Source organism: Cervus canadensis, chromosome 11, assembly GCF_019320065.1.
Source record: "Cervus canadensis isolate Bull #8, Minnesota chromosome 11, ASM1932006v1, whole genome shotgun sequence".
Lineage (NCBI taxonomy): Eukaryota > Metazoa > Chordata > Mammalia > Artiodactyla > Cervidae > Cervus > Cervus canadensis.
The window spans coordinates 43992092-44055135 of record NC_057396.1 but is presented as its reverse complement, the minus strand read 5'-3'; the positions used below and the strand labels follow the sequence as shown (position 1 = coordinate 44055135).

The window sequence follows — 63044 nt, the reverse complement described above, 5'->3', positions numbered from 1 at the left end:
AGACATCAAGAACACAGTGAAAAGGGAAACAGACTCAATGCCTCTCCTCACGAACTGTTCACTCTAGTGAAGAAGGCATACATTATTCAAATCACCAACAAATTATATGTGTAAAAATAATCACTACCTTTGATAATTGTTATGAATATAGAGTATAATGAAGATATCTGATCAGGCCTGGGAAAGATAGAAAAAGATTTTCTGAGGAAGATATTTGAAAGAATTCTAACTAAAAGCTAATAAAATAGTGTTTATTGGGGTCTCACATGTGTCACAGAGTCAAACACTTAAGAAACATTATCAAATTTAGTTCTTACTCTCTTCCAATGAGGTAGGTATCCTTGTTGTTTCCACATTACAGATGAGACAAATGATACGTAGAAAGTTGATCCAGATTGTTCAGCTGTTTAGTGGAGAATTTACTAACTTAGGTAGTCTGACTCCTGAACCATGCTTCTACTTCACATTATACTGTGTTCTCTCCAGCAAGCTAAAGAAAAGTTGGAGAATATTCTAGATACAAAGAAAAGTATGTGCAAAGTCCTTTAGGCAAGAAGGAGGAAGATGTTGATATAAACTCTTTATATACTTAAAAAATTAAGAGCCTCAGAAGACTTTTTTGGTAAGGAACTGACTTTCCCAAGAAACTATCTTGAAAGACAACATTCAACTTAATAGCATATTCCCTGCCCCAGTTTATGGTTCACTTACTCATACATTCATCCAATCACGATTTATTGAGGCATCTACAAGATGAATAGAACAGGACTAAGGTGAAAAGATGTATGGGTGAACACTGACTGCTGACTGCAATTTATCAATTCCACCAGTTCCCTTTGGATGAAACTGTAAAGTTCTTTTAATTATCCAAGCTTCAGTTTCCTTGTGAGTACATGGAGCTCTTACCTATCTCACAAGTTTTGAGAATTGATGGTGATATTTATCTGAAAGGCACTTTTCATATTGTTTGATAATCATTTTTAAACTTGATTTTACTTTACTATGTAACAGGTGCTATGGATGCAGATATGACTAAGACATGTTTTACTATCCTCAAGGATGTCGTAGATTAGTGGGGAAAACACACATGGAAGCAGGCAATTCCAACACAAAGTGACAAGAGATATGACCTTAAAAAACACAGGGAGCTGTGAGAACACAGAGGAGGGTGCTGATACAATTTGGGGAGAGGGCAGGATAGTCAAGAATTTTTTTTTATCACAGCTGTGATTTAAAGGAAAAATAAGAGTTTTCAAGGGAAATCATGGGAATAGAAACATGGTAGGCAGAGAAAACATTATTTCAAATGCAAATAAGCAAATGAGAACATGATGTGATCTGGGGAACTGTCTGAACCTTGCTTGATATGGGCACATCCTGAATGTGGCTAAGGCTGAGAAGCAGGAAGGAGGAGGTCAGAGTGAGAGTTTAGGGAGGTGAGCAAAAACCTATTCCTTGTGCTTTGGAACTTAGATCTTATTATAAAGGCTAAGGGATAAAGGAGCTGATGGGAGGTTTAACTTGGGAGTATGACAAAATGAAACTAACAAATTAGAAAGTTCATTATTGCTGTTGTGTGGACTTGCTACTAGAATCAAGTAAGATGCACTTAGATTGAAGCTATAAAGGCAGCAAAATTAGTTTGAGAACTTTCAGTGCAGTCTAGGCAGAGATGATGAGGAGTTATATTTGCTGAAAGGATGCAGAAATGAATTAAGTAATGCTCCTTCTGGGGCTAGGAGGTCTCTAGAATGCAAAATTTAAGGAGCCACTCATTCTCAAGGTCTTAAGTGTTGGTTTGAGTTTTTTGGCCAAGTGCACCTCTCCAGGGCTTGCCTGCTCAGTACAAGGACAATCAAAGCATTATTGCCAGTTCAGCAGAAAAGAGTTAAGTGTTTTCTTTATTCACTTATCTGTCTGCTGTTTAGCTGAAGGCCAGAGCAGACACCACAGCCCAGAGGTCATTCCCTTGGGACTTCCCAGGAGCAATAAATAATTCCAGTCTCACTCAGCCTTCTGTGGAGTGGGAGTCTCCCTTCTGAGGCCAAGGGAATGGATGGGGTTGAGTGAGCTAGGTGGGACATTTCCACAAGACACAGAGCAGTGATTGTAACCCCCTAGACTGCAAGAAGTCATTTCTGTGTCTGGACTGCCCACATGGGCAGCAGGTAAAGTAAATTTTTAGAGTGAATTTTTTTGACAGCTTTTCCCTATATTTTCATTGTCTGACTCTGCATTCCCCGCCCCGCCCCCTCCCGTTCTCCCTACAGAAATCTCTCCCTGTCTCTAGGGAGGAATTTGTGCCCTTTCCCTAAAACAGTGACCAACACAGTGCCTTGTTCTCTGAGCTTCCCCCAGTGATATTTTATAGTTGTGATGATCACATTCCAATTTTCTACGCAGAGGAGAATGCAAGATGAGAATGCCAGAAACCAGGGCCCCTGAATGAAATAAGCTCTTAACAGGGTCTATTTCAAGAGAATGCTCTAATCTTTCAACCCAAGGTAGAACTCCAGATCTGAAATGTGCCCGAGTATGTAGCTGGGGAAAGGGGACTCTTGCTAGGTAGGAAAGTTGGGATTCTATGAGTGCTTCTCAAATGTTCTCCTCGGTGGATGGCTGGATACTGATTTTGGCTTCCTGGTTGCTTTTCTATGAAAGCTGGGCTCACACACACACAGCTTCTCCACTTTAGAAGTTTGAGACATCATGTCAAAGATGTCATTTTGCCCAACAAGTTGATCTTTGTAAATAAGGAAAATGCCTTGACTTTTCATTTTAAGCAATATTATGTAGATATTTAATATGAAGTAAAGAATAATAATATGTTGTTCCATACACTCTTCCTATTTTTGGTAAATGTAACTCTTGTTTGGTAAATCCCATGTCAACTTATGGCACCAATGAATATCTCAAGTGATAGTAATCAATACTAGGCTCCCCAGTTTATTTTAAAAAGGCAAAAAACAACTCTAGACTCTTAAAGAGCCTGGAACTAGTCTAAGTAAAGTTGGATTACTCTGGATTAGAGGAAATATTGGGTAAACTTTTCTAAGACCTCATTATATGAATTAAATAACTTCTATTATAACCCCAAATCAGCTTCCACAAATTGTAGTCATATACTTAACAGCAGTAAATAATATCATAATAGAAACATAGAAGCTATCAGATAAAAACAGATAAAACCAAAAATAAAATAAAATCATTTATTAGTTCACTACCTAGATATGATAGTATTTCCATGTTTTATCTATCAAATATCCTAAATATATGTTTATGTAGTATGCTACTTTTCAACAATGATACCATAAGCATTTTTATAACCTCTTTTTTTTTAAATTTAACAGGTGGTAAACATTAAATGAAATTTTTAAGATAAAAATAATTAAACTACCTTTGTGTATAAGTCAATTTTTCTTGATACAGAATAACAAGGATTCTCCGTGTTAAGAAAATTAATGTCATTTTTAATAAAGATTATTAATTAAGTTTTAGCATATTTAGAATGATTGCAGAGTTGGAATTTCTATTTTGATCTTTAAAGAGTATAGTATATTTCATTATATATTCCCTTTTCATTGTTGAAACTCATTAAGCATGTTGAGGGGTTCACAAAAATCCCTGAGAGGGGAGATTTGAGGAATGTGCCTAAAGTTTTATTCAAATTCAGTCCTTGTAAACAAAGAATCACATGGATTATAACCCGATGTACAGAATTTCATTTTATAGATTTTGTACTCCTTTTTCCATTTGATATGTCTATATACACTGGGGGTGATGGTTGTGGTGGTGGTTTAGTCACTAAGTCCTGTTTGACTCTTGGGACACCATGGACTGTAGCCTGCCAGGCTCCTCTGTCTGTAAGATTTCCCAGGCAACAATACTGGAATCTGTTGCTGTTTCCATCTCCACATTGATGGTGATCAATAGATGCTTATGTATTCTATAGAGCAAAGTTTACTAGGTAAATATGTGTGCTGGAAAACAGAATTTAATTTAGTTCAATTAAAAAAATTGTTTCTAATCATTTATTATAGTCTTTTTTATTTTAAACTTTTTATTTTGTGTTGGGGCATAAGGGCTCCCCTGGTGACTCAGCTGTAAAGAATTCTCCTGCAATGCAGGAGTCACAGGAGACACAGGTTCAATCCCTGAGTCAGGAAGATCCCTTGGAGGAGGGCATGGCAACCCCCTCCAGTATTCTTGCCTGGAGAATTCCATGGACAGAGGAGCCTGGTGAGCTACAGTCCATAGGGTCCCAGTTGGGATTAACTAGGTCTATTTATTTATTTTACAATTGATTATTATTTAGACATTTTGTATGACCATTATTTTAAATTTATGTCAATTACATAAGAAAATGGGGCTTCCCAGGTGGAAATAATGATAAAAAAAAATAAAACCCACCTGCCAATGCAAGAGATATCAGAAACCTGGGTTTGATTCCTGGGTCAGGAAGATCCCCTGGAGGAGGGTATGACAACTCACTCCAGTATTCTTGCCTGGAGAATACCATCGACAGAGGAGCCTGGTGGAGCCTGGCTCCAGTCCATGGGGTTGCAAAGAGTCAGACAGGAATGAAGCGATTTAGCATGCACAAGCATACACGTATATAAGAAAATAGCATGAGCCTCAGTATTTCCTTTGAAAGCATCTTTTGAAAATTATGTGATCCTACTTTGAATCTTCAGCATCTTTCTCTTCAAAGCAGAATACTGCATGCTTGTAAATCCATAATTAATACTCTGAGTATGTAGGAACTCATTAACTGACATTTTACACAGCAGATGTTTAAGCCTGTTGAGGGTTACTAAATATATTTTAGTTGGTTGTGACAAGTTAACTCTTTTTCTCCTTCTAGATAAGTGATGAAAGTCCCATACCATAATTCAGGCATGGCAGCTCCCAACTATTCCACTGTCAATTATGATATGTTTATCCTCACTGGTGTCCCTGGCCTGAAGGAGCTCTACACGTGGATCTCCATTCCCTTCTGCATGATGTACCTGGTAGCTGTGTCAGGAAATGGCATCCTGATCTGTGTGGTGGCACTGGCGTCAAGTGCGGGGTACTCTCTAGTTGTGGTGCATGGGCTTCTCACTGTGGAGCGTGGGCTCCAGGTGCATGGGCTCTAGGGCTTCAGCAGTTGCATGTAGCACACAGACTCAGCAGTTGTGACTCACAGGCTCTAGAGAGCTGGCCCAGTAGTTGTGTTGCAAGGGCTTGGTTGCCCTGTGGCATGTGGAATCTTCCCAGACCAGGAATTGAACCCACGTCCCCTGCATTGGCAGGTAGATTCTTAACCTCTGGACCACCAGGGAAGTCTTCCTTCATCTACTTTCTTTTTTTTTAATTTTAAATTTATTTTTTAATTGAAGGACAATAGCTTTACAGAACTGTGTTAGTTTCTGCCAAATATCAACATGAATCAGCCACAGGTATGATTTAGGGCTCTACATGTCTTCCCCAAGAGCTACACCACTACCACCACTATTGTGTGTGTTCAGTCGTGTTCAACTCTGTGGGATCCCAAGGACTGTAGCCTGCCAGGATCCTCTGTCCATGGAATTTTTATAGGCAAGGATACTGGAGTGGGTTGCCATTTCCTCCTCCAGGGGATTTTCCTGACCCAGGAAAACCCTTTCTCTTGCATCTCCTACATTAGCAGGTGGATTCTTTACCACAAGTGCCATCTGGGACACCCCCAAGAGCTATGATGAATAAAAATTAGAAAGAGTGAACACCAAAATTATACACAAAGAGGGGAAAGGTGGAGACTCACTCTTCTACCTCACTTTATTCACACACACACACATACACACACAAATCTTAACTCTTTTTTTAAAAAATTTAATTCTCTATTTTTGGCTATGCTGGGTCTTCATTGCTTCATGGGCTTTTCTGTAGTTGCAGCGAGTGGGGGCTACTCTCCAACTGGGGTGGGCAGGCTTCTCATTGTGGTGGCTTCTCTTGCGGAGCACGGGATCTACAGCCAGCGGGCTTCAATAGTTGCAGCACGTGGGCTCAGTAGTTGAGACTCTGGAGCTCTAGAGCACAGGCTCAGCAGTTGTGGGACGTGGGCTTAGTTGTTCCGCAGCATACGGGATCTTCCCAGATCAGGGATTGAACCCACATCTCCAGGATTGCAAGGCAGATTTTTTTTACCACTGAGCCACCAGGGAAGCCCCAAGATCTTAACAATCTTGTAGTACAAATGAAAATAGCTGCTGACACTAAATACTAGTAGTATGATCCACACAAATGAAATGACCTTTATGTACATGATTTTGGAGAGAAAAGAAAAAGGACAAGATTATTAAGTAAAATGTTTGGCAGTATAAATTGACTTGGATGCTAGATGTCCCCCCAATTTGCAGTCAAGCAACCCTCTTTTCAGGCTTCTTACCATCTATCTTACAGCATTGTTGTATGAGGATGCAATGAGAAAGCAGATAATAAAGCACTTTAGAAATGGTAATGTGAAAGTGAAGTCGTTCAGTCGTGTCCCACTCTTTGTGACCCCATGGACTATAGCCACCAGGCTCCTCCATCCATGGGATTTTCCGGGCAGGAATACTGGAGTGGGTTGCCATTTCCTTCTCTAGGAGATCTTCCCGCCCCAGGGATTGAACCCAGGTCTACCACATTGTAGGCAGATGCTTTACCATCTGAGCCATTTGTATGCAAATATGTTACATCACTGTCATTAATGTCATTATGTTCCCTGGTATAAGGTTTCTCCTTCCTTGGTCAAAGGTTAAAAACAAAACAGAGCAAAAACCCAGTACTTTGTCTATAGCTAAATCTTCTCTTCCTCCTCCTTTCTTTTCCCATATGGGTTCATCTAGCTGCAGTGAAGTAACCTCCCTATAGCTTTTCCCCAAGAGACGCACATGTACCATCCACTTTGGATGGAAGACGTGACTACAGACATTATTCCAGTGATCTATCCTCACTGCCCGTATTCTAGGCAGTGTGGGCCAGTTTTGTGCAGCCCATCCTTCAGAAACCCTTATGGAAATTTCAAGGAAATTATTCCTTCCTTCTTTTCAGCTGTCTGCTCAGATCCCTGGCATATTGTGAGGTATAGAGAAAACATTTTTGTATTTTTCCTAAGTTGGGCTTTCTGAATAAATTTTGCCAAAGTCTTGAAATACTAGGCTAAGAGGAATTCTTGAGAAATGAATGTACAATTAAAGTTAGTGAAGTAACTACAGATAGTGAGAGAACCCCAGAGAGATTTACTTAAAATTTAGAGATTTACCTAACTCCAGAAGTATGAAGACAGGGCTGGGTTTTAGAGCTGAAGTCAATGGTCTTATTTTCCCCCTGGAGAAATTTATATTTCACACCCATCTCTAAGGTAACGTTCTCAGATGGAGGAGATATAAGGGGAAGAGGAATAGTCTCTTTGGCTTTTATAACCAGAGAAAATATATATTTCTTCATTCCTTGACTTCATATGCATAGGTCACTTGGCCTGACCTTCACTGTATAGCCCTAGGGGTAAGAATAAAGTGTGGGGAAACACTGAGTTATAATTTGTATTTTAAGTGAATAATGATAATCTGTTTCTGATCCAAAAAACTTTGTGTGTGCATTAATAACATAAATATGTAAAACCCAACACATGCTGGTTACAAACTTCCAGTGCAAATGGGCTTCTACTTCCGTGATACTCACATGTAAGTCTTCAGGAGCTGCTGTCCCTGAGTCTCCTTCCCCCTCTAGTCCCTGTAGCTACACAAGTCCATGTACCTAAAAGAGCCCAGTAGAGAGGATGAAAGGCAAGTGCAGCCATGGAAGGTCTGAAGTCATGGCCTGAGCCACACTCAGGAGGACGGTAGCCACTGGTGTGCTGGTGAATATGCAACACCTGATTTTTGGGATTTTGATCTGTAGATTTGATGATTCAGGAGTTACAGATACTTCTACTAGGACTGATTTCAAGCTGCCAATATGATATTGACCTGCTGGCAGAATTCCTGAAAAAGTAAAAATTGACTACCATAAGCCAGTATAAACAGTATCTAGCACACAACTAATTGTAGTTCTTATTAGGTCTGACACACTAGGATTAGAATGACACATGTAGTTTTGGTTTAATTCAGAAAAGATGTGAGGATTTCTTTGTGCTAGAGAAATCCTGCCTCACTGAGAAGTAGGATAGTGAATGAGTAAGAACAAACACTGGGAATCAGATAGACGTATCAGGCTATGTGTGTGTGTGTGCCTGCATGCTAAGCTGCTTCAGTTATGTCCAACTCTTTGCGACCCTACGGACCATAGCCCGCCAGGTTCCCCTGTCCATGGGATTCTCCAAGCAGGAATACTGCAGTGGGTTTCCATGCCCTTCTCCAGGGGATCTTTCCTACCCAGGGGTCAAACTCACGTCTCTTGCATTGGCAATCAGGTTTACCGCTAGCACCACCTAGGAAGCCCCATTAAGCTATACACTCATCATGTATTAGTTATATGATATTGAGCACGTTATTTAATTTTTTTATGAAGTTGAGATTCACAAAACATAAGATTCACTACTTTACAGTGTACAACTTAGTGGTTTTTAGTACATTTACAGTGCTGGGCAGCATCACCACTATCTAATTCGAGGACATATTCATCCCCTCAAAAGATCCCCCTATGCACTAAACAGTCACTCTCTATTTCACCTTCCCACAATCACCTGGCACCTACTAATTGACTCTCTGTCTGTTTTGACTTGCCTATTCTGGACTTTTGACATAAATGAACTTATATAATTTGTCAGTCTTTGTATCTGACTTCTTTCACTTAGTAGAGTGTTTTCAAAGTTCATCCATGTTGCATTACATGCCAGGACTTAACACATTTTTATGGCGGAAAAGTATTTCATTGTTTAGATTTAACACATTTGCTTTGTCCATTTACCAGTTGATACACGTTTGAGTAACCTGATACACATTTCACTTTTTCAGCTGTTATAAATAATGCTATGATAAATATTCATTTACCAGTTTTGGTTTGAGTGCCTGTTTTCAATTCTTTTTCATATATACCTAGGAGTAAGATTTCTGGGTCATTTGATAATTCTATATTTAACTCTTTGAGGAACCACCAAAGTTTTTGTCATAGAGGCTGCATCATTTTATATTTCAGCTAGTAATATATGAAGGTTCCAGTTTCTTCACATCCTCACCAACACTTGTTACCTCCCAATTAAAAAAAATATGTATACTGTGTGTTATATTTTATATATATATATACACACACACACACACACACACACACACACACACACACATAGCTATCCTAGTAAGCATGAGATAGAACAACAAAAAGGAATTGAAAAATCATTTCCCTTCATTCTCATTCCCAAGTTCAAGCTAAGATTTGGATTCCAGAGGAAATAGCATGTGTGAAGTTCCAGAAGGACAAGAGAACATAGTCTGAAAAACCAAAAGAAGTACAGGGTGGTTGTAGCAAAAAGGGCATGTGAGAGAAGGAGTGAAAAGAAAGGGGAGAACTGGACACCCAGCAATAACTGGTTAGTACCAATGATGTCATCAAATGCTTTGAAGTTATGTTAGGGTATTGGGTTTTCTTCCAATCAAAATGAGTAACTGTTAAATGATTATTAACTACAGGGTTGACATGATCTAGTTGAAGTTTAGTAAGACCAATATTGTTTCTGAATAAAATATAAATGGGAGAGAAAAATAAATAAATAAAGGTAGCAAATTTCTAAAAGAGGCTGCTGAAAAATCCAGGGCAAAGAGAAGGTTATGATTATTTTTAATGTGAAACATGAATAAATTTAGGATACCCAGAAGACATAATACATAGTAAATATTTTTAAAATAATTTTTTCCCTGGTAGCTCAGCTGGTAAAGAATCCTCCTGTAGTGTAGGAGACTCTGGTTTGATTACTGGGTCAGGAAGATCTGCTGGAAAAGGGATAGGCTACCCCTATCCAGTATTCTTGGACTTCCAAGAATTCCCCTACCCCACTCCAGTATTCTTGGACTTCCCTGGTGGCTCAGCTGGTAAAGAATCCACCTGCAATTCAGGAGACCTGGGTTCAATATCTCGGTTGGGAAAATCCCCTGAATAAGGGGACAGTTACCCACTCCAGTATTCTGGCCTAGAGAATTCCATGGACTGTATAGTCCATGGGGTTACAAAGAGCTGGACACGACTGAGCAACTTTCACTTCACTTCAAACAATTTTTTAAGTGAATGATGAAAAGAGAAAAGACTGACATGGGAAACTGGTTGAATTCTATACCACTTAATAAGACAGAGAATTCAGGAGATTGTGTTGATCATAAGGAAAGAAAGAGAAGATGGAAATTATTCTGGTTCATTTTGATTTTGAAGGTTCAGTGGAATAGCCAAGAGGAGTTATCAGAGAGTTGGCTACATGGGACAGAAAGAATTTGAAGTAGAGTTTTGAACTCGAGAATTATCAGCATATAGATGGTTATTGAATTCATAAGCTTATTTCATGCTAAACAAATTTAACCTTACAAAAAGCCTATAACTTAAGTACTATTTTTCTGTTATTTTAGAAAGAAGAAATTGAAACAGGATCAAAGGACATAAACAAAGCAAAATTTTGTGTTTTGATGTTTTTCATTGTAAAAAATTAGGATAGTTTCTTCTGATGCCTCTCATTTTCTTGGAGTTTGAAAAATCCCCTCTCCCCCTCTAATTCTACCAATAATTTTTTCCAGCAGAATTGAGGCCCTGAAATTCATAGGAATTGGATCCATTATTGAAGGCTTCCAGTTATTTATTTACAAAAGAAAGTTCTCTTAAATCAGTATGATTACTTGATTTCTCACAATTTTTCTCTCCATGTTCTTATCCCCAGGTCACTGCATCCCTTTAGGGTAAAATAGAAGGATGACCTTGTCCCTGATCTGCTTTGTTTAGAATACGGGTTTGAGTGCATGTAGAATTGCTACATAGAGACTGGCAAACATGATGTGAAATGTGTGAGAGATGCTGTGGCCAAAGCAATGAGTGAGGCCAGAGAACATGGCTGGTGTGTAGAACATGAGGATGATGCCAACATGAGAACCACAAGTACAGAGGGCTTTCTGGAGGGCATCTCTGGATGGAAGGTGGAAAACAGCACGAAGAATGAGAGTGTAGGAGATGCCAATGAGGATCATGTCTGAGATAATAGTCATCACAGGCACAGCAAAGCCATAGCAGATATTGATGGAGATGTCAGCACAGGCAAGTCAGGCCACCCCTATATGCTCACAGTATGTGTGAGGGTTGATACGTGTCCTGCGGAATGGCAAATGCATCACCAGAAAAACAACAGGCAAAATAACAGTAAAGCTTCAACTCACAATTCCCACCATGATCTTAACAATCATCTTGGGTGTCAAGACACTGCTGCTGCTACTGCTAAGTCGCTTCAGTCGTGTCTGACTCTGTGTGACCCCATAGTCGGCAGCCCACCAGGCTCCGCCGTTAAGACACTAGCATATCTCAAAGGGTATCAAATGGCCATGTAACAATCAAAAGCCATGCCCAACAAGATGGCTGAGTTCAGAAAAAAGCTAAAGTGAAGAAAGGATAACTGAGTGAGGAAGCCAGAAAATGTGATTTCCTGAGCTTTTAACCAGAATATGCCAAGTGTTGTGGGGACACTTATAGTAAATAATATGAGGTCTCCAGAGGCCAGCATTGAGAGAAAGAAGAACATGGGTTCATGGAGACTCTGGTCCATAGTGATGAGGTAAAGAAGAATGCCATTGCCTACCAGGGCCATGAGGTAGATGGAGAAGAAAGGAATTCCAATCAAGACGTGGAACTGCTCCAGTCCGGGATCCCTACCAAAATGAAGGAGTCTGGATTAAAATTGGTCAAATTCAAAGTGGCCATCATGTGGATTGTCATTCCCTGAGAACAAAATATCACATTTGATCCCTGGGACCAACCGTCAATGAAACAAATTCCTTTCAAGTCTTTTCTACAACTAGGATCCCTACTTTCCTATTATCTAACAAGCACTAGGGAAAATGTAACCTACTTCTTGTCACAACCACTACATCATTTACCAAAATGCCATGAGATCCCAATTAAACCAATGATCCCCCATCTATGGACATTACCAATTGCGTTGTTGCATAGTGGAACAATGCTCCAATAGACCTATGACTTTGGCCCTTGGATGTTAACTAAAATTTCAAGATTAGCTTGCTCTTACAAAGTAAACCAGTCTGAGATATCTCAAGGATGTAAATATCAAATGTCTTACCTCCATGAGTCTAAGTAATATCTTCTCTGAAGTTTGTAGCCAAAGAAATAATAGGAACTAGGTGTGAATTAGCAAATCTACATTTGTAGTGCCAATGTATCATTAGGTTTTTGATGAGCCAATCTTTTACTTTCTAGTTACTCCAACCACTTCAATAGCTAGAAGAAAATATTCATCTAAATATCCTGTCAACTCATCAGTTCTCCAAGACTCATTATTTTCTGCCAATTCCTGACCAGCTACTGCACTTTAAAATTATATCATTCCCCAACTGCTGGAACACAGTAATCTGAGGATTGGCTCTAACTCTTCATTCTCCTTCAGTCTCTATATCTCATTTGCTGGCTCACATGATCCTTTTTTGAAATTCCTGTTTGGTCTGACTATTCCATTTCTTTTCCTCCTTCTCAAGTCATCTTCATCACTAATTAGAACCACAGAATAAGAATTCCAATTCTTCCAATGTTTTACAAGTCCCTTCATCCCCTTATGCTGTCAGATTTCTCTTTTGAAAATATGAAATTTTCAAGACACTATTCCTTAAAAGGTATTCATATAGGCCCTCTCATATTTTTCCTACATTTAATCACATATATTTCTATGTTTTCCAGAAATGCAATCTTGTCTGCTTATTGCTCCTGATCCTTATAAGTGCCAATGATTCCAAGAAACCTTCTCTAGTATAGTGGAACCATACAATCTACTTCCCTGCTTATATAATCACAGCTATTGATTATTTTACCAAACAATCAAGTAGTTAAATCTATGTATTATTTTCTTATTTATTTTCCTAGATCATCTTTCCTAGACATGTAGTCACCCCTCATTAATGATTGAAACCTTTTCTTAAGGACACATTTTCTGTCTGCATGTGTCTATTCAGACGGGAAGGAGGTAAGGTTTCACATAGAATAACCATTCATACAGTCTCAGTATTAAAATTGATATTTTAAGTCTGCCATTGTTTACTTATTTTTTTCTGACTTTTTTACGTGAAACCTTTCATTTGGACCGAAAGGGGTGTGTGTGTATGCACACAGAGAGGATTTAGTCTTTTACACAGAAGTCACTATTCTGACTTCTGACCTTTGTAGTCACATATTTCTCTCTGATTACAAACTTTTCTATCTTCTTCTCCATTTATAAAAACCATTGCAATTGCATTGCATTAGATAATCCAGTATAATCCCCCCATTTTTAAGTCTACTGATCATCAAGCATAAATCTTTGACTTGTAAATAATACATGCACAGTTTCCAGAGCTAGAGTGTGCATATCTTTGAGGGGCCACCCACTACTGTCTACCACAGGACCTTTTATACCATCTGAATCTTTCCCAGCCTACCTCCCCAAGACTTGTACCACCATTACCACACTCAGATAACACTCACAGGCACCTGATTTTGAGGTTAGTCCTGGGTTAGAAAGTCAGGAGAGAGGTTGTCACGGAGAGCTCCAAGGATAAGAACAGCAAGATGCAGGGAAGAACATAGAACAATTGAGGAGGACATATAAAAAGAAAGATAGGAAGGGTATCCAGATCAGAAGATGAAACATGGGGAGAAACAAATTTAATTCCAGCCAGGAAAGACAAACATATGGTTGGCATAACTTTTACCTCATGTTGATTTTCTCAGGGGATGGGGGGACTCTGAAAAATGAGGGCTCTAAAACTAGGGGGATTTCCACGACTTCAGTTCCAAGTCAGTACTATTAGTATTTAATTGTCTATCATTTTTGTAGTCTATAAATGATAGCATACACTCATAGGACATGGATCTAGGTTTTCTTTTAAGTTTATTTTTAATTGGAAGATATTTGCTTTACAATGTTATGTTGGTTTCTGCCGTACAACAATGTGAATCAGCCATAAGTGTTAAGCGTTAGTCGCTCAGTCGTGCCCGACTCTTTGCGACCCCATGAACTGCAGCCCACCAGGCTCCTGTGTCCATGAGATTTTCCAGGCAAGGATACTGCAGTGGGTTGCCATTTCCTTCTCCAGGGGATCTTCCCGACCCAGAGATCAAACCCGGGTCTCCTGCACTGCAGGCAGATTCTTTACCTACTGAGCTACAAGGGAAGCCCAATCAGCCATAAGTATACACATATCCCCTCCCTCCTGAATCCCTCTCCCACCTACCCCTCATCCTACCTGATAGGTTGTCACAGAGCACTGGAGTGAGCTCCCTATGTAATAAAGCAACTTCCCACTAGCTGTCTATGCTACACACAGTAATGCACGTGTTTCAGTACTACTTTCTCAATTTGTCCCACCCTCTGAGTTTTAGACAGAGGCGAGAAACCAAAAAGTGCTAGAATTCTTCAAGGTATGGCTTGTGTAGACTAGCCATTTATAGACAATCAAAAAACACTTTTTGAAAGAATAATGAATTAAAGTAGGTAGGCACCTGGATCTGAATCAGAAGAACAGTGTGATGATGACATTGCAAATTCTAGGTCCCAGAAGATGCTTTTAGCAACTGTTGGAGAAAAGACAGTTGATTGGTTAGGGAGGCTAGTTAGTTCCAGAAGATATGGTTGCAGGACAGATGTGACTATCAGTCTTTCAAAGTCCTCCAAATTCTGATTCATTTGGTTTCTCAGCCCCAACTCCTCCATCAAGTGAGGGTCTTTCTGGATCATTGCATCATCTTCTGTTTCACTGAATGAGCCTTTCTGGTCTCTACATGTTACTGTAATGAGATATTTTTTGGACTGAAAACACTCAGTGACTTCTGAGCAAGATGAGGTAAACTTTTATTACACAAACCACTCCCTTAGCTCACTGTCTGTTTATTATATGCCTACCACATGGCTGGAGATGTATTATTAACATCCAGCTACTTATGGTAGAAACCTAAACACTCTTGACATCCTTTTTTTCTCACTTACCATACTTTCATTTTATTATGTTAATGTTTTGCAAACAAACAAACAAAAAAAGAACTATCATAGATCCCAGTGTCATACAGAGATCTTTCATACTTGAATTGTATTTTATAACAGTGTAATGGATATATAGTGCAGACCACACTTTACATATTGCAGAAAAGGCTGAAATACATTGTAGTTTTGTATTGCTAACTATTCTTTGCATTTTACTATAAATGCAAAGGTATAAATATCAAGTCCAGAATATTAAAAGGAGAAACAGAACAGAGTGGCTACATGCTTGTTAGCTTGGTGTATCAATTAAGATAGATTTTTTTAAAAGGCTAAAATAAAATTCTGCTTCCCTAAAAAATACCTATTCTTTTGATTCTGGCTGTGTGAGTGAGTGAGTTCATGAAGATCTCTCAGTTCCTTACATGAAACTGTCTTTCTCTCATTTCAACATGTCACAGTTGATATTTCACGGCAAAAAATCAAACTGAGCACACAGTGACAACAAATTCATCCATTTTAACAATGTAAAAAATATAACATTTTAAAATAAAAGCATATAACATATACACAAAAGAGCTATTTTTTAAAATAAAATTAAAGTAGTAAAAGACAAAACATTTATGAACGAAACTGTTGCATCCAAAAAGAGTCTCAGGAGACACGTAATGAGGTTTCCTGGGTGAAATTCTGGAACGACAACAAAAAAGAACATTGGGTAAAAACTACAGAAATCTGTCATTTCTGTATGGGCTAAAGTGTCCTGTCTCTGACCCAGAAATTTTGTGTTTTTTACCAGCCTCAAAACTGTGACAGACTAACTTGCTGTCTTGCAAGTAGAGTACAATTTCAGACACTTACAGTTCTTGACAGAGACAATTTGACAAGATGTCCTGAAGAAACAGTGAGTCACAGAAATAGAAACTATCTTTACTATTGACTGTCCTCTTTATTAAACCAACAAGATTATAATTCTTTGGAACAAATACTCTTAATTATAAAGTGATTGTTGTAAGGGCAGCAGATATATGCCATTCTAGAATGCTATATCAAAATAAGTAATATTAAGATGCAGCTCGTCCCAAAAAACATGAGTTATTTCCTGAACTTACAAAACATATATTAAATGCTCAAAAGATGTTAATTACTATAAGCTGTTGTATATAAAAAAGGATATATATGAATGTATAAATTATATAGTCTATTATTGAAATTCTATAAATGTATCTATATAAATAATCTTAAAGAATACATACCAATATTTCTACTGCAAATACACTATAAACAGAATATATATTTCTGATACAAATTATATCAGAAATTGACTTTGGTTAACATATTTTTAAGGGCTTCCCTGGTGGCCTAACTGGTAAAGAATCCGTCTGTAATGCAGAACACTTGGGTTTGATATCTTAGTTGAGAAGATCCCCTGGAGAAGGAAAAGGCTACCGACTCCAGTATTCTGGTCCGGAGAATTCCATGGACTGTATAGTCCATGGGGCCGCAAAGAGTTGGACATGACTGAGCAACTTTCACTCTCACCACATATTTACCTTAATTAATACTAATGCATCAATATTGGCTCATTGATTATAACAAATGTGTCATACTAACGTAAGATGCTAATAATATCTTTATCGTAAATTACAGGACTCTTTGTTCTATAAAATGTCCAGAATAGGTAAACCTATCAAAAACAAATTAGCATTTCCAGGAACTGACAGGAATAAGGTCTGAGCTGTGACTACTCTCAGGCATGTCAATTATTTCCAGGGTATAGGAAATGTTCTGGGAATAGGGGACATGATTCAACAAACCTAGTGAGTATACTAAAAGCCACTGAATTGTATATTTTAAAAAGGTGAATTTTATTTCAATTGACAAATAAAATTAAGTAAGTCTTGGCTCCAAAAGAGGAGTCATTCTAAATTTGGAAGAAACTAAGACAGATTAATACTATTTCTTATCTCCTAAATGCTAGTCTCTGCTATCTCTGTTTTATTTCTAGTGTTCTAATTCCACTCTTACTGTTCTGTCCAAATTCACCAAAGTACAATTTCATTTGGAAAGTCTTTTGACCTTCCTTGTCTCAAGCAGCACCCACAGTAACCTCATACACATGCCCCCCACACGCAAGTGTACCCACACATGCATCCTTCACAGTTAGAACTGCAATTTGACACTCTGTGAAGCCTCTCTTAGAAATACCAGGCAGAATTATTCTTTTAGCCTCTGACTCCCATAGCATGGTGCATCCACTGTTTTATTGTAATTACTGATAGCTTCTCATGGTAAGAGGGCACGATTCCTTCCTCTCTTGATTTAAAATGCTAACTCAAAGAAAGGGTCAAGCCTTGTTTCAGATTTTTAAAAAATCACACAATATACATTTAAAAATTTTTTAAATTTTGGCCACATTCTAGTTCCCTGACCAGGGATCAAACACACCTGGTCTCCTGAAGTGGAAGCACAGCGTCTCAACCACTGGATTGCCAGGTAATTCCCCTTTGTCAGATTTTTGAGTGAGCAATCACTATATACCCTTGCTTTTAGGATGACATATGAATATACTAGATTTTTAGATACAGTGAAGGAGTGATGAGAAAGCAACCAGAGTGAAGTACAAACATGGATTTGATTTGTTTTATTTTTTATTTTTATTTTTTTTCAATTTCTCCTTTATTTATTATTATTTTTTTCAGTGGGTTTTGTCATACATTGATATGAATCAGCCATAGATTTACACGTATTCCCCATCCCGATCCCCCCTCCCACCTCCCTCTCCACCCGATTCCTCTGGGTCTTCCCAGTGCACCAGGCCCGAGCACTTGTCTCATGCATCCCACTTGGGCTGGTGATCTGTTTTACCATAGATAATATACATGCTGTTCTTTCGAAACATCCCACCCTCACCTTCTCCCACAGAGTTCAAAAGTCTGTTCTGTATTTCTGTGTCTCTTTTTCTGTTTTGCATATAGGGTTATCATTACCATCTTTCTAAATTCCATATATATTTGTTAGTATGCTGTAATGTTCTTTATCTTTCTGGCTTACTTCACTCTGTATAAGGGGCTCCAGTTTCATCCATCTCATTAGGACTGGTTCAAATGAATTCTTTTTAAAGGCTGAGTAATATTCCATGGTGTATATGTACCACAGCTTCCTTATCCATTCATCTGCTGATGGGCATCTAGGTTGCTTCCATGTCCTGGCTATTATAAACAGTGCTGCAATAACATTGGGGTGCACGTGTCTCTTTCAGATCTAAACAGAAAGGTGATGAATAAAAGAAGCCTAAGAGGAAATGCTTTAGGAAGGACAATGGAAAGAGAGAGAGAAGGGGTAGGATTAAAAGTGTGAAAGAGATCTAGTATTGGAATGGGTAATACAAAAACAAGTTCAGTGAAACATTCAGGCTAAGAGCCTCAGAGCTGGTGTTGACCACCTCCTTTTAGATGCCCAGATTATCTGTCAATGGCTCTCTTCCATCTGGCTCTATGCCGTATTCTTATGTGCCTTAGATTCTCATGTTGAACAGAGGCATGTTGGTCCAAATGGTATACAGGGTGAAGTTGGAGCTGAGGAAAGGAATGACACAAAGGGAGGAGAATCTGTGCTCCCAAAGGAGATGAGGGAATAAACACCACATGAGGCAAAGTTTGAGATTCAATTCTATATATTAAGGAAGCCTAAGTTGTATATGAAATACTGAAGCAACTGTGAGTCTGAGAAGGTGGCACTGGGAAGGTAAGTTTGGATTAGATATTTCAGGATAGAGAGAAGGCTATTTTTTTTTTTTTTTTTTTTGAGAGAAGGCTATTAATATGAAGGGATGGAAGCAGAATAGGAACCAGGTAAGTGGAAAGTTCTGTGGCAGTGTTCAAGGAGGAGTAGAGGGCTGATGGGAAAAAAATGTCTAGGGTAACTGGAGTGAATTGTGTTTTCCTGGAAAGTTAGAAGAGAGAAGGGCAGTTTGGAAGGTCACTTTCTAGGTAAGGATAGAGAGGTAGATGACTAAGTGATCCTTGGTTCCTGAGGATGATGCAAGAATCATAAATGATATAGAGGTTCTATCCTCAGACATTAAGGAAAAACAAAAATTTATTTTGCTGCATTTGCGGGATCACTTAAAAAGGACAATTTCCTGGACAGAGCAGTCAGATAAAGGATTCAAAAACAGGTGGGGAAAAATTCATTGATATATAAGGGAAGCAGGAATCAGTGGGCAAGGAAATGGAAATCAGCTATTAAAAGTAAAAGTTCTGAAAACAGAGGTTGCTAGAGGAGACAACTTTAAGCAGAGCGCTTGGAGTTGCTCTGGTTTGCTTGGTTTGGGGATGTGGCAACAGCAATAGGTACCTGGATTGGAAGGAAACAGAAATCACATAATTGAATGATAGAGAGACAATGTGAACAGAGTCTGCTTGTTAGAAGGGGAACTGAAATGAGAGATGAAAATTTTGTGCAAGTGCTGATGTGACTGACAAAGGTGGGTGCATGTAGTAGAGGATGAGCATGTGGAATGATGCTGTAGAAAGAACAAGCACAATGAGTAATGCTCACTACAGACAAGGAAAGAATGTGAGCACAGAAGATCTATGATTATAAATCCATGATTTTTACAATATTTGCTTGTGTCCTTCACAGTGTGAACTTCCATGGCTGAGTGGGTGGAAACTTACATATTCTCTTGTTTTCCTTTAACATTCACTACATGTCAACTCTGTCCCAGACATTGGTAAATAAGATACAGCCCTGACCCTTAGGGAGCTGATAATATATTGAGGCTGAAAAAGTTTCAGTGTGATAAATCCTATAGAGAGAAATCCATAACTACAGGGGAATACAGGAGTACAGAGGAAGTACATTACACAGTCTTGGGAAATGAGAAAAGTCTTCTGGAATGAGATATTTAAACTGGCTAGATTAAAGGAGAGGATGTAGATAGAGGGAGTGGAATGTATAAAAGACCACCAAGAAAGAAGAGGCACTTCAGAGACATGCATCTTGACTAGTATCAGTGGAGAAAGCAAAGACCATGATTCTGTTAGGCAATGGGAAATTATTATCAGTGATCAATTAAGCAGAGTACTCAAAATTATCTTTAGGAAATATAATTTATTTATGGAGACTGGTTTAGAGACTAGAAGGACTAAAGACCAGGATACCAGTTGGGAGGTCTTCAAATAATTAGATCTGGAGCCTGGAAAGCAATTTAAATGGCAGCTATAGATCTGGGATTTCTTATCACAAGCGGAGTAAATGAAGCTAAGGCAGGTGACAAAATTGGCCAGGTAGATTGAAGAGCAAGGGGAGCATAGAGACAACCATAGAAAGTACCAACACCAAATCCTCCTTCAGGGACAGAGGAGCCCTTCATGAGGACTAGAAAGAAAGGTCAGGGGCAAGAGAAGAACCAGTGGAGGGTAAAGGCATCAAAGTCAAAAGAAGCATCTAATGAAAAGTGTGACTTTGAAAAAAAGGAGAGAGACAGAGCAGAAAGTAGTGAGACAGGCTAGGTGAATAAGAAATTTTACTGTAGCTGTTAAGCTTCTTGTTGCTTTAAAGACTAAAAATATATGAATGTTCATAAATAATAATGATTCAGGAAATCAGGACTAACTACTGATAAATAAGAGAAGGGATAACTGATGGAACAAAGTCCCTGAGAAGGTAGGAAAGAAGGTTGATTCAGCTGAATCAACCTTCTTTCCTACCTTCTTCTGCCAGGTTCCTCTGTCCATAGAATTCTCCAAGCAAGAATGCTGGACTGGGCAGCCATTTCCTCCTCCAGGGGATTTTCCCTACCCTGGAATCAAACCTGGGTCTCTTGCCTTGAAGGCAAATTCTTTACCATCTGAGTCACCAGGGAAGCCCCACATATGCATATATTTATGAGGGTTTTGTGGATTTTTTGGTGTGTGTGTATGTGTATCCAGCTTGTTACAAAAATTACTTGAGATAAGGCACAAAATTAAAATGGCAACTGTGTGAGGTAATGGATATGTTAACTAACTTGGTTGTAGCAATCATTTCATATTGTATACATATGTTATCATGTTGTATACCTTAAATATACACCATTTTATTGTTGATTATACCTCAATAAAGCTGGAAAATTAAATTTTAAAGCTATATATTTATTTTGAGAAAATTGATGTTTTAACAATCGGTTGGGTTTTCCATTCTATGTACATGGGACACTTCTCAGTCATGTCCAACTCTTTGCGACCTCATGGGCTGCAGCCTGCTGGGATCCTCTGTCCACGGGGATTCTCCAGACAAGAATACTGGAGTGGGTTCCCATGCCCTCCTCCAGGAGATCTTCCCAATCCAGGGATTGAACACAGGTCTCCCGCATTGTAGGCAGATTCTTTACTGTCTGAGCCACCAGGAAAGCCCAAGAATATTGGAGTGGATAGCCTATCCCTTTGCCAGGGGATCTTCCTGACCCAGGAATCAAACCAGGGTCTCCTGCATTACAGGCAGATTCTTTACCATCTGAGCAACAAGGGAAACCCTATACTTCTCCATTTATTCACATTAAAAAAAAATTCTAGCAATATTTTGCAATTCTTAGTGCAGGGGCTTTGAAAATTTGAGTTAAATATAAAAAGAAAAATTTCAATTTAGTCTTATAGTTGTTTGCTGCTAGTATAAAAATATAATTGATTTATAATGTCTTTGTACTCTCTAAATAAATAAATAAACAAATACATAGACAAGGGAGCTTTCTCATGCCTAGGTAAAGTAAAATATAGCTCTAAGAGAGGAGACATTGAAATGCAAAAGAGACATCATCACCGCTTCCTCTGAGAGTGGAGGAAAGGAGACACAGACACTTACAGAGATAAGACAAATTTACAGGAGTGGAATAAGATGAGGAGTTGGCTCCTGACAGTCTTTAAGTTTCAGTTAGGTAGGAGGGACATTCAGCTGAGAGGAATTTGGGCAGCAGTTAAAAGTTTTATAGTTGTGAGAATAATTTAATAGGACTGAGGGGGGCAAGAGGTCTAACATGTTAGAGACATGTTAACATCTAACATGTTAAATAACACAAAGTGATTGTGTCATTTTCTTCACATCCTGACTAGTTAAAGCTTGGGTTTTTCCAGTAGTCATGTATGGATGTGAGAGTTAGACTGTAAATAAAGCTGAGCACCGAAGAATTGATGCTTTTTAACTGTGTTGCTGGAGGACTCTTGAGAGTCCCTTGGACAGCAAGGAGATCCAAACAATCCATCCTAAAGGAAATCAGTCCTGAATGTTCATTAGAAGGACTGATGCTGAAGTTGAAACTCCAATACTTTGGCTACCTGATATGAAGAACTGACATTTGAAGACTCTGATGTTGGGAATGACTGAAGGTGGGAGGAGAAGGGGATGCCAGAGGATGAGATGGTTGGATGGCATCACCAACTCAATGGACATGAGTTTGAGTAAGCTCCAGGAGCTGATGTTGGACAGGGAGGCCTGGCGTACTGCAATCTATGGAGTTGCAAAGAGTCAGACACGAATAAGCGACTAAACTAACCATGTGAGTTGAGTAAAGCACCAGTTAGATTTAGTTGAAGTTTGAGTATTTTCACAGAGAATGCAGCAGAAACTAATTGGGACAGAGAAGTTATCAGTCCTGTGAGATAGACATCTAGACTAAAGAGGGAAGAAAGTAAAGACATTCTTAACAGCATTGGTTCATAAATGTTAGCTGTAATCAGAATCACCTTGTGATCTTGATAAAATAGAGACTGCTGCTCCAGTTTCTGATTCATTAGGTGTGTGGTAGGGTCCAAGAACCTGCAAGTTCCCTGGTGATGGCAACGATGCTGGCCTGGGGATGGCACTTTGAGAAGCATTGCTCCACAGCTCCACAGCTCCACACCTTCCTTCATATTCTAGGTGATAGCACCACACTTCAGAGCCACAGTGTTTTCAAACTCTGAAAATGCCTGAAAGTCTTATAGCCGAATGGGGTAGAGGGTCTGAATAACGATACTGAGATTGTCTGTGGACAGGGTCTAGAGCTGTGTACTTTGCACAGACACTGGGTGTGATTTTCTATAGAGAATATGCATGTGTGCAAAAGCCATCGTGGTTGTAGGATCTGTGAGTGTATGCAGACCTTGTGGCTGATTGCAAACCTTTATGTGCACTCTGCTAATAAATACAAAGTCTGAAGCTATTTTTCCCCTATGTCACAGGTGAGATCTCTGCAGGAAATTATGGCCTTTTTGTCTGCTAACAACACAGTTGCTGTGAACAACTCTGATACTCGTCTGGAGGGCTGCTTCCTTCTTGGCATCCCTGGGCTGGAGCACCTACACATCTGGCTCTCCATCCCCTTCTGCACCATGTATGTAGCTGCCCTGGCAGGCAACAGCATTTTAATTTGTGTCATCCTCTCCCAGCCAAGCCTGCATGAGCCCATGTACATATTCTTGTCCATGTTGGCCAGTACTGATGTCTTACTCTCCACATCTACCATGCCCAAAGCCCTGGCCAACTTCTGGCTAAGTTCTACCCACATTTCCTTTGATGGCTGCCTAACCCAGATGTTCTTCATCCACTTCCTTTTTGTGGCTGAGTCTGCAGTCCTCCTGGCCATGGCCTTTGACCGCTATGTGGCCATCTGCTCCCCTTTGAGATATGCCACAATCCTCACCAGCACAGCCATTGGGAAGATCGTGGCTGCCACACTGGCCCGCAGCTTCATCATCATGTTTCCATCTATCTTTCTCCTCAAGCGCCTGCACTACTGCCGGGTCAATATCATTGCACACACATTTTGTGAGCACATGGGCATTGCCCGTCTGTCCTGTTCTGATATCTCCATCAACATCTGGTATGGGTTGGCAGCTGCTCTACTCTCCACTGGCCTGGACATCATCCTTATTGCTGTCTCCTACGTTCACATCCTCCAAGCTCTCTTCCACCTCTCTTCTCAAGATGCCCAGTCCAAAGCCCTGAGCACCTGTGGCTCCCACATCTGTGTCATCCTTCTCTTCTACATCCCTGCCCTCTTTTCTGTCTTTGCCTATAGGTTTGGTGGGAGACACATCCCACGCTATGTCCATATCCTCCTGGCCAACCTCTATGTGGTCATCCCACCTATGCTCAATCCCGTTATTTATGGAGTGAGGACCAAGCAGATTTTGGAAGGGGCTAAACAGATGTTTTCAAATCTTGTCAAAGAATCTAAATAAATGCTCCCAACTTGACCTCAACTTAATTCCTTTCTATACATATTAATTATTCTATATTCAACCTCTCCTCATCTCTACATCTTCCATTTATCCCTATGTTACTATAATCCATATTTCAATTATGTAAGTACATGTTCTACTCAAATCCACATTTGACTTGGAAATCTATAGTAATACCCAACCCCCTTTTTTCCATCTATCATTCAAATAACTCGATTCCCCTCTAACTCAAGGAAAATCTAATTAGGGGAAATGCTATAACTTACCTGGAATCTACCATATAAATAGGACTATTCTCTGTATCTACTTTCATTTTCTCCTTGATGTGATAATTAATCACACATATAATTTTTTCATTTAGATTTCCCAGTTCAACATCTTTCTCACAATGGGAACCCCTGAGAACTGTCATGCTTATAAATTCACAGTCCCTTCAGATATTTATTTTTATTATCAGCTATACATGTCCATAATTACCCATGTTTAAATATCCAAGTTCAGAGATGCTAACACAGCATCATAGTAGGTGAAGTAAACACATCCATTTATCATCAACTAAATGTGGGCTTCCCTGGTGGCTCAGATAGTAAAGCGTCTGCCTACAATGCAGGAGACCAGAGTTCGATCCCTGGGTTGGGAAGATCCCATGGAGAAGGAAATGGCACCCCACTCCAGTATTCTTGCCTGGAAAATCCCATGGTCAGAGGAGCCTGACAGGTTATAGTCCATGGGGTTGCAAAGAGTTGGACACGACTAAGTGACTTCACTTTCTTTCTTTCTTTCTTTCTCAATGTGGCTCAGCCGGTAAAGAAGCCTGCAATGCGGGAGACCTGTGTTCGATTTCTGGGTTGGAAAGATGCCCTGGAGAAGGGAAAGGTTCCCACACCAGTATTCTGGCCTAGAGAATTCCAAAGACTGTATAGTCCATGGGGTCGCAAAGAGTCAGACATGACTGAGTGACTTTCACTTCACTTCACTTCAAATACGAAAATACCATTTCAAAAACTTTTATCAAATAAGCCTGGGCCATTTTACCTGTTCCAGACAAAGCTTTCCTCAAAAACTAGATAACTGTATAGGAACAGAGTAGTCTTTCCCATCCGAATATGTTTTGTATTTGAAAATTATACTCACAATTAAAATAAGTCAAATACCTACTCTTATATAAAACAGAGACTTACATATTCTTTAATAACTCATTATATGTCTTGTGCTCAGTGGTGTCCTACTCTTTGCAACCCCATGCACTGTAGACTGCCAGGCTCCTCTGTCCATGGGATTTTCCTGGCCAGAACACTGGAGTGGGTTGCCATTTCCTCCTCCAGGGGATCTTCCTGATCCAAGCATCAAACATGCATCTTTTGCATCTCCTGCTTTGGCAGGCATATTCTTTACTCTTTTCATCTATTGTGTTGGGTCTTGAAAATTTTTCTTCTTGTTTATTAGAGCTGTTTTTTTTTTTAATGTTGGTGACTTTATACCCTGTCTATAATGCATTCCTTGAGGAAAGAGGTTATTTTGAAAGGTTCTATCACCATTGCTCCAAACATAAGCACCTATACATAGCAATTATGTATTATGTGTTTACGTGCAGAAAATTTGTATTTTAAAGATTTTTTAACATCACATTTATGCTCAACATTTATTCTTCTTTGAGTGAGCTCTTCTCAGCCCTGGGATTCAGTGTCAAGTAGAAGAAAAAACTGTGCTAGGTGCCAGGATAGTGAGTTAAAGCCAGGATCTACTACTTATTCAATGAATTCTATATGTTGCATAGTCCCAGTGAACTTCATTTCCTATTCATCTGTAAAGATGATGAAGATGATATAAACAGTTCAGTTCAATAGCTCAGTCATGTCTGACTCTGCGACTGCAGCATGCCAGGCTTCCCTGTCCATCACCAAATCCCAGAGCTTGCTTAAATTTATGTCCATTGAGCTGGTGATGCCATCCAACCACTTCATCCTCTGTCATCCCCTTCTCCTCCTTCCTTCAATCTTTCCCAGCATCAGGGTCTTTTCTAAGGGGCCAGTTCTTCTCATCAGGTGGCCAAAGTATTGAAGTTTCAGCTTCAGCTTCAGCATCAGTCCTTCCAATGAATGTTCAGGACTGATGTCCTTTAGGATGGACTGGTTGGATCTCCTTGCAGTCCAAGGGACTCTCAAGAGTCTTCTCCAGCACCACAGTCCAAAAGCATCAATTTTTCGGTGCTCAGCCTTCCTTATGGTCCAACTCTCACATCCATATATGACTACTAGAAAATATATTTATTATAGTAAGCATTCAATGAATGTTTGGTTCATTTTTCTTTCCACAATGCTTTCTGCATACTAAAGACAATATAATGAGAGTTAAAGAAAGAAATTATTAGCATTTCATGTGGAGGAGAAAATAGGAGTTTTGGGTTCTAGATCTTCGTTAGAATTCTGAATGTTCTGTATATTATTTTGACTTTGGGCAAGTTACTTCACTTCTCTATATCTCAACTTTCTCATATTTAAAAGAAAATACTAATAGTACTTTTCTTCTGATGATTTGATGAGAAATATATATTATATAGTATGTATATGAGATATACATATATGTATATATTCACATATATATAACTTAATAGTACTTGGCATATAATAAATGCTTTACAAAATAGCTTTACTTGTATTGTTGCTTTAATTAATAGCTCATCCAACTCAATAGCTCATCACTTCATAATTAATATAAGGTGGTCTTGATTAGAATTGATGCTTTTGAACTGTGGTGTTGGAGAAGACTTTTGAGAGTCCCTTGGACTTCAAGGAGATCCAACCAGTCCATCTTAAAGGAAATCAGTCCTGACTGGAAAGACTGATGTTGAAGCTGAAACTCCAATACTTTGGCCACCTGATGCAAAGAACTGACTCATTTGAAAAGACCCTGATGCTGGGAAAGACTGAAGGCAGGGGAAGGGGATGACAGAGGATGAGATGGTTGGATGTCATCACCGACTTGATGGACACAAGTTTGAGTAATCTCTGGGAACTGGTTGATGGACAGGCAAGCCTAGCATGCTGCAGTCCATGGGGTTGCAAAGAGTCAGACATGATTGAGTGACTGAACTGAACTGAACTGATTATATATATATATATATATATATTATGTATTATATATATATGTATGTATTATATATATATAATATATATATGTGTATGTATTATATATTTCATGCAATAAACTCCAATTTCATTTTTCTAATGAGAAAAAAGAAGAAAATAAGAATCAAAAATTTTAGTTTAACATTTTAACCTAATGTTTACAATAATTGATTTCAAACAAATACAATTTTGAAATATCAAAATTAAGTACATTTAAAAATCTCTGAGGGCCTCCCTGGCGCTCCAGTGGTTAACAATCTGCTTTGCTATGCCGCAGGCTCTGGTTCAATCCCTGGTCTGGGAAGATCGGGACATGCTGTAGGCAACCAAGCCCATGTGCCACAACTACTGAAGCCCAGCTGCTTGTGCTCCACACAAGCTTGTGCTCCACATAAGCTTGTGCTCCACAGCAAAAGCCTGTGTTCAGTTGCATCTGACTCTCTGTGACTTCATGAGCTGGAGCCCGTCAGGCTCCTCTGTCCATGGGATTATCACAGCAAGAATACTGAAGTGGGTTGCCATTTCCTCCTCCAGGGGATCTTGCCCACCCTGGGACTGAACCCATATCTTCTGTGGCTCCTGCATTGGTAGATGGATTCTTTACCACCAAACCACCAGGGAAGCTTAACTTATTATTAAACACACCTCAATTATGCTTCAGTTCAATTCTCCTAATTATTTTTAATTGGTGAGTAAGCATGTTTTGCTTAAATTGTGATGGAAAAGTAAAGATCACTGAGGCTGAGACCTCAATATCACTATCAATTGGCCTCTTGCATTATTGAAGCCTACTAATCTTTAAGGGCTTCCCATGTATACTAAAAACCACTAAACTGCACACTGTAAAGTGGTGAATCTTATGTTTTGTGAATCTCAACTTAATAAAAAAATTAAATAACATGATCAATATCATACAAATAATAAATGATGTGTATAACTTAATGGGGCTTACCAGGTAGTGCTAGTGGTAAAGAACTTACCTGTCAATACAGGAGACATAAGAAATGTGGGTTTGATCCCTGAGTGGGGAAGATCCTCACTGGAGGATGGCATAGCAACCCATTCCAATGTTCTTTCCTAGAGACTCCCAAGAACAGAGGAGCCTGACAGGCCACGGTCCACAGGATGGGAAAGAATCAGACAAGACTGAAGCATCTTAGCACGCACGCATGCACTATTCTTTAAAATCCTGATACAGTTCTTTCTTGCTTAGGACACACATTTCTTCCTCTTCCCACTTTGATTGGTGGTGCAGTGTTCTAGACTTGGAATGACTGAATGTATTTGAATTGATGTTATAGGGGTTTTTTCTGGCTCATCCTGCGACGTCCCCAGCCCCAGAAGCTTTTCTTACTTTCTGTTCTCTTCTGCACATGCAGGTATAGGTAAGTGAAGCCAGGCGGCCTTCACCCTCCCTTCAAAAGGATTTGCCTCCCCCACAGACTTCAATAGTTAGCTGATGTTGGGTAGAGATGAGTAGAGAATTTTGCAGGTTTAAATTGTAACCCAAGCTTGTGGAGAAAGCATAGAAAAGCTGATCCCTGGCCATGAAGTGGTTGTGTAAAGGTTGTGTAAAGTCCACCAGACTCTGACCCAGGAAGCTAAACGGGATGGGAGAGGCAGCTTCTTGGATTAAGGCATTAATTCCTTGAATAAAGGAATTCAGTCATGAGATAAGAGGAGATTGAGAGGCCAGCAGCTCACATTTCTTTCTCTTTTTGCTGCAGGAACCCAGTTTCTTTTCTTTTTTTAAACTTAAATTAGCACTTTATTGAAATATAATTTATATACCATATACTACCTAAAAAGAGAGACCTTTTTTTCCTACTGTCTCCTAAGTCTGACTCAGGAGATAACTGATATACCACACTAGCACACCATTGTATCAGATATCAATCTGTCCTGGTTTTACTTCTTTAATTCTCTGGATATAATAAGTGCAGTACAATTCTCAGTATTCTAGAGTTCAATTTGTTTCAAGTCTTTCCTATAGTTCAAAGGAACATACAGTCTTTGCCTCCTCAACTAAAGCCAAAGCTTCATAGAGGACAAATCACCCTGCCATTCTGGTGAGTAGAGGAAGAGTTAAAAGAAATCAGAGAAGGACAAACTCACTAGCCTGGCAATAATTCCACAGGAGAGGCTTTTATAGTGAGTGACTAAGTATGGAAAAACTCTAGAAATTCCATGATCTAAGGATCTTATATGGCCTGAGGGCAAGACTTGAATTCTTTCGACAGTGATGGAAAGCTTAGGTCATAATACTACAACTCCCAGAGTGGTTCGCTCAGAATAGGGCTTCCCTCATAGCTCAGTCAGTAAAGAATCTGCCTGCAATGCAGAAAACACCCGGGTTTGATTCCTGGGTTGTGAGGATCCCCTGGAGAAAGAAATGGCAACCCATTTCAGTATTCTTGCCTGGAGAATCACATGGACAGAGGAGCCTAGCAGGCTCCTAGCAGGCCATGGGATCACAAGAGTCTGACACGACTTAGCAACTAAACCACCACCACAGACCAGTTCAGGATTTGAAAAGGCATGTGAGTCAAAGCACCCCAATGATAAAATCAACAGGCAGAATTTAACGGCTCAGACTGCAATTCCTGTAGCCCAAAAACCAAGTTTTCAGGAATAAAAGTAATGTGAGGACACAGAAGAAGAATCACCAATCCCGAGACTCTTTTTTACTCCACATTCCCCACTGACTTTGAGAACATGCCAAACTTACTTACCATAGATACTTGCTCACTCCTGCTGATCATGAATCCTTAATACTCAGCTTAGTGACCTGTATCTGCTAACTGCTCAGTAATGCATCTTCACGACCCTATGATTCCCACAAGGGCTCACTGTGAACTGTGATATAGTTCACAAGACAAAGTGGCTGACACTTCCCACCCCAACCCATCCATATATTCCTTTCTGGGACACTTTTCCTTCCTATGGGAGAAAAGAAAAACAGGTTCAGTCCAGAAATCACAGAACACTGCCCCCTTTCAGAAAGGTTTAGTATTGCAGTCATAAAAGCAAGATCAGGGTCCAGGCAGATTATTTCAGTGAACCAACAGGGGGTCATGAGAAGATAAAAAATTAATAACTCCAGCTTGTAGAGCCTGACAGGCTTGTAGGAGACAAAGAGGAGTCTATATTATTTTCTTTCTGTGATCTGATCCCTGAAAAGGAAGTCATGTACTTCCTTCCACAAGCTAATTCTGAATAATTAGTACATTATTCTACACTGTAGATATACACATATGAATACAGAAACGATCCCTGGCCTTGAAGAGTTCAATGTGTTATTCTTCAGCCTCTTGTTTCCTATCATTCCATTCATAACTCCTTAGGGATATAATTGCATTTTGTGGCTTGAACACTTGTACAGTGTGTTGACTCACAAATCTATAGTAAAATCTAGTGGTAACACTTTACTTGGAACACAGTTTTTTAATCTTATCTGAATGACATTCAAGATATGCTAGTTTGGTTTAAAAAACAGCAACAACAAATGTGCATTTTCCCCCCCAGAAAACTGCTTTATCTCTGTAATTCCTCACCTTGTGAACAGCTTCACTGTCTATCCAATAGCTTAATGCAAAAACCAATCTTAGAAATTTGGGATTAAAATATACACACTACTGTATATATAATAGGTAACCAACAAGGACCTATAGGGAACCACACTAATTAACTCATAATAAATGGAGGGGAATGTAAAAAAAGAATATATATATATAAAACATACATATGTGTGTATGTGTGTGTGTATTTACATATATGGGCTTCCCTAGTGGCTCAGACGGTAAAGAATCTGCTTGCAATGCAGGAGAGCTGGGTTGGATCCCTGGGTTGGGAAGATCCCCTGGAGGAGAGCATGGCAACCCACTCCAGTATTCTTGCCTGGAAAATCCCATGGACAGAGAAGCCTCATGGGCTACAGTCCCTACACAGGGTTGCAAAAAGTCGGACACAACTGAAGGGACTTAGCACACACATACACATACACACAATAGGAAATAGATGAGCAGGTACATTACAGGACAATAGCTATTCATTACCTGACCTGCCAGTTAATTTTAGGCAAACAAATGTAAATTGGGAGTCTCAGAGTTTATTTGTAAAGCAGATATTTCACCTTTCACTAACTTCTCTGTGATAAATTGAATTTCAAGTGCAAAAATCAAATCTATAAGGTCAAATGAAGATATCTTTTTAAGGGGTGGGGGTGAGTGGATTGGGCTTGAATAAAGTAGGGGTTCAAAAATGTGGAATAAAGTGAAGGAAATAAGGAAGATCAAGGAAAACTTGTTAGGAGAACCGAAAGATAAAAAGACATTCTAAAAGCAGCAGTGTAACTTCTACCTTGAAATTCTGGAGTAGCTATTCTCAAAAGAAAAACAATTCAGACGAAGAAAACGCAAGTTGTATTGAATGGAATGTTATAAACTCTTTGGTTTACTAATCCTCAAGTTTAAAAAGAGCTTTTGATGAAATGAATTTTGAGCTAATTCCTGAGCTAGATATCATCCTTCTTTTGCATTTATTCCTTGCTAGATACTGGTCTTCTTTAATATCAAGGCTCTCTTGAACTATTTTTTTTTTTGGCTTTTTGCTCTGTTCCTTCAAGGTGCTTTCCCTGGAAATATCTTTCTTCAGTGGGCTCCTTTGAATATCAGCTCACATTTCTCTTCTTACTCGTATTTTTCATCTCTTAATTTTACCTTTTCTTCTGAATAGACTTCATTAAGATGTGAGAGTAAAAGATCTGGCTATACATCGTGATTTACTTATCCTAAATTTCCACCTACACTTTGTCATCAATTTCAGGAAGAGAAAACCAATTATGAACAAATTCATTGTCTTCTAGCTATACTCAATAGAATCTAGTTAAGCAATTTTCCTCCAAATTAAAGCAGTAATTAGACATTTATTTTCCCTGGATTTAGGCATTGTCTGTCACCTCCAGACCTCTTCAACCTGATCAGTGCTGCCAGGTGATCTTTTCTTATATAACATTTGGACATTCAGAATATTTCATTCCCAACTACACCCTACAATCTCTCTCTCTTTCACACACACACATACACACACAAACTCCTTAATGATTTCCCAACAATGTCAAGACAATCCAGTGAGGAAAAAATATGTTCCTGAGACAACAGGCTGACTATCCACACTCAAAATAATAAAACAGAACCTCTATCTCACACAGTAAAAATGAATTTAAAATAGATCATAGCTTTAAGTGTGAGAGTTAAATTATAAAATCTTTAGAAAAAAATATAGGAGAAAGTCTTCAGGACTTTGGGTTGGGCAAAACCTTCATAGACATGACATCAAAAGTACAAGTGACCAAAAAAAAAAAAAAAAATGGATTTCATCAAAATTAAAAATCTAATCTTCAAAGGGTGCAATCAAGAAAATTAAAAGACTACCCTTAGAATGGTAGAAGATATTTACAAATCACAGAACTCATAAAGGACTCATATTTAGAATATATGAAAATCTCAGAAAAAGACAAATAACCCAATTAAAAAAAGGACCAAGGACATGAATAGACATTTCTCAAAAAAGGTACACAGACAGTAAAGTGTATGAAAGGATGATAAACACTATTAGTCCTTAGGGAAATGCAAATTAAAATAATGATGAGATAGCACTTCACACAAAGTAAGTTATTATAATAGAAAACAAAACATATAACAACAAGTAGAGGCAAAGATGTGGAGAAACTGGAACCCTTTGTACAAAGCTGGTGGGAATGCAAAAATCACAGTCACTTTGGGAAACAGCCCGGAATTTCTTCACAAAAGTAAATACATGATCCAGCAATTCTATTCTTAGGTATATAACCAAGAGAAATAAAAAGCCTATGCTTATAAAAAAAAATTGTACAAGAAAATTCATAGACACATTATTCACAACAGCCAAAAAGTAAAACCAATCCAAATGTCTAAAAACTGATGGATGAACAAAATGTGAAAAACCCATCCAATAGAGTATTACTCAGGTGTCAAAGGAACAAAATACTCATACAGGATACAACATGGATGAACCTAGAAAATACTATGTTGAATCACAGAGCCCTCTGCTCTGATTTTTATCTGGACACCCTCATATGTCCAGGTCCCCCTTCCCTATCTGCCTTCTCAGACTAAGTCAGTTTCCTTGGGGCAGAAGTTTAGCCTTTCTTTTCTTCTCAGAATTGCTGTGCTATTAACCCCCTACAGTTGAAGTTCCTGAAGCTTCATAAAGCTTGCTTGTATTCCTAAAGACCTAAGTAGAAACATTGACAGTCTCTCAGTTATATCGATTAAAATTAATACAGTTATATCCGTAATACAAGTTCCAATTATAGTCGTAATTTTAAATTGCTAAACTTTAATGATCTTTTTGCAAAGCATGCAGTTATAACACCAAGTTGTTATCTTTCCTTATCCATATAACTTTATACTTTTATTCGGACATTTAAATTGATACTTTAATATGGAGTACAGGTATACTCAATGTTACTAACACTGACATGAAGTCGGAAAGTCAAACTGAAAACAATCTACAAGTACCATCCCAGGCCTTCAGGTGTTGGCCGAGACCTCCCAATTTGCGGTTCAACCGGTAAGCAGAACCGCCCTCTGGAAGCCGCTTGCGGCCCTGGAGTGCAGGACCCAGCGCGGCGCTGGACAAATCAGCAGCATCTCCTCCCCCCGGCCCCGCCCCCGCCCCTTCCCCCGAGCCTCTCTGCCTCGGTGGCGGCGGCAGCAGCTGTAAAGCCTCGGCTCTGATCCAAGTCACAGATTCCAGGTTGGTGAGCGAATCCATTTTGTGGCCAGCCGCCGCTGTCCCCACTAGTGTTCAGAGTTTGACCCGTCCTACAGGTTGGTTGGGGGTGTTCGCGGGTGGAGGCCGAGTGAGGGAGACCTCTGCAGTTTGGAGACGACGCAAGTTCAGGAAAGGAGTGAGAGAGAGACACCTTTGGAGCTGGGAGTGGCCTGTGTCAAGGTGGTGATAATGAAACCCTGCTTCTGGAAGCTAAAGGATGTCGGGGAGTCACCTCTGAAAGTCCTGTTAGGGCATGACGTTAGGGAATAACGGCCGACCTGGGGACTGGCTTGGATCCAGAGGTCAGCAGCCCTTCCCCCATCGCCAACTTTCCTGCTCCAGGAAGTGAGCTCGTTTATCCTGCCCCACCCCCACGCCCACCCCTGAGGCCCCGACTCCTCCCGGAGGGAGTTGGGAGATGAGCCTTCCGGACGCGCTCAGTCGGACCTGCGGGCTGCGTGCAATTTCCCCGGAGCGGGCAGGGCGGCGCCCCGCTGAGCTCAGGAGGGGGGGAAAAAAAAAGACCTGTTAGTGAGCGTTGTCTGTTCTTCAGAGACTATTTGAAAAGCCGTTCGTTTGCCTTGACTATCTGAAGTCTCTACGTGCCCTTCACCCGGAGATGTCTGCCCTCTGTGGCTGGACCACTTACTGTCACTTGAAGTGACAGGGCGGTAGAAGAAATGGGGTCCCTTCCCTTGTGGGGCTCATGATACAGATCATTTATCTTTATTTCTTTCTCATCCTCACTGCGAATGAGCTCAGCGAGATTAGAGACAACGTTTAATCTGTCAATGAAGACAGAAATGTGTGGTTAGGAGCATAGGAGCTGCGGCCAGAGGGCCTGGGCTCAGCGTCAGCCTCGGACACTTAGACCCAGAGTCTATGTGCCCCTTACCTATTGCTGGAGCTTCAGCTTCTTCCACCTATATAATGGACAGCGTCAGAATTACATTCTAGAGTTTTGGTGAGGTTTAAGTGAGGCAGAAGTTTAAAGACAGGAGAGCGCCTGAAAAAATCGTAAATACTCAAAATATTAATCAAACTCAATACCTACCTTAGAAAAGTACGAAATCAAAATTTTGGAAAGAATACCGATATACTGACTTTTACTCTGAAAGCCGTTTTAATATCGAGTTGTGAGCTTTCATTCTAAAAGATGTTTCAGATCTAAGTATCAGTTCATTCTCTGTCCTTCCCCACCCACCTTCCCCCCTTCCTATTTTGCACCCTAAATTGTATTTACCTGGGAAGAAGGCAGGGCTTCTGAGGACCTACTGTGCATACGAATCGCCTGAGATCTTATAAAAATGCAGATACTGAATTGGTCTCTCTGAGACCCAGAAATTCTGGATTCCAGTGTGGCAAGTTAGCACACCACTTGACCATTTTCTGGAGGCTGCTTCTTATGTAACTGGTCCCACCCAGTCCTAGATTTGGCTTCTTTCATTTGCTAATTTGGGCTTCCCAGGTGTTGCTAGTGGTGGAGAACCCGCCTATCAATGCAGGAGAGCCGTAAGAGAATGCAGGTTCGATCCCTGGGGTGGGAAGATCCCCTGGTGGAGGGCAAGGCAATCCACTCCATTATTCTTTCCTGAAGAATTCTCACGGTCAGAGGAGCCTGGCAAGCTACAGTTCATGGGGTCCTAAAGAGTTGGACCGGACTGTAGAACTTTCAGTTTCATTTGCTAATTTGATCTTCAGAGTTCTTCCGCTTAGGCTCTGGTATCTGCTCTCACACAGCGGGACTAGTTTCTCTACCGCTCACACTGCTCTCGAGACAAGGGACTCGGCTTTTCCTGTGTCATTTGGGATGCATTGAGCAGTAGCCATTGGTGAAGGGCCTAATGGGATGTGGGCAGGGCTCACTCAAACCCTTTATAGCTGAATGTCAGCTGAGTCTGTTTTCTTCCTTTCCCCAGGTTCAACTTCATGACAAGAGACATCAACTCTTACATAATCTTTTCTGTTCAAGAATCTTACTCTGCCTTGAATATCTCAAGTAGAGCATTAGATAGAAAAGTTATGTAGAATTATAGGGCCACATATATAATTTAAATTTTTCTATTGGCCTCATTAAAACATTAGAAGAAACTGATTTTAATATATTTAACTTCATGCTCCTCATAAATATATTTAGGCAATGTAATCAATATTTATAAATCCATTAATGAAATGTTTTAGATTATTTTTTCTTACCAAATTTTTCTTACCAGATTATTTTTTCTTACCAAATCTTCAGTGTGTATTTTATACTTAAAACATCTCGTTTCCAATTAGCCACATCTCAAGTGCTCAGTAGCCACATGTGGCTACTGTGCTTGACAACACATTTCTAACTTGTGTTCAGGAGATCAGAAAATTAAGCCTCAGTTTTTCGTATTGTATTTCTTCTATTTTTTGTTAGCTCTACTGAGTTGTCATTTACATTTAATAACTTAGCAATTTTAAGCCTACAGTTCCATCAGGTTTGACCATATATAGTTGTCCAAACAACACAGTCATGATACAGTCATGATATATACAGGAGGTTTCCATCATCCTCCAAACTTTTTTGTGTCCCTTTGTAATTCATCCCCTTCTGACAGCCCCGGGCCCTGGTATCCACTAGTCTGTTCTCAAATAGTAGACTTTTTTGTTGTTTTTAGGATTTCATATAAATGAAATCATACAGTACCTTATCCTTGCTGTCTAGTTTCTTTCATTTTGCATAATTCTTTTGAGGTTTATTTTGTTGTATATATCAGTGCGTCCATTTTATTGTTTGGTAATATGCACTGAGGTCATGGTTTCAGCTCACTAGATCCCTAGCAATGCCTTATACTCACTTATCTCACAGATTGTTTTCTTGGTCTGGGGCACTTTTTTAGGCTCTTCTGTAAGGGCTTGCTACTGACAGGCAACTTGATTTTTTTTTTTTAATCCTATCACACCCTCAAGAGGGGAAAATTAATGTCAATTACAGGACCTGTCACCAGATTCAATGGGTCGATATATTGCTTGGGGTGCATCGCCAATGGACCACCAACTACTGATTAAAGTAGAAGTGTTTCTTACTTGTGACAAGTAAGGAGACAGGGAGAAACTCTCAAAAACTGTTTTTCTGAACAGCAGGATCAGGGAAATTTTGTATCTGGGGTGCATGGCTATTCATGAAATGGAAGGCTTGGTCTTCCATATAGAATGGGTTTCTCTAGCTTGCCAAAAATGGCGAGCAAACAGGTGCTTGGTTGTTTGCTCACACTGTGGTTATCTTGTTGATTGGAATGCACTGTATCCTTTGTGAAACATCTGGTATTTGGAAATTTTTGCAACTTTTTGCAATGGTTAGTTTCTTCAAAACAATGCATACCTTGGTTTAACTCCATCAGTTCCCTGCTGCTGCCTAGCTAACAGATTTTGCCCACACTGAGCATGTTGTACACAGTGTACATCCACCTTTGCTGGGGGCCAGTCAAGAAACATTATGGAATTATAGCTGCTCTCAGTCACTCTGTGGCCTAGCTTGTACATGAGGGTCACAGCTGGAATCAGAGGTAGTGTACCTTCAAGAAGGCAGTGCCTTTGTCAGCTGGCTCTTCTTTGGTGACCCAAACTAGATTCCTAGGCCCATTCCTATATAGGCAAGTGGAACATGTGGTTTCCAATGAGTGATTCAATGCTGGAATACTATAAACAAATAATTTTAAATGTCTTTAAAATTATGTGATTTAAACCAACAGTACTATAATTTAATGACTGAAAACTTTCAAGAATGAGAAGATATTTTTCAGTGAGGACACCTATATTAAGCACAGACAAAAAATAAAGTTAGGGTCAGTTCCAATATCTTGAGTTGTCTCATCAGAGAAGCTACTAGCTTCCCTAACTAACTCTTATGTGAGGCACAGAAAAAAGACTGGGCCAGGTCCAGCTTTCTCACCTTGTTCTTAAATGACATCTTATTAAATCTTGTAATGATTTGAGATAGTGGATTTTTTCCCCCTAGGTCCAAAAGTAGGAGGAAGATCTGAAAGGGATGAGAAAGTGATGCATTTATCATTATAACAAATATTTATATAGAGCTATCCATTCATCAGATTTTGCTGTATCCCTGTTCCTGGTAAAAATATCGAAGAGGCTCTTTTCATCATGGTACTAGGGCAGAGCACTAAAGGACTGGCAAGCAATGATGGTATAAATGTAGTGACAGCCAGTTTTTACTGAGACTCTTCCACACAGGTTCAGGTAATTTATGACAAGTGTGCTATAAGGGAGGACTTGTCATCAGCAATTCACAAAACCACATCTCAGATCAGGAATTACCCCAGTGTTCCAGAACCAGAGACGACAAATTCAGGATTCAGAGCTGCATCTGTATTACCTCAGTTGGCAGTGCCTTCTCTTCTCATCTCACACTGTCAGGGAAAGGGAAGCATGGAGTCCCAGGGATGTGCCATGAGGAATGAAGCACAGCAGGGCTGGAGAAGGAGCTGCAGATAGCTTAGGAAGTGCTGTAGGATGCTTTCAAACATCAGAAGAAGGGAGCTATCGTGCTGAATCAGTACAGCTGAAAAATGAGACAAGCACCAGTCAGGAGTGGGTAGAAACAAGCTGAGCCACTTTGTGGTCTGAGTGCCTTTGTAGGTGGTGTGGGGGTGGGGGGTGCGTAAAGGAAACATTCTCTTCTTTTAAGGACCAGCCAACAACTGAGGTTTGGAGTTGCATAAAACTAGATTATAACCTTTGCTTCATCAGTTATTCATTCCGAGACCTTTGGTAATTGAATTTTAAGAAGTTCACTTTTTGCATTTGTAAAAAAAACAAAAGGGTGTTATTCCATTTATCTGATTGAGTTATTATGGGATTAGATTATATAATGCCTGTAAAAAGTTCAGCCATTGCCTCTCATATAAAAAGCAATCAGAAAATGGTCTCTATGATTATTTTTTGTTTTCCACTGTCCCTTGCAACAAATAACTTCATGTGTACATACTTGCTTGCATTAATAATGATTGTCTTTGCTGTGTGTTCAAAAGAGGATGTGTTTCCTGCTCAAAGTCTGAATGGTACACTTCCTTATACAGGATTTATTTCAACCATCCCTATCTCCCCATATCAACTACAGCACTGTGCTTGACTCAGGTCTTTTCCCACAGCTGCCTTGTGTAAAAGCTGTGGAGTTGGGAGAGCTCTGAACCAGAAGTCACAAGATAGCCTCTCCCTCTTTTTTTTCCTGTCATATAATTTTTAAAAATTGAGATACAGTTCATATACCATAAAATTCACCCTTTCAAGGTATACAAATAAGGTGTTTTTTTTTTTAATCACAAAGATGTTCACTAGTACCACTGTCTAATTCCAGAATATTTTCATCACCCCCACAAAGTGACTCTACGTGCATTAGTAGTCATTCTCTATTCCCCATCCCACCAATTTGTGGCAACCACTAATCTACTTTGTGTGTCTGTAGATTTGCCTACTCCAGATTATTTTTAAATTTTATTTATTTATGCTGCACTGGGTCTTCATTGCTTTTGCGTGGGCTTTCTCTAGTTGCAGCAAGTGAGGGTTACTCTTCGTTTTGGTGTGCGGGCTTCTCATTGTGGTGACTTCTCGTTGCGGAGCACAGGCTCTTAAGTGCATGGGCTTTGGTAGTTGCAGCACACGAGCTCAGTTGTGGCATGTGATCTCTAGGGCACGGGCTCAGTAGTTGTGGCACATGGACTTTGCTCCGCTGCATGTATAATCTTCCTGGACCTGGGATCGAACCTGTGTCTCCTGCATTGTCAGGTGGGTTCTCATCTATGCCACCAAGGAAGTCCTAGACATTTCTTATAAAAGGAGTTATATAATATATGATCTTTTGTATCTGGTTTTACTCACTTAGCATGTTTTCACAGCTCATCCATGTTATTAAAGGCATCAATTCTTCATTCCTCTTTTTCCTCCATTTTTATCCTTTTCTCCTATTAGCGATTCTGAAATACTTTCCCCAAATGCTATAAGACCTCTTTGTCTCAAACACCCCACTTGCATACTTCTGCCTAGGTCTGCTCTCGGTGAATTATCCTATCCCTAGACCATATGTGACCTCAACTGCCTACCTGTCCCTTCCTCTCCCATTCACTTGGGCCCCTTAAGCCTGCTAGAGTTTTGGACAGGCCTGGTGAAGTCTTGTCCCCAAAGCACCAGGTCTGTCCCGGACTTTGAGCACCCATAAGACCATCTTTGCAGTCCATGGGATCTCAAAGAGTTGGACACGACTGAGCAACTAAACTGAACTGAACACCATCTTTCCTGGAGAAGGAAATGGCAATCCACTCCAGTATTCTTGCCTGGAGAATTCCATGGACAAAAGAGCCTGGCAGGCTACAGTCCATGGGGTTGCAAAGAGTTGGACATAACTAAGTGCTAACACAAACACACCCCCATCTTTGGGGTTAAAGTTACAAGATTGAGGATGGAGCTTTGAACTAGGACTCTGGACGTGAGAAGTGTTGCCGACTCTGTGATTTATAAGCTGTTTGATTTTTATAAAATCGCTTAGTTTCTCTGTTTATCAAAAGGCCAAAAATAATTTATTCATAGTTTTCCTATGAGGGATAAAGCAGGGGAATGTGGTTTTGAAATCACAACTGGTTATAAAAGTGTTGGTTGTAAAGATATGACATCACCTTATTGCGGTCATTGTCATTTCTTTGGGTTTTTCTGGGAAAGTGACTGTGAAAGATGAAAGGGCTCTTTGTAAAGCTCTGCTAGAAGGTGGTCGTGTCTTCCCAATAAGTGATAACCTTTGAATTTGGAGATTAGATCCTGGAGAGCCATGCCAGCAGGATGGCAAAGAGAGGTGAAGAAGCTGATGAGAAAGATCTAATCATCTATGGAGAGATGAAGAGGTTCTAGTTTTCTTCATCAAAAGTTGAGGACCTGTGTGTCAGGCACTAAACTCATTCAGTAATAAGCAAAACAGTCCCTGATCTCATGGAGCTTATATTCCAGTGCGAGGATTCAGGCAAATACAGATGCGTATTGTTGTTTAGTTGCTTAGTCATGTCTGATTCTTTGTGACCCCATGAACTGTAACCCACCAGACTCCTCTGTCCATGGGATTTCCAGGCAAGAACACTGGAGGGGGTTGCCATTTCCTTCTCCAGGGGATCTTCCTGACCCAGGTATCAAACTTCCATCTCCTGCATTGGCAGGCAGGTTCTTTACCACTCTGCCACCAGGGAAGCCCCCCAAAAGAAATGTGTTAGGTGGTGATAAAAAGAAAAATCAAGCCATTGAGTCTATGGAGAATGATGGTGTGGGTGGCTGTGCCTTAGCTAGGCTTGACAGAGAAAACCCTTCTGGTAAGTAAACGTGTAGGGAGAGAGTTGCAGGAAGTCAGAGAGTCATGTGGATACCAGGGTGAAGGGGCTTCCTTGCAGTAGGAACAGCAAGTGCAAGCATCCTGAGGCAGCAGCATGTTCTGGTGCTTTGAACATTGAGGATGTGTGTTGGTGGGCTGAGAAAAGGTTAAACAGATGGTGACTCACCCAAGGCCACTTCTCTCCAGGATCTCATTGTCCCTTTATCCAGTGAGTAAAAAGAAATTGTTTTATTGCTATAATGCGGACCTCATTGCTATAATGAGGGTGCAAATTGATGTCTAATGTGAGGCAGGGGCAAAGAACATGTTTGAAGTTAGAATGAGAAGTTCCCATTACCCCAGTGCCTGACCTCTTTATCCAGAACAGTCAGCTTCCCTTTGTCTCCCTCATTTCTTACCCTGAACCCTTTTTTGTGTGCCCATCTACTCAGGATTCTAAACGCTGGAAGCACCTTAGAAGTCAGGGCTGGCCAGGCAGAGGCCAGGAAAGTGGCTACAATGACTTCAGCAGTCCTGGTGGACATCCAAGATGAAGTGACCTGCCCCATCTGCCTGGAGTTCCTGACCGAACCCCTGAGCATAGACTGTGGACACAGCTTCTGCCAAGCCTGCATCGCTGCAAACAACAAGGAGTCCGTGCCTGGCCAAGACGGGCAGAGCAGGTGTCCCGTGTGCCAGACCAGCTACTGGCTTGCGAACCTGCGGCCCAATCGGCACCTGGCCAACATAGCTGAGAGGCTCAGGGAGGTGGTGTTGGGCTCAGGGAAGCAGCTGAAGGTGATTCTTTGTGCACACCATGGAGAGAAACTCCAGCTTTTCTGTGAGGAGGATGGGAAGCTCATTTGTTGGCTTTGCGAGCGGTCTCAGGAGCACCGTGGTCACCACACATTCCTCATGGAGGAGATAGCCCAGGAGTACCAGGTGGGGGCCCAGGTGGAGGGAAGACAGGCAGGAACAGACTGCTTGGTAGATTTTAACTTTTCTTTATGCTCTAATCTAATTTCTTTGTAGTCTTCTCATTTACCTAGAGGGTGAACCTAGAAAAAGCCCTTCTGACCAAGAGCAGAGACCGTCTCTTTCTTGCTTGCCACGATTGGCTCTGCATGTGTAGAGACTGCTGCTGAAGGCCAGCAGGGGGCTGGACAGGTTGAGGGCAGGGGATATATTGGCAGTGAGAGTAAAGAACTTAAAGTGATTCATGGTCAGGTGGTTCCCCTGCAGAAAAGAGAATGTGCCTATTCTCACTGGTTTCCATCCCTTGTTTGTAAAAGGTAACTTTGACTTTCTCAGTTTTTCATTCCAGGGTTGGCATTTGGTATCTCCTGAGGTCAGCGTAATCTCTCCCCCATTCATTCCATGTCTTGGCACTGAGACAGTTTGACACTTGACCCTACCTGACTTGATGTGTTTCTTCCAGGAGAAGTTCCAGGAGTCTCTGAAGAAGCTGAGGCAAGAGCAGCAGGAAGCTGAGAAATTAACAGCTGTTATCAGAGAGAAGAGGACATCCTGGAAGGTAAGAGAGTCTTCTGAAGGTGTCCTGGAGCAGAAATCAAGCCAGGGCATGGGAGCTGAGGGCAAAGGAGACCCAGTTTTGTCTGTTTCCCAGTTTGGCTAGATAAGCTTCCCTTTGCCCAGTTCTTCACTGCAAGCCTTCCAAACAAGGGTATTGTTCTTGGTGCACAGTAAGGGGGAGAGAAGGGGGAATAGAAATGAACATATCAAAGGGAATCTAGGTTTCTGAAGATAATTATATGGGAAAATGACCATAGTCATTGGCAGCCCTTAATTAAGGATTCTGGACCTTGTTCTATAGTTTTAAAAGTTGGAAAAATAGGTCAGGCACAGGCCAGTCATTATATCAATATTGATAACTGGAAGAGGAGGCTGATGCCAAGTCCTGACAGGCCAGAGAGGGTGTTTAGAAACTGAACCACCCCCAGGAATCAAAGTCTCTGTCTTAGAAGCCTAGATAAGGCAGCCTGGGACCAGTGGTCCGAGAAGAGCTGAAGGGAGAACAGGAGGAAAGAGCAGGTTCTGCAGGGCCTACTCCCCGATTTGCTCCTCCATCCTAGTGAGACCTTCCAGGAAAACAATGCTGAGCCTGCCTCCCCCACCCCTCCGCCCCTTATACAGGAGACCCTCAGCTCAACAGACTAGCAGCCTCTTTTTTTCCCTTGTTCCTTAAGAATCAGATGGAACCTGAGAGACACAGGATCCAGAAACAGTTTGATCAGTTGAGGAGCATCCTGGACAAAGAGGAGCAGCGACAGCTGAAGAAGCTGGAGGAGGAGGAGAGGAGGGGGCTGAACATGATAGCAGAAGCTGAGGTCGAGCTGGTCCAGCAGAGCCAGTCCCTAAGAGAGCTCATCTCAGACCTGGAGCGCCGTTGTGAGGGGTCAGCAACAGAGCTCCTGCAGGTAGGAATGGGAAAGGGGCCTGTGATCTGAGAGTCAATACCAAGAGAAGATAACTCTCCCCTTCTGATGTGGGACTCCTATCCTGGTGGAGGAAAGAAAAAAAATCTCCTCTGAGAGAATAGCACTGAAACATGTTGGATGCATGAGACAAGTGCTCAGGGTCGGTGCACTGGGAAGACCCAGAGGGATGGGATGGCGAGGGAGGTGGGAGGGGGGATCTGGATGGGGAACACAGGTAAATCCATGGCTGATTCATGTTAATGTATGGCAGAAACCACTACAATATTGTAAAGTAATTAGCCTCCAACTAATAAAAATAAATGAAAATAGATATTTTAATGCAGTAATAGACAACTAAAAAAAAAAAGAAAAAATCTCCTTTGATCATATAGTGCCTCTTCACTATTAGACAGTTCAAGGTTTAGCCATGGATAAAGCACAGGATAATTAAAAGTAGAAATGCTAAGGGATTGTTTCATTTTTATTTCCTATATATAAAGGATACAAAAGTTCATTTAATACTATGTCAAAGATCTCATATAGTGAGTGATATTTTATAGCATCATTTCTGAGTCTTGGTACTATTGACCTCTGATGCTCTGTTGGGATTGGTCAGGTTCCTTTCACCCAGATTAGTCACAGGCATACACAACCAAACTCAAGTACTTTAGAGCTTTTTTTATGTAATCACCAGCCTTTCTTTGCTGTGACTCTCTTCTTTAGGACAGAATCATTGAACATGTTGTAATAGAAGTTCAAACAGAACTTTTGAGGCACAAAGAAAGAACTCTGGTCTCTGTGTGTATATAGACTGGGAGGGTGCAAGCTGTCAAATCCAGAAATCTGAGTGGCTATTTCTTCATAGAGTGAATAGTGTGACTGTTAAGTTGAAGCAGGATGTACCTTGAGACATTCTGAAACCTTCAGGCTGTTCCTCATTTTCTGTTTGGTTTCTTGCTTTCCTCTTGCTGTCTTTGCTAGTGGAATAATCATTTAGTTACTTAATTTTGGGCCCTAGTATTGGAGTCAGTTCAGTTCAGTTCAGTCGCTCAGTCGTGTCTGACTCTTTGTGACCCAAGCACGCCGGGCCTCCCTGTCCATTGCCAACTTCTGGAGTTTACTCAAACCTCATGTCCATTGAGTCGGTGATGCCGTCCAACCATGTCATCCTCTGTCATCCTCTTCTCTTCCTGCCTTCAGTCTTTCCCAGCATCAGGGATCAGGGTTTTTTCAAATGAAATCAGTTCTTCGCATCAGGTGGCCAAAGTATTGGAGTTTCAGCTTCAGCATCAGTCCTTCCAATGAATATTCAGGACTGGTTTCCTTTAAGATGGAAAGGTTGGATCTCCTTGCAATCCAAGGGACTCTTAAGTTTTCTCCAACACCACAGTTCAAAAGCATCAATTCTTCGGCCCTCAGCCCTCTTTATAGTCCAACTCTTACATCCACACAAGACTACTGGAAAAACCATAACTTTGACTACACAGACCTTTATTGGCAAAGTAATGTCTCTGATTTTAAATATTATGCTGTCTAGGTTGGTCATAACTCTTCTTCCAAGGAGCAAGTGTCTTTTAATTTCATGGCTGCAGTCACCATCTGCAGTGATTTTGGAGCCCCCAAAAATAAAGTCTGCCACTGTTTCCACTGTTTCCCCATCTATTTCCCATGGAGTGATGGGACCAGATGTCATGATCTTAGTTTTCTGAATGCTGAGTTTTAAGCCAACTTTTTCACTCTCTTCTTTCACTTTCATCAAGAGGCTCTTTAGTTCCTCTTCACTTTGTGCCATAAGGGTGGTGTCATCTGCACATCTGAGGTTATTGATATTTCTCCCGGCAATCTTGATTCCATCCTGTACTTCATCCAGCCCAGCGTTTCTCATGATGTACTCTGCATAGAAGTTAAGTAAGCAGGGTGACAATATACAGCCTTGACATACTCCTTTCCCTATTTGGAACCAGTCTGTTATTCCATGTCCGAATCTAACTGTTGCTTCCTGACCTGCCTACAGATTTCTCAGGAGGCTGGTCAGGTGGTCTGGTATTCCCATCTCTTTCAGATTTTTCCTGTTTGTTGTGGTCCACACAGTCAAAGGCTTTGGCATCATCAGTAAAGCAGAGGTAGATGTTCTTCTGGAACTCTCTTGCTTTTTCTATGATCCAACGGATGCTGGCAATTTGATCTCTGGTTCCTCTGCCTTTTCTAAATCCAGCTTGAACATCTGGAAGTTCACAGTTCTCGTACTGTTGAAGCCTGGGTTGGAAAATTTTGAGTATTACTTGACTAGCATGTGAGATGAGTACAATTATGTGGTAGTTTGAGCATTCTTTGGCATTGGCTTTCTTTGGGATTAGAATGAAAATTGACCTTTTCCAGTCCTGTGGCCACTGCTGAGTTTTCCAAATTTGCTGGCATAATGAGTGTAGCACTTTCACAGCATCATCTTTTAGGATTTGAAATAACTCAACTGGAATTCCATCACCTCTGTTAGCTCTGTTTGTATTGGGATCATCGGGTAGTTCGTATTGGGGTCATGGGGTCATGGGGTAGTTGTTTTCCACCTCTTGGAGCTTTTCCTCATTCACTGCTTCTGGTTTCATGTCTTTAGCTTATTCTTCTTCCTTTTTTCTTCATCTTTGATGTTGGGCTGCCCTAATGCTTCCTTCTAACCCCACTTATTCTAACCCCTTTACAAGTGTCCTCAAACTGGAAACATTGCTTCATAAGTACAAATGGATAATCAGTTTGTTTAATAGTTATTTGAGGAACCGGCTTGACTCTTCTACCCAGAACACCCAATGGCCGTTTTAATTAGAGTGTTATCTTAGTCAATTTTCATAGAACTTGCCCATCACAGACACTTCCTTCTTCTCTTTTCCATTATCTGTTTAACATTGTTGTGCATGAAGATTTGACAGCTGGATACGTGCCTGCAGCTTTCAAGTTTCAAAATATGAACCCTGAGAATAAAGTTAAGCTAAGAGGAAGAGGCATGAAGTGGCACCCTGACTTGATCATTTGAGTGTCTTTAGGACTTCCCTGTAGCTCAAACGGTTAACCTGCCTGGGATGCAGGAGACCAGCGTTTGATCCCTGGGTTGGGAAGTTCCTCTGGAGAATGGAATGGCAATCCACTCCAGTATTCTTGCCTGGAGAATCCCATAGACAGAGAAGCCTGGCGGGCCACAGCCCGTGGGGCCGCAAGGAGTCGGACACAACTGAGCAACTAACACACACACACACATTAATAAGTATGCCTTAAGATTAATACAGTCTTGGGACTCCCCTGGTAGTCCAGTGGTTAAGACTCCGTGCTTCCACTGCAGAGGGTACAGGTTCAATCCCTGGTCAAGGAACTTAAGATCCCACATGCAGTGTGATATGGCCAAAATAAAAATTGTTACAAACCTGAGTCTACATCTGCCACTTTACATATTCAAGCCAGTTTGAGTTGTGTTTTTACAAGATACAACCAAAAATAGCTCCACTACTATGAAAATAGTTATTCTTATATTGCACAGATCAAACCATTGGCCTTTTCTTCTACTGAATTGAAGTGTATAGAGCAGAAGTTAGGAAGATCAATTAAGAGGCCATGAGATAATTCTACTCAAATGAATCAGGCAGTGGTAGTGATGATAGTAAAGAGCAGTAGCTAAAAGAAGTTAAGGGTGTGAAATGGACTACTTTGGTTTAAGATGGGATGTTGGGGTGAATATCAGTTTTTAAGACACTACTTTGCCTACAATTGGTGACTGAATGTTGATGTCATTGAAAAACATGGAAAGGAACAGAGAAGACTTTGAGGTTGCAGAAAAAGTAAGTTTTCTTTCAGACATCTTGAAACTGTGGTTCCTGTGGCTTGTGTTGTTTTAGTTGCTATGTCGTGTCTGGCTCTTTGTGACCCCATGGACTGTAGTCTGCCAGGCTTCTCTGTCCATGGGATTTCCCAGGCAAGAATACTGGAATGGGTTGCCATTTCCTTCCCCAGGGGATCTTCCTGACCCAGGGGATTGATCCCACGTCTCCTGCATTGGCTGGCAGATTCTTTATCACTGAGTCACTAGGGAAGCCTGTGGCTCATGTACTGGGGTATATAAAAGAAATGTGAGCATCATCAACAGGTGTGTGTGTTGAAATCAAGAAAAATACAAAGCAAAGCAACATAGAGGGTTAGGGGAGGTGGGATTTGAGAAACAGCCGCATTTAAGGTCTTGTATCCTCAGCAACCAGAATGTAAGCCTCTAGATCACAGAAATTAGGACTTAGTCATGTAAGAGCATCTAGGACCAGGCACAGTGCCTGGCCAATAATAGATGATGTACATATATAACATCACACACATACACACACAGTTATAAAAATAAATGCACTATGGCATGAGTTGAATCATTTCCTGATATGCCTGGATAGGGCCTCAGGGAGAGTCTGCTTTGAATTCTTACCTCTACTTTGTGGCCTCCATACTGGATATCTCTATCCCCAACATATCATGGGGTGGTGAGGGTGGGATGATAGGCATGGATGTGGTTTAGTAGAGGACAAGGTCTATTACTCCTTAACCTCTCTCTTTCTTTTCTAGGATGTGAGTGATGTTGCGAAAAGGTATGTGTAGAACATGAGGTGGTTCCCTTGGGTTGGCGAGATTCCTATACCCTGTGAGGAGGGGTAGGATGCTCCTATGGTAGAGTTATCTTACAGTTAATGAGAAAGGAAAAAAAGGTCACCAGGCAGAGAAGATTTAGGACTGTGGTGTCTTGAATTGCTTAGCATGAGAATTTGGGGTCCTTCAGAATAAAGGGAATGGCTTGGTTTCTGTGTTAGGAGAAATTGGGTTGCAGTAGGTCACAAATTGAGGACAGTGGTGTCCTTAATCAAGGATTACAGTATCACTGATTCACCTTGTACCCTGTGATAGAACAAACCTGTGTATACCTGCTTCCAGCCCTGATTCCAATACTTTATAGCTACCTAAAAATACACAGCGATTTTCTTTGCCCATATACTTTATTACAGGGAAATTTCCCATTTGCTTTTTTTTTTTTTTTTTCAGAGTTCAGGAATCAGCTCTAGGGACCTCTGCTTAAGTTTCCCTTTCTCTCTTGGCTTTGGAACAATCTGTACCTTGCTACCAAGTTTTCCTCAGACTACCATTTTTCTCAGTTATAATAAAAACATAGACTGAGGTCTTGAAAAAAGTGACTTTGGCCCTGGAACAAGAACATATTCTGTATCACATACTCTAGAATTTCATTCTTCAAGGTGACCCCTAAAGTTGCCCACATACCTGGTACCTTGAGGCTCCTATGGACATGTGACCTGTGGAGCCTATTGTCCCTTTGGAAGTTTTCATTCTCAGTCTGGAGGTGAGGACATTTCCTTTCTCCAACTGAGGTAACATTCCCAGAGACTAAGGGACTGTTCTGCAGGTCTTTCTCCATAGGCATCTGTAGGATAATTAAGACCTAAACTACAGACTCTTCAGAGGCAACCCTTCGTCTGATAACTCTGAAGGCCCCATAGCAGGTCCTGATGTCCTGCCTGTCCACACAGATACCTGTAGACTCTCTAAAAGTCACTGATGTTTTAAATATTTTGTGTCTTTTTTAGAGGTAGCAAAAAATTTCCCAGCCATTATTTTATTTAATATTATACAGTCTCTGGGCTTCCCAGGTGGCTCAAGAGGTAAAGAATCTGTCTGCCAGTGCAGAAGATGTGGGTTCAATCCCTGGGTCAGGAAGGTCCTCTGAGGAGAAAATAGCAACCCACTCCAGTATTCTTGCCTGCAGAATCCCATGGACAGAGTAGCCTGGCAGGCTACAATCCATGGGATTGCAAAGAGTCAGACACGACTTAGTGACTTAGCATGCATACAGTCTCTAAGATGCAGACAAAGAAGGGAAAATTTTTGTTTCACAAAACAACAAACCAAATAAAGAAACCAAAATGAGGCTTTGAGGGATAAATTCTATCAACTTAAAAAAAAATTGTTGTATATTTGATTCAAAAGAGTATATTAGTTTAAGGTATACCACATAGTAAATCAATATTTTTATACATTACACTCCATTTAAAGTTATTATAAAATATTGGCCATATTCCCCATTCTATACAAAAGATACATGCACCCCAGTATTCGTTGCAGCACTGTTTACAATAGCCAAGATGTGGAAGCATCCTAAGTGTTGATCAACAGTTGGCTGAATAAAGAAGATGTGGTGTAGATATTAATAGATAAATATAGATACAGAGACAGATAGAGATACTGTTTTTGTGACTCTGTGCTCAGTCATGTCCAACTCTGTGCAACCCCATGGACTGTAGCCCACCAGACTCTTCTGTCCATGGGATTCTCCAGGCAAGAATACTGGAGTGGGTTGCCATGCCCTCCTCCAGGGGATCTTCCCAACCCAGGAATCACACCTGTGTTTGTTGCATCTCCTGCATTGGCAGGCGGATTCTTTACTACTAGTGCCACCTGGGAAACCCAGATGTAGGTACTACACAGTCATAAAAAAAAGCGTGAAAGTCTTTTCAACATGTACACATATGGTGAGAAGCTAGTTTTTAGCAAGGTCTTCTGGCTCCTATGCCAGAGCTCTTTGCAAAACGATGCTAATTTTCTTCAGGAAAGAATGTTGAAGTTCACCAGTGGGCCTGGGCCACAGGAATTAGAGGCACCCAAGTTTAGCAGTGTTGGAGTTTTGTAATGTCTTTTCTCTCTAGGAGTGAGTTCTGGACCCTGAAGAAGCCAGAGGCTCTCCCCACCAAGCTGAAGAGTATGTTTCGAGCTCCAGATCTGAAAAAGATGCTGCGAGTGTTTAGAGGTGAGGAGTTTCAGGGAACAGAGTTTGGATGGGGGATCATGGTAGTAGTAGGAAATGAAAAGAATGGAGGGCGTAGTTGGTATTTGGGGACAGTGGCAGAGGGAGAGACACAATATGCTGAGGAAGATGGGGTTCATACTCAAAAGGGGAATCAAGTGGCCAGTTCACAGCCGTAGCGAATTCCCAGACACTCCCCTCACCCAGGTAAGAGAGAGACAGCAGACCTGAGACTGCTGGTGTGATTGACTCTTTGTCATTACAGAGCTGACAGATGTCCAGAGCTACTGGGGTAAGTAGAAACTGTGGCCTCTTTAAGCTGACCTGTGCTTATATCCTCACTCATAGCCACACACACTCTCAGATATGAGGTGTCCCTATTCCCCACAACCACCCAGCTCCATTTCCTTCCACTCAGAACCTACGTTTGCTCTTCTCAGAGTCATAAGACCATGTACCCATCCTCTGCTGATGCTGTACTTTTCTCCCACAGTGGACGTGACCCTGAATCCACACACGGCTAATTTAAATCTTGTCCTGTCTAAGAACCGGAGGCAGGTGCGATTTGTGGGCGCCCAGCTGTCCGGGTCTCATCTGGAAGAGCATTACGGCTGTGGTGTCCTGGGCTCTCGGCACTTTTCCTCAGGGAAGCATTACTGGGAGGTAGATGTGGCCAAGAAGACTGACTGGATCCTGGGGGTGTGCAGTGATTCAGTGGGACCTGCTTTCTCTTTCAACCAGTTTGCAAACAATCGGAATGTTTACTCCCGATACCAGCCTCAAAGTGGGTACTGGGTGATTGGATTACATCACAAGCATGAATATAGAGCCTACGAGGAATCGTCCACATCCCTGCTCTTATCCATGACAGTGCCCCCTCGCCGCATTGGGGTGTTCTTAGACTATGATGCCGGCACAGTCTCCTTTTACAATGTCACCAACCATGGCTTCCCCATCTACACCTTCTCTAAGTATTACTTTCCTACAACCCTTTGTCCGTATTTTAATCCTTGCAACTGTGTGTTCCCGATGACTCTGCGTCGCCCAAGCTCTTAAAACTTTCTGAGTTTATACGCTGTACTCCAAGCCTCTCCTCATCTCAGTTTATCCTTTCTTTCCTGTTGACCATTTGGTGAAGATTTTTCTTTGTTGATGCAGTATTAGAAAATACTGTTCTGTCTGATGTCAGTTTATGTACTGAATGGAAAATTGAGTTTCAACATGTGTTGTGTCTATAATTACTGAGATAATTACATGTCATTTTTATTCTGTTACTGACTATATATATTGATTTGTTTTCATTTTAAAACCAACACAAATTTCTGGAATAAACCACTATTATTATTCATAGGCAATACTGGATTTGTTTTTGCTCATATGTTGTTTAGGTTCTGTTTTCATCTCTGTTTGTGAAATAAAATTGACCTGTAACTTTATATTCCTGTAACATTGTTGTCAGCTTTTATAAAATGCAATATATGAGCAAAGAAATTGCTGGGTTTCTTGTGTAAGTATACATAGAATTGAGTGCTAAAATCCATTGAGTGTTTTTTTTGTGTAAGTATATAAGATTGAATGCTAAAACATTAATTTTGGTGGTTTTAAATTCAATTTAAAGAAAGGTTCTAACTTCAATTTTCACTGCATACTTCATGGATTTTAAAAATCTTAGGTACTAATTGAAAAAAAAATGATTATAAATGCATTGAAATAAAAACAGGGGAGAAGAGGAAAATGACTAATCCAATACAGATTTTTCTGCCAGAATGTGGGGAAAATGTAAAGAGAAAATAATCAATATAAAGCACTTTTAGGAAGAGAATGATTTCTTCTAGTTTCTCCATACCTCCTTTTCTTTATGTTCATGAACAGCTTGTGTATAAGTGCCTTTGGTAAACAGGTGCTGTATGCTTTTTGAGCCAACTGTAAAATTACAATGAGGTGGCTGTGAGGATGGAAACAAATATCAAGGAGTTGAATATCAAGAGCTTGGCTGTCCATTATGGTAGCCAAGAGGTTCTGGTGGCTCTTGAACACTTGTCTGAATTGAGGTGTATCATACGTATAAGTTGCACACTGAGATTTTGAAGACAGTTCAAAAAAATAATGTTAAATATCTTAATGTCTTTCACATTATAGATAGCAATGATAATGGGCTTCCCAAGTGGCTCAAGAGGTGAAGAATCTGCCTGCCATGCAGATGACCTGGGTTTGATCCCTCGGTCAGGAAGATCCCCTGGAGAAGGGAATGGCTACCCACTCTTTAATATTCTTACCTGGAGAATCCTGTGGACAGAGGAGCCTGGCTGGCTAGAGAGTCCATGGGGTCACAGCATCAGACATGTCTGAAGCGACTTAACACCCATGCACTCATTCACAGTAGTAAAATAGTTCAGTTATATGGTAGTATATGGTTAATTTTTTAACTGCCAAACTATTTTCCAAAGTAATTATACCATTTAATATCTTTTTTATCATTGTAGAAGTTATTCTGCATCCTTGCTATAACTTGATTTTGTTTCCCTTTATGTGTTTTAATAGATGTATGTAGTGAGGTATCTCATTGTGACTTTAATTGTTGCTTATTTTCTCATTACTGAGTTTTGAGAGTTGTTTTTTATACATTCTTGATATGTTTCTCATTATATATATGCTTTGCATATATCTTCTCCTAATATTTGTCTTTCCTATTTATTTACTCTATTTATTAAGAGTCTTTCAAAGAGGATGAGTTCTTAATTTTAATAATGTCCAAATTAGCAAGTTTTTCTTTTATGGATCTTGATTTTGATGTTTTATCTAAGAACTTTCCTAACCAAACGTCGCAAAGAATTTTTCTTTAGTTTTCTAGAAGTTTAGATTTTATACTGTCTATGAACCGCTTTGAGATTTAAAAAAGAAAATAGTGCAAGGTATGTGTCAAAATCCATGTCTTTGTATATGGATCCAATCATTCCAAGCACTATTTGTGGAAAAGACATCCTTTTCCAATGAATTGGCTTTGTAGCTTCGTCATGTCTCAATTGATCATATATATGTGAATCTTTTTCTGGATTCTGTCCTTTCCCATTTATCTACTTATCTATCTTGATATCAGTATCATATGTATCAGTTATTGTGGTTTCATAATATATCTTGAAATAAGAGTATTAAGATTTCTATCTTTTGTTCTTTTCCAGATTTGCTTTCACTGTTCTATATCTTTTGCAGTCACATGTGCTGTTGTTCCTTGATTGATCTTATTGTGATCTCTGTCCACATGGTCTTTTATTCATCTATTCTAAGCTTTCTGAATGGCTACTGGGTTCCAAGAAGGCAAATGAAAGCTGCAAGGTCCATATGCCCTGGAATTCACACATCACTTCAAACTCATTCTGTTGATTAAAGCAACTCACAAGGCCATCTCTAATTCAGGGGGTTGGAGAGTAGGCTGCTGCTCATGTATAGGGGAGTGGCATGTGTGTACAGCAGATGGAACAATGATTGACAGCCATTTTTGTACATGGTCAACCACATTTGGTAAATTAGCAGGTTGATAAATGTTCAAAAGCTTGACAATACACTCTGCTGGAAAGATTATAAGAAAAAAGACGCTCTTACTGGAGTAGGTTGCCATTTTCTTCTGCAGGGGCTCTTCCTGACTCAGATTGAACCCACATCTTCCTCATTGCAAGCAGATTCTTTTATCACTAAGCCATTAAGGAAGCCCCTATACATTGCCAGTAACAATCAAAAATGGTGCAATCACTATGAAGGAATTTTCAATATCTAGTAAAACTAGTATATAAATGCAGTTATTGTTTGACCAAGGTAATTGTGTTTCTAGTAATTAACCTTAAGATTTATTAATAGAATTACCCAACTAAAGAAGAAAGAAAAAGTGAAAAGATTCTTTGATAATAATGCAACCATATCACAAGATTGCATGTAGCTGGAATCCCAAAGTGAAATGAGAGAATGAGACAAAATTCTGGAAGTAATTATTACTGAAATCTGGCAGATTAGGTAAAAATCGTAAATTTACATGTTCAAAACTCTCGAAAAACTTCAGAGTATAAAAACAAGAAATGCTACATCTAGACACATCACAATCAAATTAAAAATTAACATAAGTTGAAAAGACTCAATGCAGTTAAATGAGGCAGGGAAACGAAATACAAATGTCCAAGTTAATAAAGACTCAGGACTCTTCTGTGAATCATTAAGCATGCACTTTTATATTGCCTCAGGTAATAGTTAAACATAATTCATGACTCAAATTTGAAACTTATAAAAACTCAGGGGGTGAATATTTTATAACTTCAATGGGATCCTTTTCATGACTAGCAAAACTTGAAAAATTGGTGCTGTCAAATTGCAACTATTTATATTCCTGTTGAAAATAGATTTCATATTAATTAAAATGAGCCTGTAGCAAGGCTAGATTAGGTGGAAAAGGCTTTCATATCAGAACAACCTGAAAAGAGCAAAAATGAGAAGTTGAAGAAAGAGTGGCAGATTGGCAATGGTTATAGAGATTTAGCCCTCTTGGGAAGAGGGTGAAGTTGGTAGAGACAGCTCTGTCCCTGGAGTCCTGATGTGCTTCCCTCAAGGGCTCCACAAAGGAAGATAAACAGCCCTACTCCTGACCCGTCACATAACAGATCTCCTGCTTGTCTGATTCTATAGTCTCAGCCGAAGGCTGGTGAGTGAATTCAACATCTGTTGAGTGGGTTGTTTTCCAGAATCAAGGAAGGAATGTGTGTGTATTACTTGCTCTATCATGTCCAACTCTGAGACCCCATGGACTAGCTCGCCCTGCTCCTCTGTCCATGGAATTCTTCAGGCAAGAATACTGGAGTGGGTTGCCATTCGCTTCAGGAGATCTTTCCGACTCAGGGATTAAACAGAGGTCTCCTGCATTGCAGCAGATTCTTTACCATTTGAGCCACAAGGGAAGATGCAGATAAGGACTAGGCTAGTGTCATGTCCCAGACAGGCCAGCAGGGACAGGACTCTTGGAAACTATTGGTATATGTGGACAAGGAATGGTAAAGACCAGAGGTGCAGATCTGATTGGTGATAACAGATGTGGGGAATGGAATCTGGAAAGGGATGTTGAGAGCATGTAGGGGCTAGATGAAGGATACTGAAGTGGGGTAAATAATGAGAAACAATTCAATAAATGACAAATATCCTAATAATTAGATGAGAGATGAGAAAACAGAAAACATATTTACTTAGACTATAGTCTCCTCTTGGAAAACTATGAAAGGAGCCCTGAAAATGGCAGGAGACTGTGGTCACCTACCCTGTACCAGACATTTTAAGGAGCTTTGAGGAAACAGTTAGGGAATCTTGAAAGATATGAGAACTAGGAGACAATTTTCCTCCCCAGAATGATAAATCAGAGGTACCAAGAGGAGGAGCTGGAGTGGAAGAAATAATGAGCATAAAATATACCTTAGCCACTGAGCTAGATATTTTAAGATATTCCTTAAATATTCTCAGAAACCCCAAGAAGAGGGTATTCATTGTTTGGCTTCATTTCTCTTCATTCTGTGAAAGGTGGATAGCCATGGCTGTCTTCTCAGAAGTATCATCTGGGTCCATTACACCTGGAACATTTTACAAAATTCGTCTACTTACATATCCACCATGCTCTCAAATCATCTGTCCAAATAGGACTCAGGCACCTGGTATGATGCCTGAAATACAGTCACTGCTCAAAATGTACTTGTTGAATGATTAAGCTCATGAATGAAGTAAAGTGTTTAGTAGGAAATAATTGATAATATATGTTCATTTCTATCAACTGAAGAATCTTCCACATACCAACTACTGCAATCCCCTGCCCTCCAGCAATAAATTGTTTCTTTTTTCAATGTCATTTATTTCTAAGTGTAGCCTTTTAAAGTGGGAACATCAGGGGTGCCTCGTCTCTGCCATGGAAACCCTGTCTATGTAACCCCTTAAAACTTTCATGACTCCCTTCACAAGTAAGCAAACTGTAGGTAGTGAAGTCAAAAGATTTTAAATTCATTTCTATCAAATTGTTTATTGTGAAATTTGACAGGTGATTCACGTCTCTGTGTCTCACTTTTCTTATGTGTGGAACAGAGGTAGCATCCACTTCCTAGAGTGGATATCTACTTCCTACATAAAGAATATATAACATGTAACCTACATACTATAATCCCTGGGATAAAACAATGCTTAATAAATATCAGTGATTTTTTGTGGCTTTATTATATTTAGATCCATTCTACTTCTGGAATATAAATAATCTTTTAGCACCAGACTCTTCAGTCAAGTACTAATAAACTTTCACAGACAATCATTCTAACTAGAATAATTGTTGTACACTACTTGCTTCAAGACATCTAATGGCTACTCCCCATGTAAAAGATGGAGTCTAAATGTAAGCTGTGATCAAGGCCTTTAACAATCATGGATATCTGCCTGTACAACCCCTATGAAAATCTTAAGTACCTGTTACTATGTGCTGGAAGTGTTCCAGGAGCTTCCTTTATTGCAGAGATCTATATATTTACCTTGTGTTGTGCTATTATATGTTTCACTTCTCATTCATAATTTATGATAAGCTCATCATTTCAAGGTCAAGCTCAAGTATCAATATGTTACCAGGTTTATCAGACATGAATACTGATTTCTTCCCTGTACTTAAATTTTCTCTTTGGAAGAGAAATACATATAATAGCACCTCTTTGTTTAGTTGGAGGTAAGTGTAGTTGGCTATCACTCAATGGAATGCACACCATATCCTTTCACCTTTGCCTGTTTCCTATGATCTGCATGTTCAAAAAAGATGGAGAGTGTGAGATAGGCCAAAAGCTCCTGGTTTATTTGTCACAGAGTGTGTTTGTATGGTGGTGGTGGTTTAGTTGCTAAGTCGTGTCTGACTCTTGTGACTCCTTGGACTGTAGCCTTCTGGACTCCTCTGTCCATGGAATTCTCCAGGCAGCAATACTGGAGAGTGTTTGTATGATTCCTCTTAATAAGCATATTAAAGAATATATATTTTCCTTGATCTCTGTGAATAGGAAGTGCAGTCCCATGTCATCTGCTCCAGGTATGACTTCCTTTAACCATACCGGTGTTAGCCACACAGTCTTCCACTTGCTGGGCATCCCAGGCCTTGAGGACCAGCACGTGTGGATCTCCATCCCCTTCTTCATGTCCTATGTCATCGCCCTGCTTGGGAACAGCCTGCTCATCTTCATTATCTTCATGGAACGGAGCCTCCATGAACCCATGTACCTCTTCCTCTGCATGCTGGCTGGAGCAGACCTTGTCCTCTCCACATGCACAGTCCCTCAGGCCTTGGCCATTTTCTGGTTCAATGTGAGGGAGATCGCCCTGGATCGCTGCATCACCCAACTTTTCTTCATCCATTCCACCTTCATCGCTGAGTCGGGGATCTTGCTAGTAATGGCATTTGATCGCTACATTGCCATATGCTACCCTCTGAGATACACCAGTATTCTTACACACACACTAATTGGCAAAATCGGTGTGATTGCCTTTCTGAGAAGTTATTGTACAATTTTGCCCATAATATTTCTTTTGAAAAGGTTGACTTTTTGCCAAAATAATGTCATTCCACACACCTATTGTGAACATATTGGCTTGGCCAAATATGCTTGTAATGACATTCGAGTGAACATCTGGTATGGGTTTGCTATCCTCATGTTAACAGTGGTCCTAGATGTTCTATTAATTTTTGTTTCTTACGTTCTGATTCTCCATGCTGTCTTCCACATCCCTTCCCAAGATGCTCGTCACAAGGCTCTCAACACGTGTGGTTCCCATGTCTGTGTCATCATTCTCTTTTATGGGCCTGGAATCTTCACAATCCTTACTCAGAGGTTCGGCCGCCACATTCCACCTCATATCCACATCTTGTTGGCTAATGTCTGCATGCTTGCTCCACCTATGCTGAATCCCATCATTTATGGGATCAAGACCAAGCAAATCTGGGAGCAGGTAGCTCATGTGTTGTTTATAAAGCAGAAATAACTTTAGCATAAGATGTGAGTTTTCAGAATTTCTAGCTATCTGTGAAGAAGTCTATGGAAGTGGTGGGAGGGATCAGCTGAAACACTAGGAAATAACTCAGTGAGTCCTGAGAACAAGTTCACCAATGAGATGGCAGGATTTAGTCTTCTGTTGTCAAAACAACCTGGCAGAGTGAAGCCATGTTTGACTAAGCAAGCAACCTCCTTCAAAGACCCTGGAACAGGATGGATTGATTTTCAGAAGTCATCTATCCTTAATGACACTATAGTATAATCTTCAGAATTAGATGAAGTGAGAACAGTGCTCTAGCTTGGGATTTTGCTCAGCTACACCTGACTGAATTTCTCCCGCTCTGAGACAAACCTCTTTTACATACAAACCTCTGTGCCTCAGTGTCTCTCATTCTAGCTACATGACATTCTTAGAATCAGTGATTCCTGGATTTTACAGTTATTCCTATTATATCATAATTTATATCCTATCGACATGCATGTCTATAATAAGAGGATGTAAATACAAATATGTGTGTTTCATATTTTGTAGAACAACTCTTGAGGAGACTGAGGAGATTGAGAATGATCTGAGAAAAATAGCATATTGTCCATAGTTCTATTTTAATACTTATTTGACTAAAATCTATAGTTTTTGTAGAAAACATTAGAAAAAAGAAAAACATGAAATGAAACTCATGGACTCATAAACTTAACAGCCCTCAAGCAATTTTATCATTAAAATTTTTTTCCGTAGTTGTACATCTGTATTTATATACTTATATATCTATGTCTGTCTCCATCTATATCTAAATCTATATCTTACTCTGTGTCTGTACTTTATTTCCTTCTGAATCTATTTTTAGCTTTATCTATCCTTTTGCTATAAGGAAATATTATGATACATGTATAGATGTGTAGATTATGGATGATACTATATACATGGTCTATAACTTATCTTTTTTTCTGGCAGAATATTGCTGATACTGGGAACAAAAGTCAACATAAAGCCTGACTTTTTGCCAAAATAATTTCATTCCACACTCCTATTGTGAACATATTGGCTTGGCCCAGTTTGGTTGTAATGACATTTGAATGAACATCTGGTATGGGTTTTCAATCCTCATGTTAACAATGGTCTTTGATGTCCTATTAACTTCCAATGTTTATGAATTTATAAACTCATTACTATCTTTATATAGTATTTCATTGCAAGGCTTTACAATAACTTATTTAGCCAAGCATTCCCTTTTTAAATCCTTTTACCTGGTATTATGACTATATATTCACAAATTTAAGTCTCATTCAATTTGTTATTTAAATACACAGTCCAGGTGTGTTCTAAATAAATTATTTTAAGTATTGTCTTTTAAAATAAAATGCAAATGCTAGATGTAAGACAGTTGGGAAATAGCAAAAATATTTTTAAAAATTCCTAGTCAGGAGAAAACTAATGATAGCTTTTCTTTATGTTATCCCACCTTACATTCTTTGTTCCATGGATATGTAATTTCATACATTTTCAATATTATCGTCTATTTAGAGCTTTCTATTTTTAACTGTATATATAAGACTTCTCTGAACATAACTAAGCTTGTTCTGATCTTTCAATTTTTATTTTAAGAATAAAGTCTCAGAAATGCTGTTGTGGATTGATTGGATTTTTAATGAATCCTATAAAATTACTCTCAGAAAAGATTCATAATGTATCTTTCTGCACTAATAATGAAGCTGAGTATTTTCATTTTTAAGAACAAAAATGATATTGTACTATAATTTTAATTTATTTTTAATTGCTATTGGGATTAAACCTCTATTGGAGAGTCATATTTCATCTTATGAAGTAATGATAGCTACCATTTGTTAATGACTTGTGTTACAGCTCCATGCTAAGCATTTTATGAACATTACTTCACATCGTCGTCATTTGGACCCCTTAAGACAGTATTACAGTTGAGGAAATGGAAATCTACTAGGGAAAAGGCAAAAGCAGGAACAAATCTTTTTCTTTTGTCAAGTTTGTTTTCTTGGCTATTAAATCTCTGAATGGTTCTGATTGTTTCTGCTTTTCACCATTGAAGTCTTGAAAATTCTATATTGTCCTTATTGCTCTTTATTATTTTTTACAAATAACATAATACTCTGTGTTTTCACTGTCACATTTTGAGTATTTGCTTATTTTTAGTTGTTAATATTTTTATAAACTGTTTTAAATATTAATAGCTATGTGTAAGTTTTTTCTCTTGTGTCATTTTTTATTGGTTACTCACAGAAAATTCTCCTTAAGCTTGAAAGCTTTGAGGCTTTGAGTATTATTCATATCTGTCTACTTTCACTTCCTCATCCTTAAATTAGGATTATTTAATCAACATTATGGAATTCATATGAAGATTAAATAGGCTAATATATGTAAAGTGCTTAGAATGGTGTCAGGCATATAGTGTTATATGTATTTGATGTATAATAATAATTATTATATTTTTGTTTGTCTTAAGACATCTTTATTTCACATTCAGCAAATTTTTTTAAAAGTTTTTTATTCTGAAGTAATTATAGATTAATTATCACTGATAAATAATTAAATATAAGTTTTTATTTCCCTAGAGTAAATGCTCAAGCACACAATTCTGTGTTGTAGGATGTTTGTATTTATTTTTATAAGAAGACACCAGACTGTTTTCCTGAGTGGCTCCATTTTAATATTCCCACCAGCAGTGCATGAGTGATTCAGATCTTCCGTTTCCTCACCAACATTTGGTGTCATCACTATTTTTTATTTCAGTTAGTTTGCTTTTCACTGTGTTTTAGTTTGCATATTTCTAAATGCTAATGATGTACATTTTTCATGCTCTTGTTTGTCATCTGAATACTCCTCTTTAGTGAAATGTCAGTTCATGTGTTTTGTTTGTTTGTTTGTTTGTTTTTAGGGCTCTACCAGGTCTTGGCTATGGCACATGGATATTCGATCTCCACTGCAGCATGTGGTATCTTTGCAGCATGAGAATTCTTAGTTGCAGCATGTAGGATCTAGTTCCCTGGTCAAGGATTAAACCTGGGCCCCCTGCCTTGGGAGCATGGACTCCTAGCCACTGGACCACCAGGGAAGTCACATTGCCTGTTTTTTAACTGGATTCTTTTTTTCTTTTTAACTGTTAAGTTTAGGGAGCTTTTTTTAAAATATAATCTAAATAAAAGGCATTTGTCACATGTGTGGTTTGCAGATAGATTTTCCCAGACTGTAGCTTGTCTTTTCATCTTAACAGAGACTTTTTCAGAGTAAATGCTTTTAATTTTTAAAACTTCTTAAAGTTTTTTAAATTGATAAGTCTAATTTATTAATTTTTGCTTTTATGAGTTCAGCTTTTGGTGTCACCTGAAAACTCTTTACCTACTTCTAGTTTCCATGGATTTTCTTTCTTACAAAATTTTTCTAAATGTTTTATGAATATTTATTTTATATTTAAGTCAGTGATCAACTTTGAATTAATTTTTGTATAAAGGGTTAAATTTAGGTCAAGACTCATATTTATTTATTTTTTCCCTTTGGATGTTCATTGCTTCAGCACAATTTGTTGACAAAAGCAATTATTTCTCCACTGAATTCCATTTGTGCCTTTGTCCAAAATCAGCTGGGCATATTTCTGTAAGTCTGTTTTTGGTTTTTGTCATTTGTTCCATTGATCTGTGTGTCTATTGCCCTGCCAATGATGACTATCTTGTTAATGACTACTGGTTAATGTAGCCAAATATTAACCTTTAACATGAAGTACAGTGACTCCTCACACATTAGTTTTTCTTTAATTGTTTTAAATATTTTAAGTCTTTTTTTTCTTTCCTTATAAATTTTGGAATAAGTGTATCTATATCTACAAAAATTCTTACTGAGATTTTGATAGAATTTTGTTAAATATGTATATATCTATTCTGTAAAAATTGATATCCCATCTCCCTCATGTTAAGTCTTCAAATTCATAAGTCTGTTATGCCTCTCCATTTATATGCTTCCTTTTATTTTTTATCAGCACTTCCTAACTTTCAGCATACATATTCTATCCATAGTTTTCTAACTTTATACCTAAGTACTTTTTTCTTTTGCTCTAAGTGTTATTTGGATGTAAAAAACAGCATGTGTGAGCATGAAACAGGTCA

General features: G+C 39.7%; 3 protein-coding genes and 1 pseudogene across 6 annotated transcripts; 3 read left to right on the top strand and 1 right to left on the bottom strand.

Moving 5' to 3' along the window:
• Positions 1 to 10859: 10859 nt before the first annotated feature.
• LOC122449906 lies at positions 10860 to 11886 on the bottom strand (annotated as a pseudogene).
• An 11451-nt stretch (positions 11887 to 23337) lies between these two features.
• LOC122449904 (olfactory receptor 52B6) lies at positions 23338 to 24348 on the top strand. Its single transcript, XM_043481997.1, has one exon. The coding sequence runs from the start codon at positions 23338 to 23340 to the stop codon at positions 24346 to 24348; it is 1011 nt and encodes a 336-aa protein (XP_043337932.1).
• Positions 24349 to 34147: 9799 nt separating this feature from the next.
• Positions 34148 to 52324, top strand: TRIM6 (tripartite motif containing 6). 4 transcript variants are annotated; one of them, XM_043481993.1, is made up of 8 exons: positions 34148 to 34274; positions 42075 to 42564; positions 43061 to 43156; positions 43830 to 44060; positions 48645 to 48667; positions 50789 to 50889; positions 51152 to 51178; positions 51380 to 52324. In XM_043481993.1, exons 2-8 carry the CDS (start codon positions 42142 to 42144, stop codon positions 51940 to 51942), a joined length of 1464 nt encoding a protein of 487 aa, XP_043337928.1. In that variant the 5' UTR covers positions 34148 to 34274; positions 42075 to 42141; the 3' UTR covers positions 51943 to 52324. The 4 variants fall into 4 exon arrangements, with proteins under 4 accessions (XP_043337928.1, XP_043337929.1, XP_043337931.1 ...); XM_043481994.1 differs by having other exon boundaries at positions 34173 to 34348; XM_043481995.1 differs by having other exon boundaries at positions 34185 to 34278.
• A 5636-nt stretch (positions 52325 to 57960) lies between these two features.
• On the top strand, positions 57961 to 58905 carry LOC122449905 (olfactory receptor 52B4-like). The gene has a single exon (XM_043481998.1). It carries the CDS (start codon positions 57961 to 57963, stop codon positions 58903 to 58905), a length of 945 nt encoding a protein of 314 aa, XP_043337933.1.
• Positions 58906 to 63044: the final 4139 nt, after the last annotated feature.

Bases quoted from the DNA above. Each gene is read 5' to 3' on its own strand.
- LOC122449904 (XM_043481997.1), top strand. From the start codon at position 23,338: ATGTCACAGGTGAGATCTCTGCAGGAAATTATGGCCTTTTTGTCTGCT.
- TRIM6 (XM_043481993.1), top strand. From the start codon at position 42,142: ATGACTTCAGCAGTCCTGGTGGACATCCAAGATGAAGTGACCTGCCCC. The intron at 42,565-43,060 runs GTGGGGGCCCAG...TGTTTCTTCCAG, and splicing joins AGATAGCCCAGGAGTACCAG to GAGAAGTTCCAGGAGTCTCT. The intron at 51,179-51,379 runs GTAAGTAGAAAC...TTTCTCCCACAG, and splicing joins AGATGTCCAGAGCTACTGGG to TGGACGTGACCCTGAATCCA.
- LOC122449905 (XM_043481998.1), top strand. From the start codon at position 57,961: ATGACTTCCTTTAACCATACCGGTGTTAGCCACACAGTCTTCCACTTG.